The 72,089-nt window shown below is 44.8% G+C and overlaps 1 protein-coding gene across 2 annotated transcripts; it reads right to left on the bottom strand.

The window, feature by feature from the left end:
• Positions 1-13,980: 13,980 nt before the first annotated feature.
• Positions 13,981-43,247, bottom strand: LOC144807886 (endogenous retrovirus group PABLB member 1 Env polyprotein-like). Of its 2 annotated transcripts, none has more exons than XM_078673496.1 (2): positions 43,164-43,247; positions 13,981-17,029 (listed from the first exon to the last, which is right to left on the bottom strand). In XM_078673496.1, exon 2 carries the CDS (start codon positions 15,832-15,834, stop codon positions 14,440-14,442), a length of 1,395 nt encoding a protein of 464 aa, XP_078529622.1. In that variant the 5' UTR covers positions 15,835-17,029; positions 43,164-43,247; the 3' UTR covers positions 13,981-14,439. The 2 variants fall into 2 exon arrangements, with proteins under 2 accessions (XP_078529622.1, XP_078529621.1); XM_078673495.1 differs by lacking the exon at positions 43,164-43,247 and adding an exon at positions 24,343-24,478.
• Between the last annotated feature and the right edge of the window lie 28,842 nt (positions 43,248-72,089).

Here is a 72,089-nt window from a genome sequence, read left to right as displayed (position 1 = left end):
AGAGTTCATCCATCCTGGTATCAGGGGCGGATGTTGGTGGAATGGGTGTCTGAGATAAGCATGAATGGGGTTGTGCCGTGACCTGGGTGGGCACAAGTAGGGTAGCGGGTGGTGTTGTGTGTGTGGGTGGAGGAAAAGTTAGTGTGGGTACAATAGGTGATAGGGTGGGATGTTGGTGGATAGAAGTAATGGGTGTAGCTGGGAGCAGAATGAGGTCTGGAGGGGGAACGTGTTCGGGATTGGGGAGGAGGGAAGCTGACGTAAGAGGCAGCAGTAGATCTGTGTGGTGGAGTCAGGGTGTGTTTGTATGTGCTGGTGAATGAGGCGTAGGGGGTTGGGTGGGAAGTGAGGGTTGGGATGTGGGCTGGTAGGTAGCGATGGGATGGGGTGTGTAGGTGGAGAGGGGAGTCTGGGAGGTAGGGGTACCGGGGTGCGATGACTGAGTCGGGTAGGGGTTAAGGGGGGCGGAGGGTGATAGAGGGGGATGTTGAGGAGGAGACATATGTGTTGACAGAAGGGGTGGGTTGGATAGAGGGGGAGTGTTGGGTTGAGGTAAGGGGATTGGAAACATGATCTTTGATGATGGGGAAGATCATCGCTAGTAAATTAAGATTATGATTAGTGGATTGCATTAGGACAGTGCCATTATTGTAGACAGTAATTGTTGCTGTAGCTTGGAAGAGCAGTGATGGTGCAAAAGTGATTGCTAGACCATGTGGAGATTTTCTAGTGGAGGAGATGGAGAGTAGTGTTAGGAAAGCTTTGCGCCATTGGGCTCTGCGTTTGGTGTGGAAGATGATGTCAGTTGTAATGTGACCGTTGCGCTGAGAAAAATAGCGGTCAGCGAAGAGGGTTTCTGGGGGTAGTTTTAGGAAGTTGTGCTTGAAGCATTTGGAGGCTTTTTGTGAGAGGTGTGGGGGGGTAAATGATATTGAAAGTATGTGTGCCTATGAGTTCCATGTTGCATGTTAACAAAGAGAGCAATGTGGGTGACGAGGAGTGAAATGTGAGATAGGAAGGGGGAAGAGAAGGAGGGTGGGCGAGTGTGATGAGAACAGTCCAAGATGGCCGAATCATTAGTACGACTTGTTGCCTAGGTATGTAGTCCTTTGTTGGTGTCCAGCGCCAGTGAGTCCTATTCCTATGTTTAGTGTTAGTAAAGGCAATGTTCCTCTTTCAGTTGCCATAGAGTGGAGGGAAGATGGCCGAATGATTAGATAGCCTTGTTCCCCGGGTAAAAAGACCTTTGTTTGTTTCCATCAAAGATTGTCAAAGAGTAATGGTAACACAATAACAAGCGGCCATTTTACCTTATGTGATTAGGTTGAGGAGCCACCAACATCCAGTTACTCATAAGGCCACTTTGCTCCATGAAGCCCAATGTTCCATAAGTAAAGAACAGGCAAACCAAAGTCCTGTTGATAACAGAAAAGTATATAAAATAGAATGAGAGCAGCAATAAAAATAAAAACAAGAACAAAAACGAAAACGAAAAAGACACCCACTGCAGTTCGGGATCTTTCCCTTTGGTCTTGTAAACACCTCCTATGTTGTGGGAGCAGGATGAAAGTGACGCTGTGGTTAAGTCTTGAGGGTCACAAATGCTTAGCTTACAATGCCTCTGAAGTAAAGCCTTGCTGCTCGTGCTAAGCTACCAAGGGGGTGAGCAGGGGTTATTTTAGGAGTGAAATCCCCTTATCCTGACTAGAGGAGAGGGTCCCTATTTGTCACAAGTACGTACCTGTCCCAACTAGAGAACCCCGATTCTAACAGTGTCCTTTTATCCTTTCTGCATCAGGATATAATGCAACATTGGGACAGTCTCAAGACCATAAGTGGGAGCACCCAGCATGTGTCGCAGGCTATGCATAGGCTGTCAGTACGGTCAGTGATGCGATTGTTGCAGCCCATAATCACACATGAGAGTAGCAAAGGGGGCCAACTCACCGTCCCCTACTATATTGTCCACAGAGCATATCGCTCTGGTCCTACTCTGGGCCAAGTATGATCTGAACCGGAGTACAGATCATACTTGGCCCCAAGCAGCTCCTTGAGAAGAGCAGGTGTCAGCAATGCATTATACGTCTGAGCCAGGTGAAACGTGAGGTCAGTCAACCTCACAATGGCACCTATAGGCAGCCAAATTGTTCATCAAATTACCACTCAAAGGCCTTCCTGCTCTCTCACAGCACCTGTGCATAGGAGATGGAGCCAATGTTCTCCTCTAAGTACGGGCAGAGGGTTGGCCTAACGGCTAGGACGGTCAACCTCAAATCTAGGGAGCTGGGTTTGAGTCTCAGCACTGACGCTGAACATCCTGTGATTCTATGCAAATCACTTCATCTCCCCCTGCCTAACAAAAATGAATGTGTCCTAATGTAACACAACTGGTGCTATGTAAAGCACTCTGATACCCTATCAAGCTATATAAAACTATACAAAAATAAAAAAGTACTGGCTCAGATATTGGCACCATCTGTGCTTTTCTTCAGGGGCTTTATACCATGCATTATACATACGCCAAAGGGCCTGAGGGGTTTGCATCAGGGGAAGATTATGGTCGAGTTGCAGAAGATCATGATCAGAGGTATTGTTAGGGAGGATGAAGGTATAAACATTTACAATGGACGCAGGAGGTAAAAGTATAGTCCATATCCCTCAGCTGCGTCAACCACCATGGATCCATCAAGGCATGATCATCAATAATGTCAGAGAGGATGAACCGGTCTCTGGCTGCCTGGTCGTATGGTTTCTGGACTTGTCAAGGTGGCATATTCCAGCACCCCCCCCTCATGAATACCCTGGCTGTCCCAAAAAAGAACAGGAGCTTGGTCAGCTCCCGGGGCATAGATAGAGCCCACACACAAAGACTCATTGAACATCTGAACCGTGGCCAAATATATCTGCCCATGGGGGTCCTGCCACATTCGCAGTGTGCAAACCCCCAGGGATTTGTGAAATAAATGTCCAACCCACCCTCCCCATGTTCCAAAGGAGTAGATGGGTGTGTAAGGGTAGTCTAGATCCTGCTGGCATATAGTACCGTACTCATCCAATCCCTTCTGAGTTCATCATGTTGAATAGTTGACAGGTGTGTTTCCTGGAGCAATGCTACATCATGGCGGTGCATCTTCTAAAATGAGAGGATTTGCTGCCTCTTGAAAAAATAGGCTAAGCTGGTCACATTAAGGGCCATATTTACAAGGAAGTGGTGAAGCATGGCGTTGGCCTCCTTGGCTTAACGCCGCGCTCTCCACTTCTGAAATGCAGGGCTGCACCGTATTTACAAGAATACGGTGCAGCCCTGCATTTTTCCCTGTGCTGGAGCTAAATTTAGCTGCCTAGTACCAATGCAGGCACCTTGTACCATAGTGCAAGGGTGCCTACGTTGAGGGGAACAGGCCTGACAAGTACCACGCATCAGGGGTTTGACTAACACATTTCAATGTGGTGGTCCGCATCCCCGTAATGAAATGCAGTCACACATATTTATAGCTTTCGGAGCTGTCTAGTGCTGGAGCGCTGATATAATAATTAGAAGTCAAACTGTCTGAGCTAAGCTGGCAGCGCACATTTAGGGGTTCTAGTTTAAGCAACATTCAGGCATGGCACTCCGATCCGTCACGTGAGACATCCTGTAATTCTGGGCAAATCATTCAATATTCCTGTGCCTAACAAAAATGAATGTGTCCATCTGTAGTGCAACTGGTGCTCATATAAAGCACTATGATCCCCGATACCTCTGGTATGAAGTACCCTACAACTTTAGAGCTACTTACACAAAGTGGGACTGTAATCCAAGTCACAGAGTTTCAAAACCATTACTTTCTGAAGTAAGCCTAAAGGAGCTGCTGGCGGTGGGATGTATGACGTTACAACGCATACTTTTACATCGCATGCCTTTACAACGCGGTATTTACAACGAATACCTTTACAACGCATAGTGCTTTGGGGCGCTGCATAGTGAATAGTTTAATTTACTATTCCAACTCCAGTCCCCGTGGACACTAGGGAAGGTGTTGGACAGTAAATTAAACGTATTCCCTATCCTAGAGCGCCCCCCAGCGCAATGCGTTGTAATGGTTTGCATTGTAAAAGTTGCGTCGTAAAGGCACTGCGTGGTAAAAGTTGCGTTGTAAAGAGATGTTTCCCTTGGCGGTGCCATTCCAAAAGAACCAGTGGGAACCAAGTTGCTTGATGTTTGGTTGGTTTCCTAGGTTCAACTCTAACTGCAGCGGTTTAGGGAAAATGACTCTTCCCCCTTTAAGAGTTTGACACCAGCCACTGTACTAGTGGCATATGTACTGTCAGTAAATTATTTTGAGAGGGCCATCGGTCAAAAGCACTCAACGCCCATTATCTTCCAGAAGAATGGCTGCCTGTCCCTTATGAACACTCAGCATTTCTGGACAAGAACCAGTGACGTTCCTACCCGCACACGGGATAAAACTAGTCCTCGTGGATCTCTGGGACCAGCTGCTCTGCGCCTGCGATCAGGGTCGATCAGCAGCCCTACTTTTGTTGCATTTTCCTGAAATGTTTACCCCCCTGTCTGCTACAGGTGTTGCTGAAGAGGGTTGTAATAAGTTGGAACTGACAGAGGGACTGTCTGTTGTTCACTTACTAGTCTCCTACAGGGCCTGCTAGAGAGTGTCTAGAATAGGGTGGGTTTATGAGAGAGTGTTTAGTGTTCTCTCGCCAGCCGCCTACAGGTGCTGCTGGAGAGGGTGTAGAATAGGTTGGATTTGCAGGTATGGTGAGGGACGGCTGACCTTTTTCATGGAGTGGAGCTGTTAGCAGATAAATGTACACACTCTTGCTAGCAGTACTAACAGTGTTACACAGGGCTTGGCATCCGGGAACATCCTTTACAGCGCAACTATTACTACGCACTACCATTACAACAAAACTTTTACAACGCAGGATCCATTACAACGCATGCCATTACAACGCATGCCATTACAACGTAAGTATGGGTAAGTATTTAATTTAATTTTAACGCCTACACTATCCAACACTTTCCCTACTGTTACGCCCCCCTGGAGTTAGAATAGAAAATTAAACCCCTACACTATCCAATACTTACAATAAATAATACTTACCCATACTTACGTTGTAATGGCATGCGTTATAATGGATCCTGCGTTGTAAAAGTTTCGTTGTAATGGTATGCGTGGTAAAAGTATGCGTTGTAACGTCATACAACCCTTGGCATCACCATCACCGATCCTTTGTAAAGCGTTCATGTTTCTATTACTTTCATGTTTTACATCTCAAACCTTGATTTCCAAACCTGTGCTGAATATACTCAGCCAGCAGCACATCTGGACATGGTTAGAGGGGGCCTGATCCAGTCACTTATTGCGTTTTTGAGGATGATTAAGTGGTGATAAACAGGTTTGACATTGAAATCCATCGGCTTTGAGTCTCTGTACCCTTCCCTTTACGATTTGACTAACCAACAGTGTTACATCAGGTGCCTCACACCTCTCCGACGAGGAACACCCTAGGCTAGTGGTCTTAAAATGTTTTTATGCCACCCCCCTCCAACCCCACAGTGATCGTCGGGCTCCCCTCAGAATTTTTCACAATTATTCTATTCAATTGGCAATGTTTAAATATGTCTAGACTTATTTAAACATTGCAGTTAAGTACTGTTTTAAGAATGCAATCAAATACATCATTGGCAAACATACTAATCTGGTCAGGCAGGCTTTAATATAGGCTTATCGCTCGCTGCTGAAGGCCTGCATCTCGGGATTATTACGGGTTATGGGCCTTTAACAGCCAGTATATCCCAAGGCAGAAGGGCTACTAAGCTATTGGAACATTCCACCCACTTAGGGTAGAATGTTCTGAATTAAAAAGAGAAAAACATGACGACAAACATTGGAATGTTGGAGCTGCGGACTTATACCAGCCATTACAAGCCCGGAGCTGCTTCAATGGAGCTCCCAACATTCCAATGTTCTAATAACGGGTACAAGTACCCACAGTGTGTTTATTTGAAGTGGGGGTGGGGGTTTTGAAGAACATTTGGAGTCCCGTCCCTTTTGACACATACTCCTAGCTAGGATATAAATGACAAAACATGTTAGTGATGGCCCATTGGAGAGCAGCTGACTGCCACTCATTATTTTCAGTTTAAAACAAAGCACCGTTATCAGCATTATGCTTCCTTTGACCAGAGCATAGCGCCCCAACTGGGATCATCTCAGGACCCGCTAGGATGGCCCGCCCCCAGTCTGAGACCCCCTGCCCTAGACATACATTTCGAGCATTCTCAGTTCCTAAAAAAAATCACATAAGAGCTGACAGAATGTGAGTGAATGAATCAATCAGATTTATTTAGGAATTTATTAATATTTCACAAAATTGATAAAGCAATAGTACAGAAGAAGAAATAAACCCCTGGAATGCATTTTAACTTCAATAAATCAATTCATAAACACTGGTAGGAAACAAGTAACTGATGGATCAAAAGGATAAGATACATCCTACATCTAAAACTGATTTTACGTTTGATTAAACATTCAAAGATACACAAACTGACTAAAAAAAATCCATGGTTAATCACACCTCTAGTTAAATCAAACCTGCGGAAATACGTTACCAGCAGCATCCTCCAATTTATGGGTGATAGGAATTCTCAGGCTAATGAATTCACTTTTTCACCTAAAACTCTATAGTTTGATTGTGTCATACTGTTGGCCAATTACTACAGAACGTCCAGATCATCTGAGGTTAGGAGGAAAGTAAGATTCTCACACTAGCTTTCTTAAAAAAAATATTTTTCCTTTTTAGGGCGGTAATACAGTGAAAATGAATCTCAATACATAATTGTTGGCAAATTGCCACTTTGTTATCATTTTATCCGTCCCCTTGGAGCCAGCAACTAGGTGTTTCAGAAATTGATGACCTCCTTATTCTGTAAACTGTAGTGAAAGCTAGGGACAGCTGTCTTGTTAATCAACCAAACTACCTTTTAAATTAGTTTGAGCAACCCCAGTGCCCTCCGCCTAGCTTGAGAAGCCAGTTCTCGGTGAACACCCACCTTGTCATACAGGACAGGTAGCCAAGTTGATAGGGAGTCATTTTTCTTTACTGGAATATCATTGGTTCACAAAGCCTTTCATACTAAAAGTGCCATGATGGATGGAACTCTGGTTTATATAGCATTTAACAGTAACTAAAGGTTTCATTTCCAAGTTCTGAAAGTGACCTCGTCCTAGTCTACCGGACATAGAACTAATGTGCTAGCCTGTATCTCAAACCAGCTTTATAGGCATATCGGCCAGCACCTGTTTGAAAGAGAACCAGGTTTACGAAATCAAAAGAACCAAATACAATCATTTTCATATCACAATTGTTTGTGTCAAATGCTTTGGTCCGCTAACATTTCCAAATGACTCGACCTCACTCTAGTAATTATATTCAACTGTATGAATTTTTAGATATGGTGTCCTGGCTTTAGAAGTACTGGAGTGAGTATGTGCACAAAATGAGGATATTTTAACACAATTCTATACACAGATTTGAGCAGGATAAACTGTGATAACAGCGATCCTTGTGCCAATCATCCACGCTCGAGTTCATTAGGTAAAAAAGACAATCATCAGTACAGACTACTTACTTATCTCTATCTTGGCTCAGTCCAGGAGGGCTTTTAGTTCCATTATAGTCAACTATACATTTAAAGTTAAGCTTCCATAGGACTATGGGATTATTATTCCCCAGAGGAACCCACAGAATTCTCTTTTACAAGTTACATACGACAACAGCTCAAGCAGGTGCTGCTCAGTAACACCAGCAGAGGGCTCCATAGAATGCTTTTGCTCGAACTTTAGCACCGCATGTTTTTACAGGGACTTTGAGGAACAGCCTTCTTATCATACTATGAAAAAGCTTAAAACACTTGGTTAGTCCTAGACATAGGAAGACCAACATTCTGGATATGATTGTGGCATAAACATTTCAACAAAAAGCCAACCCTTAAATAAAACCTTTCTGAGAAACTCTTTGTACTAGACTCCCTTATTTCATGTCCATCACAGATACTGTTGGTCTAGATGTAACACAATCTAACACCCAGTATATGAAATTGCACTAAATAAGAACCTTAAAAAAGTCACTTTGGAATATGACAAATCTATGTTTATATCTCTTTTTTTGCAGAATATTACAAGTAGTGAACATTTTATGGCATTTTTATGGATTATAAGCAAGGGGAGTGCCAAGCCACAGACATATTTTCAACTTTCCCCAAAAATTATTTATTGGTTGGCCAAAAATGGCTGAAATAAAAGAAGTGAAGCCCAGGTGTTCGTATTACAAGTAGCACTTCTCTCTCCATCAGCACATGAGAGCTAGTCCCATCTCAAAAAAAACCTTGTCAGTCATGTGAACACCAAAAGCAGAGCTATTCTGAAAGAAGTCACACTGTTGAGACAGGACCACTTTTAATGCCACCTCTGACAGACTACCTGCTGTCAGCAGTCACACTGTTGAGACAGGACCCCCTTCTAATGCTACCTGTGCCAGGCTACCTGCTGATAGAAGTCACACTGTCGAGACAGACCCCCCTTCTTATGCCACCTCTGCCAGACTACCTGCTGACAGCACAAATTATATTAAGTTTAGGGGAGCAATCTCATTTCTTTAAAATCAGCAGTCAAATGCCAAAATCTAAATTTTTTTGTTATTCTATTACATATGAAAAACATGCATTTCTTTTTAACATGTAAAATCTAGTAATTATTGTGTACATGTTATAGCATTGTGATCGGTTTTAGCTATATATTACTTTTGTGCAATTAATCTTTTTTTCATTTCTTTTGTGGAACAATCATTTCAAAATTCGGCTCCATTAGCCATCTAGAAATTGTCGTCCAAGAATGTAAAATGGTGATTTTGCCTTGCTATCAAACAGTGTGAGGCTCTGTGACTTTTGTTAATGATCCCTTACTGTTCTGCAGAAAAGTCTTGTGCTCAGCCTGACTATAACACAACATGCGGCTCAGTGACATTTACAAATGATTCCTCACTCTCCTGAAGAGAAGCAGCGTGCTCACCCTGGCTATCACACAGCATGAGGGTTGGAGACTTTCATTAATAATCTGTTTCTGCTGAACAGACACTGTGTGCTGGGCCTGGATATCACACAGCTGCAGCTTTGTGAGCTTCATTATTGAGCCTGCACTCTTTTGAAGTGAAGCTGTGTGCTCGGCCTGGCAATCACTCATCTGCAGCTCTGAGAGCTTCATTATTGATCCTGCACTCTTCTGAAATGTGCTCGGCCTCGCTCTCACACAGCTGCAGCTCTGTGTCCTTCATTTTTGATCCGGCACTCTTCTGAAGTGAAGCTGCGTGCTCGCCCTGGCTATCACACAGCTGCAGCTCTGTCACCTCCATTATTGATCTTGCACTATACAGAGGTGAAGCTGCGTGCTCGACCTGGCTATCACACAGCTGCAGCTCTATGACCTTCATTATTGATTGTGCACCCTTCTGAAGTGAAGCTGAATGCTTGGCCTGGCTATCACACTTCTGCAGGTCTGCGACCTTCATTATTGATACTTCACTCTTCTGATATGAAGTACTCAGCCTGGCTATCACACAGTTGCTGCTCTGTGACCTTCATTATTGATCCTGCACTCTTCTGAAGTTTGCTCGGCCTGGCTATCACACAGATGCGGTTCTGTGACCTTCATTATTGATCCTACACTCTTCTGAAGTGTGCTTGCCGGGTTATCACTCAGCTGCAGCTGTGTGACCTTCATTATTGATCCTGCACTCTTCTAGGGTGAAGTACTCGGCCTGGCTATCACAAGGCTGCAGCTCTTTGACCATCATTATTGATCCTGCACTCTTCTAAAGTTAAGCCTTGTGCTCGGCCTGGGTATCACACTGCTGCAGCTCTGTGACCTTCATTATTGATCCTGCACTCTTCTGAAGAGCGGCTGACGTCTTTGTAGCTTTGAAAGTTGACAAAAGATCTTTACACATTTACTGCAATGACATGGCTTTTCCCGTGTGTATTCGCTGATCAATACTTAATGTTGAAGATTCACTAAACCTACTTTAACATTCACTGCACTTGAATGATTGTTCCAGTGCGTGTTTTCTGATGCCATTTTAGACCTGATGTATATATATATATATATATCCGGTGTCACATTCCTTGCACTTGAATGGTTTTTCCCGTGTGTATTCGCTGATATTTTCTTAATGTTGACAATTCACTAAAACTACTTCTACATTCATGGCAATGATATGGTTTTTCCCTAGTATGTGTTCTCTGATGCTGTTTTAGGTGTGATAATCAATTAAACCTCTTCACACATTCACTGCAATGATATGTTTGTTTCCCCAGTGTGTGTTCTCTGTTGGTGCTTTTGGTCTGATAATTGACTAAAGCTCTTCAGACATTCACTGCAATGGTATGGTTTTTCTCCTGTGTGTGTTTGATGATGAATCCTTAATGTTTAAGATTCACTAAAACTACTTCCACATTCACTAAACTTGAATGATTTTTCCTGTGTGTGTTCTCTGATGCTGTTTCAGGCTTGATAAATATATAAAGCTCTTCCCACATTCATTGCACTTGAATGGGTTTTCCCAGGTGTGTGTTCTCTAATGCTGTTTTAGGTCTGATAATCGAATAAAGCTCTTCCCACATTCACTGCACTTGAATGGTTTTTCCCCTGTGTGTGTTCTCTGATGATTCCTTAATGTTGACAAATCATTAAAACTAATTCCACATTCACTGCAATGGTATGGTTGTTCCCCTGTGTGTGTTCGCTGATGAATCCTTAATGTTGAAGATTCACTAAAACTACTTTCACATTCACTGCACTTGAATGATCTTTCCCCTGTGTGTGTTCTCTGGTGCCATTTTAGTCCTGATAAATATATAAAGCTCTTCCCACATTCATTGCAATTGAATGGTTTTTCTCCTGTGTGTGTTCGCAGATGTTTCCTTAATGTTGACGAATCACTAAAACATCTTCCACATTCACTGCACTGGAATGGTTTTTACCCAGTGTGTGTTCGCTGATGCTGTTTTAGGTGTGATAATCGATTAAACCTCTTCACACATTCAGTACAATTATATGTTTTTTTCTCCTATGTGTGTTCTCAGATGGTAATTTAGTTCTGATAATCGACTAAAGCTCTTCAGACATTCACTGCACTTGAATGGTTTTTCCCCTGTGTGTGTTCGCTGATGATTTCTTAATGTAGCAGAGTAAGTAAAACAACTTCCACATTCACTGCAATGGTATGGTTTTTCCCCTGTGTGTGTTCGCTGATGAATCCTTAATGTTGAAGCGTCACTAAAACTGCTTCCACATTCACTGCACTTAAATGGTTTTTCCCCTGTGTATGTTCGCTGATGATTCCTTAATGTTGAAGAGTAAGTATAACAACTTCCACATTCACTGCAATGGTATGGTGTTTCCCCTATGTGTGTTCTCTGATGCTTTTGCAGGTGAGTTAATCGACTAAACCTCTTCATACAATCACTGCAATTTTATGGTTTTTCTCCAGTGTGTGTTCTCTGATGGTGTTTTAGAACTGATAACCGAATAAAGCTCTTCAGACATTCACTGCACTTGAATGGTTTTTCTCCTGTGTGTGTTCGCTGATGATTCCGTAATGTTGACGAATCACTAAAACTACTTCCACATTCACTGCAATGATATGGTTTGTTTTCTGTCGGATGCAGAGAGACTTAAGATTACTTAAAGGGAAACATAACAGAATATGCATACACATTTTTTAATTGATTGTATAAACATCTCTTCATTACCATTTTCAAAACTTATGAAGGCATATTTAACCATACACAGAAATTTACATAAAAGTTGCTTTGAATATGCCATAACTTAATTATTTCATCAAAGGTGTTCATGAGTAACTTAGTAAAAAATGAAGGGTGCTCGCATAGCACTCATAAAATAGTTACAGCTTTAGGTAGATGCATAAGGTCAAGGTTTTGTTAAAACAAGAACAGCACTTTGAGTAAGAGATGGATCAGGAAGACTCGAGACAGAAGGGTGGACATCAGAATGTTGTGCCATTAATCAAATATTACTGTTCGCAGAGGTTCTTTCCACAAGATAGAAAATGCACCAGACCAGGACACGCTGCACATAGCACAAAGATAAAGTGCTTTCTGCGACTCTCACACATGCCCTACAAGTACACAATTCCTACACAGCTTTTACAAAGGCCCACAAGCTTAGCACTGCTTTTCAAATACCCACAAAATGGCATAGGCACAGCTCAACAATGTAAAATAAAATTAATTCACAGTGTGAAATCCACCGGCAAATGATCCAAAGCGTGCTGAATGCCACAAGGGTCTTTACTATCTCAGCTGCGTTGTACAGCAGCAAAGTTTGCTGTCACCAAAGTGTTCTTCCTTTGAAAAAGGTGTTTTTCCTGTATGACATGTAGAGTGAGTGCAAGCCTAGATCAGACAGAAATAAATCATTTATAGCTCAGTAGTATTCTGAGATAATGAACTGGGTAGTAGGACAATGGCTTTCAATAACTCAGCACTGAGCACCTCACTTCAGCCAATCTTTAATGATTGTTTGAAGAACAGGGACACAGGAAGGTGAGTTAAATGCTGACCATTAACCTTTCACCAGCTGTACACAGGGACAGCATTGGCTAGATGGAATGGTGTGCTCCCGTAACCGCTCAAGTCATGCATGCAGGCGCTACAACATGTTAGCGAAGTGGCCTGGAACCCTTGATTCCAATTCACACAATTTAACTACACACATTACAGTTAACTCTCACCCCACCGTATCAAGTGTGTGTTTCCTGATTCAACACCAGAGTGTCCGTGCTGTAAACTGGCTGACGCTGGTTTCTAACATATGGTGTGGGAGTGACCACCACTACAGGTGTCATGGCTTGAGGTTACAGCCACCATAGCGGAAGTCGCAGACCATATACTGTCAATTACCCCTGAATCCTGCCTGCTAGCAAAGGGGGACAAACACTTACACAGGTTCAAAGACTTTGCATACATACTTTTCAAGTGACAATAGCAATGTCTTGGAAAAGCGGCCTCTGTGCCGGATACTAAGAGGTGGCTGCATACTCCCCTGCACTGTGCACGAGCAGAAGACAACACACAACACATGCTACTCACTAGAGGAGTGGGGACAATGGGTGGGGGTTTGGGAAAGTAGGATCTGCTTTCATGGTTACCCCCACTTTTTGCTGGTGTCATATTGTTTTTCTGACTAGTCTGTCTGAGATCCTGCTAATCAGGACCCCAGTCGCTGTGCTTCCTCCCTAAATTGGCTATGGTGAGTACCTTGGTACATTCCTAATTGGCTGCTGGTTACCCTAGTAAGTCTGTAGCATATGGTACTAGGTACCTAGGGCCTAGATACTCCAGGGGACCCCCATGGGCTGCACCATGTGTTATGCCACCCATAAGGGACCCTCCAAACTCTGACCACAGGCCTGCCATTGAGCCTGTGTGAGTTGGTGCATGCACCTCTCACAAAAGATATGTCTCCTTATATCCAACATCCCTGCACTTGAAATATATTAGTCACCCCTTTAGCTGGCCTTTCAGTCCCTAAGGCTGGGTGCTTGGTTCCAAGTGTGAGGGTGGCCCTGCATGAGTAGACCACTGGAGAACCCAGCCTTATGGGCCAGGCGGCGCAGGGCATGCCTAAAATCTCCGAGTTCACCTGCCTCGATTGACAGAGACACGAGACACTCTGTTAAGCGTAGAAAAGTAGTTTTATTAGCTGCAGCTAAGCACAGTTATCTAAGAAGTACCACACAGGTAGGTTCTCAAGAGACTGCCACTTCAATCCGTGGCGCACGGCCTATTATACAACACAAGTTTACAATGACAACTCCCAATATACACAAAACTGACAAATAGGAATAGTTCGAAAACAAGCTATCGGATGTCTAAAACACACCCTCCTTTCAGACCCCATGTGCTCTCCTCCCATCAGGTGAATCAACACTAGTGCCCGTAATTCAATTTGCAGGTGGCAAAACATGTGTAGAATGCTTCAAAAGAAGGGCTATGTAACAAGAGAACACACGAAGAGAATAGTGAAGGCCAGTTAAATAAGATAAGGTAGAGAAGAATGGTGGGACCCAAACAGTGGAGCAAGTCATGGATTAATCAGTCTAGACATTGCTTTGCGAACTCAGCCGGACCCTGACATCAGTATCGCACACAAGGACAAAGATTGCTCCTTAGCGAGAAAAACATGGAGCAGCTGAAAACGGCAGAAAGACCATTTTACCGCGTTAGCCGTGCTGCCTGAGTGAGGCAACATAAAATGGCAACTAAACACGAAATGGCGGCTATAGCGAAGCGGGGCCGAAAACTACGTAACCTCAGGCCCTCCTTTTGCCATACTCAGGCAATGCACAAAGGAACCCATGTTAGTCTGAGTCAATATCAATGGTCATGAGGTCACTGAGATGTTGTTGCACCATCATCTTAATGTGTTCTGTCTGCTGTGCTACTGGTTTGGAGACACAGATCATGGCACAGAGTCCACAAATGGCTGGACCACACTGTAGACAAAGACAACAAGAAAAGACGAGTGCTAAAATCATTCCGAGGAAAGTTAGCACTTTCCATCCCCAAGTGGACAGTAGTCCCCAAAACCATCCCATCACAGACCAATCTCCAGTATCTTGGTGAATAGACTCAGAGATGACATGTAGCTTAGAGATGGCTTGGTGTACTGTAGGGGCATTGTCAGGAATATAAATGCAACAACTAGACCCAATCAGTTTACAAACTCCGCCTTTATCTGCAAGGATTATGTCTAAAACCATTCTATTCTGTAAAGTCATAAGTCGATCCGCCTGAAGCTCAGCAGTCAAATTCTTTAATGATCCAGAAGTTACATTGATTGTGGCATCAACCACACGGATCAACTGTCTGATATTTTTGCTATTGGCCATCGGACCCCAAAAGGGAAGAAACCCTTTCAGAAAATCCCCTCCTTCTTGCCCTGCTGTATCTTCCGAATCTAAAACTCCTCTAGCAACTCTCTTTTTATGATAATCAGCAGGAGCAGTGTACGTAGGAGGGAGGAGAAAAGCTATATAACACGTCCCCGAGAAGTATGGGGGAAGCCATGTATAAGCTTTGTCATGGCAGATGAAATATGTACCTTGTGATGCCACTAATGGTGCGGGTGTAGAAGGAGTATAGACATAAGTATGGGAGCAGTTGCTCCTCTCTTGCTTAGTTTTGGTATTCTGGCCATTTATTTGCAAGCACAAATAACCTCTTTGGGCTAATACCCAAATTGGCGTAGAACTCTGTTGCTTGAGCTTGTCAATGAGGCTGAGAGTATAACGAGTTATATTCCACCCATCGTATGCTTTCTTTTCGTCTTTGGGAATTTTGATAATGTCAGCAATCTTTGCCATGGTCACAATGCCCTTTATCAAAGAACTGTGACTGAAATCCACTCCACCATTATAGGATCCACCAGAAGGGTATCGAAGTAAGTTCTGGTATGCATTGGAAAACATAGCCAGATAGGCCCAAGCAGAACCTTCATATGAAAAAGGGAGGACTAGATACGGCATTCCTCTTTGTGTATTATGTGGTATGAGACCACATACCCAACAATCAGTAACATTTACTATCAATTGATGCTGGTGTAACAGTTGAATGAACGAATTGTTAAGATATTCCATTCTTCTCATTTGCTCGTGATCTGGGAGTGAGTAAAATTTATGCGGTGAAACAGTAGTAGAGGGACAGAAACGGGAACAGGTACTAACTTCAGGACGTGAATAAGCCATCCTATGCATGCTAATAAAGTGACATACAGCCTTATATTTTTTTATAAAAATTTGAGAAATTATTTTTAAGAAAAAGCCCCTTACCCCTTATTTTATGTTTATCAATATGTTTTTTCTATATCTATTAATGAGAAGTCCAATGAAGTAATGTTTACTCATATCATGTAACCATTTTTTACTGAATCATATGTATCCATACATTTTTTATAACTATATTAAAAATCAACCTTTTGATATCATTCCAGTCCATTGCTTTAATTGTATCAATTTGATGTTTATGATTATGTGTTTTTCACAATAGCCAGCTTTTCCTGTCTGATTTGTCTGCCTGGGTAGATACCTTTGCACAAAAATTGTTTTCCCTGACCCAGGAGTACGATCCACATCAGGGGGTCCTTGTTGCCCACAAAATGCTAATAAAGTACATAAACATACTAAAATACATAGTGCTACGCCACAACGACGAAATAATAGTTTCTTATAATGAGCTCTCTTCATCATTTTAATATCACTTCCTTTCCCTGTACTATCCATTACTCTAAAGGCGTTGCTCAAGATAATCTTCCTTAATCACTTGGCTGTGATTGTTAGCCGTCCTATGACACTGCAAGTCCTGTTGACCTAGTCACTATTCAGGTCACAGCTCAAGACTCCTACCGTGACCCTGCAACTTGATGGACAAGGGAAGAAAAGAGAGAAAAAAACGTTTCTTTATAAACAAGATAAAAAGAAACCAGAATTAATTGTCTCTAGGCAACTTCTTTCTCAGATTGTATCGTCTCTTTCCAGGCGTTGTTTGGTCCTTGAACAAATGTTCGGGATCTGTGGTGTTAAGTCTTAGATGCACAGGTACAGCTTCCTGTAAGACATCATCATCCTCTTTCTCTGAACTAGTCCAATCCAGGTGTGCACTGCTGAATGGTACGAAGCGGGGTACCTTCTCACATTCACTATCACCAACACCTTCCCGAACCCACTGGTCATAAGGTAAAGGCAATGGTACCCTTTTGCAATGCACACCGTGGATCCAGTTCTTCTTTCCCAGGACCTTGACAGCTGTACGAGTCGTGAGTATGACTTGTCGCGGAGGCCCCCAGCGAGGTTTCAAGTTCTTTTTCCTCTGGAAGTTTTTCAGACACACCCAGTCCCCAGGCTGGATGGAGTGTCCGGGATCTGAGGAGGCCTCTGGTAAAGCGTTTTGGACCTGTTGACGAATAACATGCAATTTAGTGGTGAGATCATGCAAATAGTCAACCAACAGCGGGTATGGAATATCTGAGTACTTTTTGGGTCTGGGGACTCCCCAGACATTAGCTGGGCGTCCGAACACAATCTCGTATGGGCTAAGCCATAAGCGAGAATGAACAGTAGTTCTAGTAGAAAGGAGTGCTAAAGGCAAAGCATCAGGTCAAGATAGGCCCGTGCTGGCCTGAATCTTTGATAACTTAAGTTTGAGAGTGCCATTATAGCACTCTACCAGACCTGCTGACTGAGGATGGTTTGCCGCATGGAATTTCTGTCTAATGCCTAGACCCACACACACCTTTTGCATAATTTGACCTACAAATTCACTTCCATTGTCACTCCAGACAATGCGCGGCAAACCAAATCTCGGGAAGAATTCTTTCAAAAGTATTTTTGCAGTGGACAAGGCAGTGTTGTCCTTTAGGGGGTAGGCCTCTATCCATCTGGAAAAGGCACAAACCACCACCAGGACGTACTTGAGATTATTGAAGCGTTCCATATGGATGTAGTCTATTTGCAGTACCTCGAATGGGTACGTAGGGGGTGCAAAATGACCTGCTGGAGTTGGGGTTCCCTTTCCTGGATTGTGCATCAAACAAACAATGCAATGTTTCACCACATTTTCTGCACATTTAGGAATACCCTCATTCTGCCATACTGGAGCTAAAAGCTTACATATACCCCGTGCATTAATATGGGCTGTTCCATGAGCCATAGTAACTACAGGCAGTACATATGCGTTTGGTAACAACCATCGTTGATGCTCTGACAATTCCGTCCAACATCCCGTACTATCCAACATTCCCGTACTTTCTCTCCACGTACTTAATTCTTTCTTAGTGGCCTCCTTCTGGATCGCTTTCACACTTTCCACTGTGTCTTCACACATACAAGCTTCTGCAACCCATCTAGCAGGGCCTGCAACATACATGCAACTTTCAACATTCCTCGCTGTCTCCTTCGCTATTTCATCTGCAAATGCATTTCCTTGACCAACATCATCAGTAATCTTTTTATGTGCACTGCACTTTACAATCGCTATTTGAGTAGGCAAAGCAAGTGATTCAAGAAGGTCAGTTACCAACTGACCATGCTGTATCTTGGTGCCATGGGAGGTAAAGAATCCTCTTTCCCTCCACGAACGACCAAAACTATGGGCAACGCCAAATGCATATTGGCTGTCAGTATAGACCGTCACTCTTTTCCCTTTCGCCAACACACATGCTCTTGTCAACGCAATCAATTCTGTTGAATTATGAGGAATGCGTGCAGTTTCTACCACTGTGTACAAAGTCGTTACTGCATAAGCATCTGTGGTTTTGCCATTAGGAAGCTTGAAACAAGACCCATCTACCCATAGGATCCCATCCGGATCCACAAGTGTTGTATCCTTCAGATCTATTCGACCCTTTGTTTCTTCAGAGCGAAGAAAACAATCATGCTGATCTTGTACATGGTCCGCATCCAAAGTAGGCAACAATGTTGCTGGATTCAGAACATTACATCTTTTTATGTGTATATGAGTAGCTAGAAGTGTCAACTCGTATCCAGACAAACGGGCACTCGTTAAGTGCTGAGTTTTCGTCCTGTTAAGAAGATTATCTACTACATGTGGCACCATAACATTAAGAGTATGATCTAGCACTAGTCCAGCAGATTGACGAATAGATATTGCCGCTGCTGCTGTTGCTCTAAGGCAACTAGGTAATGCCTTAGCTACCGGATCTAATGTTGCAGAAAAATAGGCACACGGCCTTTGTTTGCCGCCGAATTGTTGCGTCAATACTGATAATGCGCAACCTTCCCTTTCATGGACATAGAGTGTGAAAGGTTTACTGTAATTTGGAGTACCCAACACAGGAGCAGAACACAAGGCAGTACGTAAATCTGAAAAACTCTTTTGGCATTCATCAGTCCAAGGAAGAGGCTGGGGTGTATCTTTAAGTGCAAGTGCCAACAGAGGTTTAGCAAGTAGGGAAAACTTTGGAATCCACTGTCTACAGTAAGAGGTAATGCCTAAGAAAGCACGCACTTCTCTTTGTGTGGACGGTACAGGCATTCGTGCAATTGCATGAATACGTTCTGGAGTCAATCGCCTTCCCTCCTTCGACAAGAGATGACCTAAATAGGTAAATTCTTGCCGGCAATATTGTAACTTGGAAGACGATACTTTATGATTTAAATCAGACAAATGTTGTAAGAGCGATACAGTTGCTGTTTTACAAACATTTTCCGAATCAGCAGCGATCAATAAATCATCCACATATTGGATAAGAGTGGCACCTGAGGGTAAAGAAAAGGTGTCAAGCTGAGACTTTAAAGCTTGGCTATATATGGAAGGACTTTCACAATAGCCCTGAGGTGCACGCTTAAAGCGGAAGCTTCGGCCTCCGAGGGAGAAGCCAAAGAGATCCCTACTCTCTTCAGCAATAGGAATGCTAAAGGAAGCATTCTTAAGATCAATAACCGAGAACCAGACTGCTGAAGCAGGAATCATAGTAAGCAAAGCTGTTATATCTGGCACAACAGGAAACTGAGGGATAACAATTTTGTTGACCTCTCGAAGATCAATCACAAAACGGTACACAGGTGGCTGAGAGGGATCAGTACGTTTAAGAATAGGCAAAACAGGGCTATTGCAAACATTAAATCTAGTCTCTTCAACCACACCCTTCTGAACAAAGTCATGAACAATGGCCAACAAGGCTCTCTCACCATCACTGGATATTTTATATTGGGGAACACGTGGCATCTTAAAATTGTCTTTAACAGTAATCACATATGGTGGAATTTGCAATAAGCCAACATCATTCGGACCCGTAGCCCAAAGTGTAGCAGGAAGTGAACGCAATTCAGGTGGTAGCTGTTCTTTAGATACATACATCGGAGAAGTTAGTTTATCACCCAACGTGAGGTGCACACCAGAGGATGAACAATACAGGGTAGCATGTAAACGTTTCAATAAGTCCAAACCCAATAAATTCTCTCCGCATCCAGACAAAGGTGCCCCAGGGAGTTTAGAATGCATTATGGAACTTCTCATAGCACCAGTATCCAAGAGAAATGGTTCTGTAACACCTAATGCCATAACATTAACATAAGGTCCTTCCTGATCTACTGGAACTGACACGACTCCCTTACTTTGCCTATGGCTGTCCTAGCTAGTATGAAAATCAACGTCCTCATTATCGAAACAATAGTCATCATTGTAATATTGTGCAGATTGAGAAGTCTGCTGGTCAAAGTAATTTGTAGAATCCTGATAGGGAGAGGGACGTCGTTCCTGAGTCGACGCACCACAACCCCTACCTCTGGACATGGACCGAGAATCACCACGACCTCGTGATGCTAATGGTCCACCATACCGCTGTAATAAAATCGGACAAGTATTCTTAAAATGACCATCTTCCTTACAGTAAGCACACTGATTAGGGCCCAATGGAACTCGTGGAACTGAGGGTACTGGCTTCTGCAACAACCTCTGAAACTGCCGGGGCTGTTGATATTGGGGCTGAGCAGAAAGAGGGGGATAAGCCTGTTGCAGAAGAACCTTCGTTTTCAAGTCTTTAGTCTTTTTCTCCGCTTTATCCTTATCTTCCTTATCCCTATTCTCATAATATTGAGCAGTAGCCAATATCTGAGCAGTGGAAGAGACAGCCCACGAACTCTCCGATTGTTTTAATTTATGTGATAATTCTGGAAGTAAATTAAAAACAAATTGGTCTACGAACAATCGCTGTCCACCTTCAGTACTCATATCTTGACCACTATGGTCGATGAAAGTCTCCTCTAAACAAGTAAAGAAGTCGGAGACACTTTCATCCGTCTTTTGCTTACACGCCGCTAACTTATCCCAGTTAACGCGCACCGCAGGCATCATAGTTTTCATCAAATCTATTATTTTTCCAGGTAATTCCGTAATCAAGACATCCAGTTTGGCACCACCTACTTGTCCTGCATCCGCAGCTGTAATGGCAGCCTAATCACCACCTAAAGCTGCCGCATGATCCTGCCTACGAATCTTGGTCCATATTGCTTGTGGGACTATATTCCCCATAAGTAAGTCAATATCTGCCAAATTCATAATACAAGCGTCAACAGTCTGGGACAGCTCTTTATAGTACCCAGCAGGATTCTTACGAGGGTCCGGTAAAGACTGTTTGAGTGCCAATACTTCTGACCTTTTCCAAGGGTCATGTACCCATATACGCTGAAAATGAGCAGGAACACCAGGAACATTACCTGCTTGTGGAACCTCATCTCTCCATATTGAAGGGACTTCTCGCATTGGATATTGTGCCATTTTACGATGAACTGCGGGATCAGGTTCAAGAGAACTTTGAGAGAAAAGGGTAGATCGAAAAGCAACAAGCTTCTGAACAGCATGCTCTACAGCAGGACCCACAATAAGTCCCTTATCAAATTGATCCTGTATTTCGAATAAATCCTGAGGAGGTGAGTCTAGATCTATGTCTCCCCATTCTTTAATCAGAGTATTGCACATAACATTAAATACGTATCTCTGTGTGGGCGTGTTCCATTGAAGGAAAGTATCTAAAATATCACGTATACTATACTGTACACGACTCATGATCCAATTATAAGCAAGGGAATCTAATTTAGTCCGTTCTTCCAAATCCGGAAACTGACTACGGGATTGTCTCCTGGATGACGCAGGAGAGAAGAAAAGAGGTCCAAGAAAAGGCGACAAAAGACCTGAAACAGTGTCGACTAAATGCCGTCGAGCTGCAGGGGAATCTGACACTAAAACAGGGGACAACGTATTCTGTAAAACAGAAGAAGAATCTGTAGCAAAAGAAACGACAGATGGAGAAGGCTGAGGCACAGGAGATTGGGGTACAGATGTTGCTGGCAAAGGGGATGGAGGTGGAATCACAGGGATAGGCAACTGTGCAGGAACCAAAACAGCTGGATTAACAGCAGGCTGCAATGGTGGTGCATTAGCACCTAGCACATAAGGTGGAGGTAATGTCAACAAATGGGACATAAAAGAATCATCATCAGGAGTTTTACTCTTTGATACAGTAGGTAATACAGGATAGCATCTATCTATTGCCATACGATGTTGTCTTTCCGACACCTCAATCACCTGATCGGCTTCGTCATTTTTAAATTGTTGGGCAGCCTGTAGAATCGATATATTCTGCTCTTTCTTCTCTTTCTTCATTTGCTTAATTTCTTTCTGTTTGGCTTCCTTGCGCCATAGGCGAAAGGAGTCAAACATTGCCGGCCGGGCTTTTCTTTTGAATAGAATTGTTTCCAAATTATCTAATATATCTGGCTCAAAGGACCCATTTTGTGGCCACTGTAAAACACCGTCTTTCTTAGTGTATCGGATCCATGTTTCATTAAAAACTATAGGACCCAGACCGTGCTTTGAGTAAAGTTCGTAAGTAGGAGTTCCAACTGGAGGAATCGGACAAGAATCCTCTAGTCGGGAATCCCTAAAACAACCAAAACAACAAAATTTCTTGAACTTACTAAATCCAGGCATTTCGTAACAAACTGGACTTCCTTGCAAACGTCAAGGGATTTTCAGACAATAGAGTCACAGCACAAACATACTTACCCCTTGGCTTCGGTTAGCGCGCTAATCGAATAACAAAATACAAAAACAAAGAGAGTGGGCGCTACCCACAAATACTTAACTAAATGCTTTTCTCACGCGAACAGATGTCCGTCTATAGTCTCGCGATACCAATCATCACTAAAGGGCCAAGGCAGGGCGACAGTCAGGGCAGCAGTCCTCAGCAGCCGTCGGGAAGGAGTAGCCATGCTTCAAAAGACCTTCGGTCCACTTCGACATGCAGGGGTCGCTCACGTGGTTCGCGAAATCCTCCGGACATTTCTTGCGAAGCTCCTCACGACTCTCAGGCAAAACTACTACCACTGAAGTCGCCCACACGTTGGGCCGCCAATTGGAGAACCCGGACTTATGGGCCAGGCGGCGCAGGGCATGCCTAAAATCTCCGAGTTCACCTGCCTCGACCGACAGAGACACGAGACCCTCTGTTAGGCGTAGAAAAGTAGTTTTATTAGCTGCAGCTAAGCACAGTTATCTAAGAAGTACCACACAGGTAGGTTCTCAAGAGACTGCCACTTTAATCCGTGGCGCACGGCCTATTATACAACACAAGTTTACAATGACAACTCCCAATATACACAAAACTGACAAATAGGAATAGTTCGAAAACAAGCTATCGGATGTCTAAAACACACCCTCCTTTCAGACCCCGTGTGCTCTCCTCCCATCAGGTTAATCAACACTAGTGCCCGTAATTCAATTTGCAGGTGGCAAAACATGTGTAGAATGCTTCAAAAGAAGGGCTATGTAACAAGAGAACACACGAAGAGAATAGTGAAGGTCAGTTAAATAAGATAAGGTAGAGAAGAATGGTGGGACCCAAACAGTGGAGCAAGTCATGGATTAATCAGTCTAGACATGGCTTTGCGAACTCGGCCAGACCCTGACATCAGTATCGCACACAAGGACAAAGATTGCTCCTTAGCGAGAAAAACATGGAGCAGCTGAAAACGGCAGAAAGACCATTTTACCGCGTTAGCCGTGCTGCCTGAGTGAGGCAACATAAAATGGCGACTAAACACGAAATGGTGGCTATAGCGAAGCGGGGCCGAAAACTACGTAACCTCACCACCCCTACAAACACTGGAGTCCATTCTCCAAGTATTGTACATAAATCAGCCATTCTGATATAGCGAGACCATGTCTAAACTGGCCGGAATGAACCTGAGTGTGGTTGGTATCAGACATGTTGGAATCATTCCCCAACACTGTATCTGGTGTTGAAGTTATGATTCCATCTACGGTAGGACCCCTCTGGGAAGCATACCATGCTCCCAGGACCGATCTTACAGAGCCTGACACTATCCTAGGCCTGCTGCCTACCACAGACACTGGTCTGCCCTCCAGCTACTGGGCCATGTATGAGATGGGGAAGGTAGGACAATAGGTTTCCTGTCACTGGGAGGTGTGACCATCTCCCAGACAAGATTTAGTGTATTAGGCAGGGGATGGGGGTGCTTGCCAGCGCCACATAGTCTGCTAGAAGGGCACATTTGGTGCCCTCCTTGCATACTCCAGTTCAAACCATCTCAGGGAGCAGTTAGCTCCAGCGCTGTCACGAACCTGGACAAAGGACATGGGAGTATCCTCCCCACTGTCCAGCCCCTCCTCCGGGAGGGACCCCTAAATCATTCCCAACCCTCACCTTCAGGTACTTAAGGACTTACCTGTGGGCGGGTCCCTAGATTCGTCATGGGATTTAAGTCAGATCTAACTCCGCGTCCTCTTCAAACCATCTGGACATCCTGCCCGAGTCAGACTGACCGCCTCAAACTTCATTTCAGGAACAGAGAAGATTCTGTCTGCTTAGGACCTCTTTGTTCTGCAAGTCGCTGCACCATCAGTATCCGTGTTCCATGCTGGTTCCATCCAGGGCCTGTGGACATTAAAAGAGACCCGAAGGAATCTGCCTTGGAGTGAAGGAGTCACACCCCTGCATCTGCAAGCACTGCAACACAGCTGACCTCATCGCTTATCCTGGGTTCCTACAGACTCCAACAGGTTCAGTAACATACAAGACAGTTCTACAACATCTTCGAGGCCTGCACTGTCATCAGACCAAGTCTGAGACCAAGATCCCTCATCCACCCTGCCCGAACCAAGTCTTTGTGCATTTCGTCGGCTGTATTGCATTAAGTTAGTGAGTGTCTGTAATACGGAAAATGCTACTTACCAGTATGCATCTGTTCGTGGCATGTAGAGCTGCAGATTCACACACTGTGCATAGATCGCCATCTGGGGTTGGGCCCAGAAGTTTGCACTTTGTTGTTGTCCTGGAAAAGTCTTTGGAAGTCACGAGATAGGTGACTCATCCTTTGGACCATGTTGCACATGGGCATCGGCTCCATCTTCAGATTGTTTTTTCGCCAGTTAGGGAAATGATGGAGTTTTGGGAGAAAAAGAAAAGATGCCCATGTATGCTGTATCTAAATAAGATAATACTGGAACAGATAAAGGTAGCTGGGGTGGTGGGTGGGCGTGTGTGAATCTGCAGCTCTACATGCCAAGAACAGATGCATACTGGTTTTCCGTTCGTAGCATATGAGCCGCAGATCACACACTGTGCATAGATTGTATAGCAGTACTCCACCTTAGTGGCGACCAGAAGTATCTGTTGCAGTTGTTTGAAATAATGTTTTGCGTACAACAGGCTCACACTAGCTTGTTGCTTTGCTTGCACATCTACACAATAGTGTTTTGTGAATGTGTGCAGTGTAGACCATGTAGCTGCTTTGGGAATGTGCCCTAAGAAAGCCATTGAAGCCTCTATTTTTCTGGTAGAGTGGGCTTTAGGGGGAATAGATAATGTACGTTTTGCTTTCTGATAGCATATTTGTATGCATTTGACAATCCACCTTGCAATTCCAGATTTTGATATGGGGTTGCCTTTATGTGGTGGTGAGAAGGACACAAAAAGTTGTTGTGTTTTGCGAAAAGGTTCTGTCAATATAATAAAGGAGTGCTCTTTTTACATCTAGTGTATGAAGAGCTCCTTCTGCGACCGTTTGTGGTTGCGAGAAAAATATTGACAACTCTACAGACTGATTGAGATGCAAGGGAGAAATAACTTTAGGAAGGAATTTTGGATTTGTTATGATGGAGTTGTAAAAATGGTTCTTGAATAGTAAGTGCCTGTAGCTCACTGACTCTTCTAAGGGAAGTAATGGCCACTAGGAAAGCGACTTTCCAGGTGAGAAATTACAATTCGCATTTGTGCAGAGGTTCGAATGGAGGACCCATTAGTCTTGTGAGAACAATATTTAAGATCCACACAGGTGAGGGTGGTAATCTGGGTGGAATTATTCTTTTGAGTTCTTCCATAAAGGCTTTGATGGCAGGTACTTTGAATAGTGACAAATGTTGTCTGTTTTGTAAGTAGGCTGCTATAGCAGCAAGGTGTAACCTAATAGATGTGTATGCTAGGTTAGACCTTTGGAGATGTAGCGGGTAACCTATGATGTGTTGGATTGACACATCTAAAGGATTGATGGTGTTGTTGTTACAGTATATGACAAATCTTTTCCACTTGGCTGCATAGCAAGCTCTAGTGGTGGGGCGTCTAGCTTCTCTGATGACATTCATAGAGTCAGGGGGAAGGTTAAGGTAGCCAAACTCTAAGACCTCAGGAGCCAGATCGCTAGGCTGAGCTGTGCTGGGTCCAGGTGTCTGATCTCTCCATGGTTCTGGGTTAAGGGGCGTGGGCAGAGGGGTAGTTTTTGGTGCAGGACTACAGACAGTTCCAGTAATGTGGTGTGCCAAGGTTGTCTGGCCCATGTTGGAGCAACTAGGATGAGAGTCAGTGAGTGTTGCTGCAGTTTGTGCACCACCAGTGGAATGAGTGGGAGAGGTGGAAAAGCGTACGCTAATTTGCCTGACCAACTCATCCATATCGCATTGCCTTTGGACAATGGGTGTGGGTATATGGCGGCGAAGTTTGGGCATTTGGCGTTTTTGTGTGTGGCGAAGATATGTATCTCAGGCTGTCCCCACAACTGGAAAAATGGTTGAAGAACTTACGGATGAAGTTATGGATCTGTTGCGTCTGACGACTTAACAGATCTGCTATGTTGTTCTGGACTCTTGGAACGTGTTGGGCTAGGAGAAAAATTTTCAGAGGAATAGCCCATCTCCATATGCTTTGTGCTAGTTGAGAGAGCTGTATGGAGTGTGCACCGCCTTGTTTCTGTATGTATGTATGTAGTACATTGCTTTCATATTGTTGGTGCGGACTAGGACAGCTTTGCCTGATATTTGTTTCTGAAATGCTTTTAACGCTAAGAAAATGGCTAGTAACTCCAGCTGATTTATGTGGAACAACTTTTGTTGCGGTGTCCACATGCCTTACATAGTGTGATGTAATAGATGAGCTCCCAAACCAGAGAGCGATGCATCCGCTGTTAGCACTATCTGGGGAACCAGCTCGATGTACGTCTGCCCTTTTGAAAGGGTTTTGGTGTTCCACTACTACAGTGAGCGATGGGTGCGGGCATCCATCAACACCAGATCTGTTAGCTGACCTTGAGCTTGGTTCCACTGTTGTTCTAAACATTTCAGTAGGGGACGCATCTAGAGTCTTGCGTGAGGTACTATAAATATGCAAGAGGCCTTCATCCCTATCAACTGCATGAACACTCGAGCTGGAAGAGGTTGTTGCGACTGGAATTTTGTTATGAGGGTTTGCATGCTTGCTATCCTGTGATCCAGCCGCTAGTGTACCTATTCCCTGATTCGGCTCCTTACCATTTGCCATTACAGATATGCCGAAGGGATAATATAACGTTTTTGGACCAGAATACGAATAATCCCCCGCCATGATGGTGGAAAGTATTACATTATATTGAATCATCGAGTCCAACCTAGCATCACGACAGAGGTAGGCCATTTAGTAAGCGAATAATATTCCAATGATGAGTGACACTTTTACGGCGAACATTAGAATTGATTGGCGCCTTTATTATTTCTATTATGGTTTTTTAGATACGGTCAGCTACCTCTACTAATACGTTACAGCAATGGCAAGGACCACGTTTTCTCAGGCCGCCATTTGATTCCTCAGCAGGTAACTTCGTGTAACCTAAGGCTCTGTCCTCAGCATTACCTCCTTGTTAGTCATCTTTAATTCTATTTATAATTTCCATTCTCCTGAATATAACGTTATCTAACACTTTGGGACTCTGTTCAGAGACCATCTTTTAAAAATTTGTGTTTCACTTTTATCTTTAGGAACAGCCCCACCTTTCTTCCACCACCCTCCCTTCACGTCCTGACGAAGACCCGCGTAGTAAGGATCTACCGTCCTACATCCTCTGGGTCGAAACGTAGACTTTTTCTACTAACTTGAACTCCTACAGAACAGTCTAATGTATACAGCTGAATAGGAGATTCTATTTGAAATTCACTCTGATGTTTGCACACTGCATTTGACCCCTCGTATGGGGATCTATGACTTTTGTGATTGTCAGGGCTTGACAAATCCGAAAAATGGTACTAGTCCTGCAGGTCTAGTACCATGGAAAATCCCCTCGACCTGACTCCAACCCACTTGACCTCCGTCTCTAAAAACGGAGCAAAAGTGACAAGATAACAAGATTTAAAGGCATGTTTATTGCTCATTTTCTTTGTGAGCAATAAAAATGCCTTTAAATCGTGTTATCTTGTCACTTTTGCTCTGTTTTTAAAGACAGAGGACAAAAGTTCGTTTGATTTCCTACTCGCCAGAAAGGGCGAGTAGGACCTAAAAATAGCTCGTCCTCATCCATTCTCCCTCGCAAATGCGAGCGGGCGAGTGGATTTGTCGAGCCCTGATTGTGATTTGCAGACCTATGCACATGAGAAATTTTTGACCAGTGATGTTTAACTATCAAAAAAAATTGTATTATTTCCCCTGCACTTTCCCCTCTTCCCTGTGGGCGCATTGAATTTGTGTATATTGTGTATATATCTATCTTTTGACTATTGAACCATTGAATGTTTATAATAGGTGCAGTGAAAATAAAAACACCTTGCACCCTGATTCAATCTTTTGGATTAATTCAACTCAAACACTGTGAATCTAGTAATCTGGTGTGTTCTGTCTGGGACCCCTTTCATATATACTGCTATCCTGGGTGGACTTAGATACGCTAATGCTTTTGAGGTGTTTATTGTGGCACCGTGGTACTGGTGTATGTGGGATGGTAGTAGGTGAAACTTTGCGAGGTTTATGGTAAACTCTAAGTTGTGAAGTAGTTGAATGGTGGCTGAAGTGTGTTGTACACACTGGTTGTATGGCTTTGCTTTTATGAGCCTAAGTAGGGGAACCCATGAATTTGTTGTCTTCTTAGATGAGCTGCAACTACTGCTAGACATTTGGTGAAGACCCTGGGTGCTGTGGTGACTTCGAATGGGAGTACTTTGAACTGGTAATGCTGACCGTCCACTACAAACCTGAGATATTTTCTGTGAGAGATGTGAATGGGAATATGGGAGTAGACATCCTTGAGGTTTAGAGTGGCAAAGAAGTCTCCTTGTGAGAGCAGATGAAAGACCTGTTGAAGTGTGACCATGTGAAAATGGTCTGATTGTATGTACAGGTTTAGGGGTCTCAGATCCAAGATGGGTCTGAGAGAACCGTCTTTCTTTGGAATGAGAAAGAAGAGGGAGTAAACCCCTGTGTTTTGCTGATGCTGGGGTACTGGTTCTATTACATGTTTCTGAAGGAGGGAAATGACCTCTTGCCTTAACAGCGATAAGTGTTGTAGAGACATTGGGCGCAGTCTGGGTGGTATGTTTGGGGGGGTAGTGGTGAGTTCTAGACAATAGCCTGATTGAATGATCTGTGTTACCTACTTGTCTGTAGTAATGTTGTTCCAGACAGGTAGGAATTGTGTTCATCTCCCTTCAGGGGAGTGGAGGTAAGTCATTGGGTAGGGTTGGAGGTGGAACGAGTATTGTTGGTTTTGCCTCGACCCTTGTTATTATTACCTCTGTAGCCTCCTCTTTGATAACCTTTGGTAAATGAGGTTTGGGTGGGAGTTTTGTAAGATGTTGAGGGGTTGTCAGAGGAATAACCTCTGGAAGTGGCTTTGTAAGAGGAGCCACGAAAATAGCATCTGGGAGCTTGCGATTGCAAAGCTCCCATTGATTTAGCTGTGTTGGTATCTTTTTTCATCTTTTCTAGAGATGAATCTACAGCAGGGCCAAAAGGTATTGCTCATCAAATGGTTGATTAAGTATTGAAGTTTGCACTTCTGGTTTAAAACCTGAAATGGGTAGCCATGCATGTCTACATAAAAGGACACTTCTGTTAATGGCTCTGGAGGCAGTATCTGCCACGTCTAGAGCGCAACGAATGGAGGTGTTTGTTATGAGTTTCCCCTCTTGTATAAGTACATTGGCCTTGGTCTTGTATTTGTCAGGAAGATGTTGTAATAGGGTCTCTAGTTCATCGTAGTGTGCCCTGTCATATCTAGCCAGCAAAGCCTGTGTGTTGGCGATTCGCCATATATTGGCCGCTTGTGACACTGTGCGTTTACCAGAGGTGTCAAAGAGTTTTGATTCCTTGTCTGGAGGAGGAGCATCCCCTGACGTTTGTGAATTGGCCCTTTTTCTGGCATTGGAGACTACTAAGGAATCCAATGGTATCTGTCCCTTGATGTAAACAGGGTCTGTAGTGGCAGATTTGTGTTTTTTTCTATCCTGGGGTTAATAACCCTAGCCCTAACAGGATCTTTGAACACCTCGGGTGCGTGTTTAGTTACCCCTTTTAACATAGGGAGAACGGAAGTGGATATTTTTGAAGTATCAAAATCTACCCCATGTATTGTGCAGCTCTGTGAACGAGTTGGTTGAAACCCATGGTGCCTCTGGAGGGGAAGGCTTAGAGGGTTATATGTTCTCTTGTGGTACATTAGGGACATCTGGTGTGTTATAATCATCCCATGGGTCTGGGGGACTGGAATCCCCTAGTGGTTCATTGCCTGCACCATCCCCCTCTTCATCAGAGGTGTCATCTTCATCCGGTGGTGGAGAAGATGGGGGTGGAGATGGAGTAGGGGAGTGGTGTGGAGGGGGAGGTGGAGAAGGTATTCTGAGAGGAGATTTTGCAATGTCTCTCTTCTTTGGTGGAGATGGAGCCGGTAGAGGCATGTCCATTGTTCTCTTTTTGGAACTAAGAGTAAGTTGACCTGTCTTTGGGTCTTTTAGAAGAGTTTTTTGCTTTGGATCTGGTTGAAAAAGCTCTTCTGATTGAGGTTGGTCTTTAGGCACCGATTTTTTCGATTCCGAAGGCTTGTGTGTTACCTGTTCCGGAGTCGCTTTATGCTCTTTTGGCTTGGAAGCGTTAGTTGTTTTAGCCGGTGTAGGAGCTTGTGGAACCGACTGCTTTTTTGATTCCGAGGATTTTTTCGGCTCCAAAGTCTGAGAGGTAGCCATCTTGGTAAGTGGCTTTTTGCCCGGTTCCGATTACTTTTTGCTTGGTTCCGATGACTTTTTGCACAGTTCCAATGTTTTCAGAGCAGAGGGGTTGGTGCCGGCAGCTTTTGGTGTCGAGTGTGTCGACGTGGAGGCAGTGATCAGCATGGATGAGGATGACATTTTCTTTTACGGTGCCGGGGTTAGCGTTTCGGCGCCGGTTGCAGGCTGACTTGGTCCCGAGTGGCCTGTAGGCTTATTTATAGACTGTTTAGCCGGGCCCGAAGGCGGGGCATGAAAAGTCTTTTGGCGGTGTGCATCTGGGCCGGAAGGTGAAGGTATTACCAAAGCCTTTTTCGGGGTTGGGGGGAGTGGGTCGGGGTCTACGTCACTATTTACGACCTGCTGCCCTGGAGCGATGTCCTCGAAGTCGGAGTCCTGGTCTTCGGAGGTGCTGAGAAGGCTTTCTTCGACTCGCTCCTGTTCTGGTACATCAACGCCCTCTTAGAAGATGTCATCTGGAATGGACGTCGACGATCGAACCATGGTTCTTCGAGCTCAACGATCCGGAATAGTATTCTTGTAGCAGAAGGGGGTGCAAGCTGGACAGTCTCTGGCCTTGTGCTCCGGCGAAAGACAGAGGTTACACACCTCATGAAGATCTGTGTATGGAAACTTGGATCCACATTGAGGGCATTTTTTAAATGGAGTCCTTTCCTTGAGCCAGATGTCTTGGCCTAGGTAGGCCCAAAGGCCTTTGTCGACGATCGGAATCGAAGTATTCGGCTTGTAGAGATGCGCGTCGACTAGGAGCGCGATAAACACATCCTAGTCCGATGGCAGAAAAAACAATCTGAAGATGGAGCCGATGCCCATGCGCACGATGGTCCAAAGGAGTAGTCACCTATCTTGTGACTTCCAAAGACTTTTCCAGGACAACAACAAAGTGAAAACATCCGGGTCCATCACCAGATGGCGATCTATGCACATTATGTGATCTGTAGCTCATATGCCTCGAACATAACTATTTTTTATCACTTAATCTGCACTACTAGATTAGATACTTGTGAAACAAGCTGCTTTACACTCCTCCTAGACTAAGCCTGAAGGCTGCTTTCCACAGCTACCACTTAGAGAGCTTTCTAAGGTTGTCCATGTAGGAAGATGAAATCTGACTGCATGGTTACCCCCACTTTTTGCTGGAGTTTTTCTGGTTTTGACTTAGTTTGACTGGGATCCTGTTAATAAGGACTCCAGTCTATCTGCTTGCTCCCTAAATTGGTTGTTCATGTACTTTAGGTACGCTCCCGATTGGATTCTGGGGTACCCTTATAAGTCCCTAGTATATTGTATACTATATACCCAGGGCATAGGTACCCCAGAGGCCTCTCAGGGGCTGCAACATGTATTATGCCACCCCTGGGAGACTATTCAAAATGACACAACAGGTCTGCTATAGCATCCTGTGTAAGGTGGTGTATGCACTCCTTACTTAGATATAGGTTGCCTATATATAAATGCAATTACAATGCAATACAATACAATATATATTCATATCTCTGCACATATAAATCAGTCACCCCTATGACAGGCCTTATCAAACCTGACAGCAGGGTGCTGGTTTTATGTGAGAGGGTGCTCCTACATGAGTAGAGCCCCTCTGCAGCCTTCGGAACCTCTATTCCGGGGTTGTTTGTGATGCAGCCACCCATATACTCTTAAGTGCATTATAACCTTGTGGTAAATGGTAACTTTAAAACGGCTGCATGGAAACATGTCGTGTTTGGTGTCAAACACCTTGGAATCATACCTCCACACCAGTAACTGGTGAGGGAGGTATGATTCCACCCTCCTAGAGGGAGAAATATGACAGCACCGGTACCAGCTTTCTCGACCCTGCCATCACAAGATGGATGCTGCCAGCCACAGACACGCGTCTTCCCTCCTGCTGCTGGACGAAACTCCAGCAGGGGAGGCTGGACAATAGGTATCCTTTCACAGGGAGGTGTGACCCCCTCTAAGACAGCGCGGTACAAAAGGGGGTGGTGATGGACGGAGCATCTGAACCAATCAAACACTCACACCCAGTCAACAGATCTGGGTTTGATCCATTACCGTTCTTTAGCCCACTCTGCCACCCCAGTTCAGACATGGCCATATGCAAATCAGTCTAACCCTGTGCCTCATGGGAACAGTCCAGCCCAAACTGCCAAGCCATGCCTTCCCTGGACCGGAAACAAGCTTCCTAGGACCAGTTTCTGGCATTTCAGCCGTCTTCAGCCAGGCTTGCTTGAATCCAGTGGCAAAGTGAGCAAGGGACTCACGTCTGAGCATACCCTGCCAACTGATGGCGAACAAAGCGGTACAAAAGGGGGTGGTGATGGACGGAGCATCTGAACCAATCAAACACTCACACCCAGTCACCAGATCTGGGTTTGATCCATTACCGTTCTTTAGCCCACTCTGCCACCCCAGTTCAGACATGGCCATATGCAAATCAGTCTAACCCTGTGCCTCATGGGAACAGTCCAGCCCAAACTGCCAAGCCATGCCTTCCCTGGACCGGAAACAAGCTTCCTACGACCAGTTTCTGGCATTTCAGCCGTCTTCAGCCAGGCTTGCTTGAATCCAGTGGCAAAGTGAGCAAGGGACTCACGTCTGAGCATACCCTGCCAACTGATGGCGAACAAAGCGGTACAAAAGGGGGTGGTGATGGACGGAGCATCTGAACCAATCAAACACTCACACCCAGTCAGCCGATCTGGGTTTGATCCATCACCGTTCTTTAGCCCACTCTGCCACCCCAGTTCAGACATGGCCATATGCAAATCAGTCTGACCCTGTGCCTCATGGGAACAGTCCAGCCCGAACTGCCAAGCCATGCCTTCCCTGGACCGGAAACAAGCTTCCTAGGACCGGTTTCTGGCATTTCAGCCGTCTTCAGCCGGGCTTGCTTGAATCCAGTGGCAAAGTGAGCAAGGGACTCACGTCTGAGCATACCCTGCCAACTTATGGCGACAAAGCGGTACAAAAGGAGGTGGTGAGGGACGGAGCATCTGAACCAATCAAACACTCACACCCAGTCAACAGATCTGGGTTTGATCCATCACCGTTCTTTAGCCCACTCTGCCACCCCAGTTCAGAAATGGCCATATGCAAATCAGTCAGACCCTGTGCCTCATGGAAACAATCCAGCCCGAACTGCCAAGTCATGCCTTCCCTGGACCGAAAACAAGCTTCCTAGGACCGGTTTCTGGCATTTCAGCCGTCTTCAGCCAGGCTTGCTTGAATCCAGTGGCAAAGTGAGCAAGGGACTCACGTCTGAGCATACCCTGCCAACTTATGAGTGTTTGATTGGTTCAGATGCTCCGTCCATCACCACCCCCTTTTTTACCCCTCCAAGACAGGCTTTAGTGTATTGAGGCTGGGTGGGTGCACTCTGAGAGTGCCTTGATGTCTGCACTGGGGGCACATTTGGGGTCCCTGCTCAAACCGGTTCCAAGGGCTATCATCCCCTGCTCTGGCACGAAACTTGACAAAGGACATGGGTGTAGCCACCCCTCTCTCCTGACCTTACCATAGGTGGGTCCCCAGAGTTTGTCCCACCCCTTCCTTGGGTATAACGTAGGAACCCCTGGCTACAGGACTTTAGATATTACCTGGACTAAACTCTGCTACAGAAACCAAGTATCTTTTGATGATCTACGCTTTGCTGGACAACTGAAGAATCTCCCTTGGAGTAAAAGAGTTACACCCCTGCAAGGCAGGCACCTCAACACATCTGACCAGTTTGCATCTGCGCAGCTCCTGAAGGACTCCGAATATTTTGCAACACAGTGGATGGGTTCCTAAGCTTCCCCGAGGCCAACTAGTGCTCTCAGCAAACCTGAGACCCGCAACCCTCGTGGGGACTGTGCAACCCGAACCCCTAGACACCATGCACATTTGCAGCAGCATATGCTTTTTGGCAATCCCTGAGGCTGTGCGTTTGGCTACTTGTAGTCCACGCCCGAGCAGTGATTCCACCGAAGATTACTGGCCTACACTCCACGAGTGTTCCGTGGGCTGGTATTTTGTGATTCTTCTCGTGGTCCGTTCTACTTGTGGGTGCCTGTGAAGGTAACTTAGGCAGCCGCCAGGACCTTGCTGACCCCCAGCACTCGACATCCTACGTGGGACAACTCGCCTGCGCACTTTGGTCATCATCGACGTCTCCTGGTCCCCGTGGCAGCAGAGTCAAGCCTCACCTCTTTGCACCTAAAACACCCGACATCGGTGCGCATTTGTCTACGGAGCCCCTGGTCACTGGTAAATGACCCAGACCCTGTCTCCTCTGCTTTCAGGTTCTTCACAGCTCCGGTCCAGGCTTGGATCACACCGGACACTTTTCCTCCTCACGGCAGCAGCACTTTACAGCATCACGCCATTGAAAACAACGAAGATTCCTGACACCATTTGACACCTATGCACCCGGCTTCCCTAGGTTAGGTAACACAAGTACCATGGTGCTCACATGGGTGCTGGCCTTAGAACCTTCTAAGTTTGAAAGGGTTTGCTCAAAGTTTTCTCCTAAGTGTCCTTATTCTTTAACATTCCAACGGCGACTTTCCCATAGGATTGTATGGATCTCGTGGCTGTGTTCTCGCACTGCACGCGTCCGCTGTGGGTCCCCTGTGTCACTACCTTGGGTGGTTTCTTGGGGTCTCAGTGACTATGTGCTCTAGGCACTGTGTCTAGTCAAGTCGTGGTTGATATACCACTTTCTTAATATATGGTATGGTCTCCCCCTGGGGCCCACTGTGTTTTGTGCTATTTACTGTCGATCTATTGCTTTAATATTGTGTGCCTTGTTCTCTAAGGTTAGTAGAGAGTGTTTAGAAATAAATACCTATATGTTATATACCTTGTGTGGTCCTCCTTTCATTTGGTCAATCAGGAGGTTATAATCTGGTAAACCAAGCTGCTTTACATTCCTTCGAGACTTAGCATTAAGGCTGCTCTCCATAGCTACCACTAGGATAGCTTTCAATAACGGTTGTCTTTAACCTAATCATCAATAAGGGTCGTTTGGACTGGTGCAATTTGCCCACTTTAACTAGTGGACAGCATATGCCAGGCCAACTGTTCACAGTCCAAACCACTAAAAACACTATAAGGGTTGTCTGAATTGGGGCTCCACTTAAATAAGTGTGCACCATATACCAAGCCAGCCTCTCACAGGGGGGAACCGGAATATGTATATCTTTAACATAGAAGCCAAGAATGATATTCGACCACCATGAAGAAACTACTTCTGCGACCTCGTGAATGCAGCATTTATGCACAATTGTACCCAAGTATGATGTATATCCTCCTGCTCATGTGATCTCGGTTCCCCTGTGGACGGTGGGGGTGGGAGCCGCCCCGGAGATGGCATGGATTAGACATCATGTTGATCTACCCTTATGTGCTCCCTGCAACCTCCCCCTTACACCTACTTCCTTATAATTTACTGTTTTATTGACACACTGTCTGCTATTTAGGATTGGCATGTTTTATTGTCCTCACTATCCTCCTCACCTTGTGATCATCCTTTACCTTAGCCCCTTCGCTGCCAGGCCTTTTGCCTCCGTGTCCCACTCCCTTTTTTGGTTATTTGGGATAGTTTGCGCGTAGGCACCCGTACCTTTTTGTCCATATAAGGTATCCACACCAAATTAGCGTCCTTTTCTTCCAACATCGTAAGGATTCTAAAGGTACCCAGGATTTGTGGATTCTCCTGGAGGGGACGGAGAAATTTGGCAAAATACAGCAATTTCTTTTTTATGGGGAAAAAGTGCTGCATTAGACAGCGTCTGTTTCTTTCCCTGCAAATGGTATCAACGAAGGGTCTGTGGTGATAAAATCACCATCTTCCTAGCTTTCAGGAACAGGCAGACTTTTGTCAGAAAACCAAAATGTCCTACACTGTTATGGCACTTTACTGGGAAATAGCCTATTTTGTCTATGTTTGTGCTTTCAATCTCCTTCCAGTTAGTGGTAGAAATGGGTGTAAAACCAATGATGGATGCCGGAAAGCTATACATTTCTGAAAAAAGACATAATTCTGAATTTGGCAAGGGGTCAATTGTGTAGATCCTTCAAGCTTTTCCTATAGAAAGTAACAGTTGAAATAAAAAAAATATTGAATTTGAGTTCAAAATAACAGCCATTTGTGCCTACATTTTCACCTGTAACTTCTTTTAACTATGCTAGATATTTTAGGCAACATACCTTTATATTCACAGGACTCTTCTGGTAGCAGGGATATATTGGGCTTGAAGATTCACCAAGAACCAGAGCTACCCAGAACCAATAACTGAGCTGCACCTTGCAATGGTTGTCATTGTGTACCGGGTAGCAATTAATTTGGTAAAATGTAAAGAGTGAAAAATAGGTATGAAGGAAAGCTACATATTTCTCATATTGGGAACAAGATTTGAAGTTTAGAAGCAGTGGTTATTTGAACTCTCTGAATTTGTGGGTAGCAATACCAGCATGTGAATTTTGTGGGCATTTTTCAAAATGTCTTCATTTTTACACACTGTCTTACATTTGGAAGGCAGAAATGCATAGAAAAACACTTGTTCTACTACTCTGGGTTCCCCCTAAGTTTACCGATAAAAACGTCACCTAACGTGTGTGAGAAGGCCTAGTACTGGTGACAGGAAATTGGTCAAAAGGCAACATGGACATTTTTTGAAAACTAGACACCCAGGGAAATCCAGAATAGGGGCACTTGTGTGGTTCTCACCAGGTTCTGTTGCCCAGAATCACTTGCACACCTCAAACTTTGTAAAACAAAAAACATTTCCCTCACATTTCAGTGATTAAAGTTCTGGAATCTGTGGGGAGCAACAAAATCACAACCTCCCAGCATTCCACCAACCATCTCGATAAAAGTGGTACCTCACTTATGTGGGTAGGTTTTGTGCCCGCGACATTAAACGGCTCAAAGAACAACGTGGTCACATAATTTTTTGCAAGGAAACCTGACCCTTTTTTCGAAATGTGCCTGCCTGTGGATTTTGAACCCTAGCTCAGCCAGCACGTAGGGAAACATAGCAACAGAAAATAGCCCAAAACGTACTGTGGAGACTTCAAAATTATCGATCACAAAAAGACGTGGTTTTGCGAGGGAGTCACTTGCGCTTTTGGTCACAAGCTTGGCGGCCATCTAGGGAAACCTACCAAACCCAGACATTTATAAAAACTAGACACCTGGGAGAGTCCAGGGAGGTGTGGCTTGCGTGGATCTTCCACCACCCAGCGTTCCCCTCAGTCTCCTGATAAAAATGATGGGAAATAGCCATAACAACGCATGCCTTACATTGCATGCCTCTACAACACGGTTGTTACAATGACCGCGTTGTTACAACACGAAACATTACATCGCATGTCGTTTCAACGCCTTGCTGCAGGTGGTGCACTGGTGTTGGATTTAGAATCCAACACCTTCCCTGCTGTTGCACAAACTGGAGTGGGTATATTATTTAATACTATTCCTAACTCCAGTGCGCCCCCTACAGCAAGTTGTTGAAATGAGTTGCAATGTAATAGTTTGCGTTGTAACAACGCAGTCATTCTAACAACTGTGTTGTAAAGGCATGCGATGTAACGCATGCGAAGTAAAAGTATATATTAAAAAATTATACCTCACTTGTGTGGGTGCCCAAAGCAGAGTCAGACTAAAAACTTTGGACCCTCTTTGGTTCCCCCTCAGTTTTTCATTTTATACTTTTTAGCTTACCCTTTTTGGGCACCCACACAACTGAGGTATCATTTTTATCAGGAGACCGAGGGTAACGCTGGGTGGTGGAAAATTTGTGCTGGCGCGGTGATCCCACAACTTTTCCACACAGAAATGTGAGGAAAGTGTAACTTTTTAGCTAAATTGCAGGTTTGCAGGATATTTTGGGGAGTAAAAAGTTGAAGGATTCATGCAAGCCACACCACCAGCCAAGCACCATCCATGCACATCACCATCCAAGCACCATCCATGTACACCGCCAGCAACACAACATCCACACACATCACCAGCCAAGCGACAGCCCACACACACCGCCAGACATGGTCCATCCATGCAGACCGATAGCCAAGCGACAGTGCACGCACCCTGCCAGCTAGGCGCAAGTCCACACACACCACCAGCAGTTATCATACACAGAAGCGAGGGTCTAGTGGTTTTCAGCCTAAAAATATAGCTTGTCTGCCCAAGAGGGTGAGGGGGGCAGAAGCTGCAAAACTTTGTTCACAAAAAAAGGGGAGCAACACTTGCCTAAGGCCATAAACATATCTATGGTTCCTAGTGGGCTTTCTGCCTCTCCCACCCCCGAGCAGATCGGGGGCTATTGCCCTTTCAGGGGAGTGGGGCATTGGCATCACACTCATCTTTTATAAAGAAAAAAATCCTGGTGTCTAATAGGCTTTCTTTCCCCCAGGGGCAGATTGGGGGTAATTACCCCCATCTGCCCCTTCAAGGCACGCATAAACTGTTACTGTTTTTATTAGGGGTGGGGGCATTGGAATACGAATAGAAAACAAGAAATCCCTGGGGCCTAGTGGGCTTTCTTGGAGGCTAGTACTCTCAACAATGGTGTAAAGTTGTGGGGGCCCCCCTGCAAGGTGCATGAAGGGGGCCGCTCCGAATTGAATCAAGAACTCTCAGGCTCGAATACAGTGCTGAGGAGCACCCTGCAGCTAGGCGCCCCCCTGACCCTCAGGGGCTGCTGGGGCCTGCGTTACGTCACTGATCCTCAACTGCCCCCCGGGGGCAGAAATACTTCTTTTTTTTATAATTGTGGGTGAGGGCATGGCCTTGCCCATTGTGGGTAGCCCTATCCCTCTCTTATGATAAAAATGAAGTCCCTGGTGTCTAGTGGGCTCACCCCCCTAGGTGGCAGAACAGGGGTAAGGACCCCCATCTGCCCCTGGGAGGGACAGAAAGACTGTCCCTTTTGTTTTGGGGTGTTGAGACATTAGCATGCTCATTCTGGGAAGCCCCTGGTCCTCTTTCAGGAAGGAAAAAAATGCCTGGCGTCTAGTGGGCTGTCTGCTTCCCTGTGGGGGCAGATCGGGGGTAATAAGCCCCATCTACCTCCCAAAGGGGCTGACATACTGTCCCTGTTGCATTTGGGGTGGGGGCATTGATGCCCATTGTGGGCAGCTTCCACCACTCTATTATTCTAAAAAAGAAAAAATCTCTTGTGCTTAGTGGGCTTTCTGTCCACGGGATTGGAGGGGGGGCAGAAAGACTGTGACACTTTTCGGACAGGTGAGGGCATTATAATGCCCATTTAGGGTAAGGGTGGGCGTAGTTGGCGGAGTACTACTATGCGGAATTCCACGAAGTTGATCAAAACATCAGTGAATTCTGCACTTTAGCTCCGTCTGACTCCCAATTAATAAAACAGGGACCTCATATACTTTTGGAAAAATAACAAATATCTCTGTCTTTACATGCTAAAATGCATATAGTCATTTCACAAAAGTGAAGATGAAAATTTAGTAAGCAGTGAGAGAGGTGATGATTTTGGGATCCTCCCTAACCTAGGGAGAGAACCAAGCAGATGCCGTGAAAAGAAAGAGCGCCTCTTGCTGAACGATTTGGTGGTGGTCCCATCCTCTTAGGACCACCCCAAGCACAGTTATGGGCACAAATAAAATTCCAACCAAAAGCCCTGCAAAGCATTATGGGATGAGATTAGCAGTGGGGAGTGAATATTATAATATCCAATATCAAAATAATTCTACAAAGAGCTGCAGTTCAGTTACTAGGTGTCCCTCAAGAGTCCAATGCAAAAGCATTCAAATTAATACATCAAGCTGCAGTTCCACTAGTCGTTACTAGATGTCCCTCACGAGTCAAATGCAAAACCATTGAAACCCTTTCATAAAGCTGCAGTTCCACTAGTTGATACTAGGTGTCCCTTTGACTTGAGGGACACGTAGCAATGACTAGTTGAACTGCAGCTTGTTGTAGAATTTATAGTATTAGCTCTCAGCTCAGCCTGATAGCTGCGGCCCCAGTAGGAATGTTTTGATATTGGATACTATAATATTCACTGCTCACTGCTAATCTCGTCCCACAATGCTTTGCGGGGTCTTTGGTTGGGATTGTATTTTGGCCCATAACTGTGCTTGGGGTGGTCCTAGGAGGATGGGACCACCACTAAATCGTTCAGCATGATATGCTCTTTGTGTTCAAGGCATCTGCTTGAGCCTCCCACTAGGTTAGGGGGGGACCCCAAGCTCATCACCTCCCTCATTACCTGATATTTTTCATTTTCAAAGTTCACTTTTGTGACTTGGTTATATGCTTTTTACCATGTAAAGTTGCTGTAGCAAAGCATATGTGGGTGCAGTTTAGTAGCTGACTCCGCTATGTGGAAGAACTGAGTTTTTGCCTGAATTCTGTGTTTTTAATGCCATGCGTAGTTAACAAATCTCCGCAAACTCCACTAGCGGAGCGGAGTTCATTGCCTAGGGTTAATTTAGGGCAGCCCCCTCCCCTAAGTTTAAATAAATAAGAATCCCTGGTGTCTTGTGTGCCTTCGTACCCCCGCCCTCCACCACAAAAGACTGAATATGGGCAAATTATTATATGGAGCAAAGGCCCTTCCCCGCTCCCCACTCCCTGGTGTATAGTGGTGGATCCCTGCTTGGGATTGCCCTCCTGTGGCAATCCCCAAGCAGAGATACACTAGATTCTCTCCTTTCCGATGATAGCTCTCCCGTCTACCTACGTGCTCGGGGCTGAGACAGACCCAGGAGCATGTAGGCACTGAAAGTGAAATGAGCCGATTGGCTCATTTCACTTTCACTGTAGTGACGTCAACGCGCTATGCACGCCGCTCGTCAGTACACTGAAAAAAAATGCCTTGGGCAACTGGGGAAGCCCTTCCCCAGCTCCCAAGGCTGAAGGGAAAAAAAGGAAATCCTTCTGCTGTTTGCAGCAGAGGGATTGCAAAATAGTGGGCCTTGGAAGTAACGGTTACATCCTTGGAACCAGAGCGCCACAACTTTGGACGTAACCGTTATGTACAAAGAATGGAAGGGGTTAGTAGATCTTGCTCTGACACTGATGTAACTATCGTCAAATGGATGAAAAGCAGCTGCTTACAACTCAACACCGACAAAACAGAAGTACTCATCATGGGCCCACACCTCGCTGCCTGGAACGACACCTGGTGGCCCACCACACTCGTCAGCCTACCCGACCCCACGGGCCACGCACGCACGCAACCTTGAAATCATCCTAGACTCTGAGCTCAATATGGACCGCCTCCTGCTTCTACATCCTCCGCCTCCTACGTAAGACCTTCAAGTGGAACCCCATCGAGCACACAAAAACTGTCACCCACGCCCTCGTCACTAGCAGACTCGACTATGGCAACGCACTCTACGCCGGAATAAACAAAAACCTGACCTGCAACCTACAAAACATCCATAACGCCGCCACAAGACTGGTCTTCAACTTACCACCACACTGCCATATCTCCCAACACCTGCGCACAATCCACAGGCTCCCCATCGAGGCAAGAATCCCCTTCAAGATCCTCACCCATGCCCACAAAGCCCTCCTCAACACCGGACCAGCATACCTCAACAGCCGATTCAACTTCCACGCACCCCAAAGAACCCTATGATCAGCCCAGCTCTCCTAGGCTGTGGTTCCCCACGCCAGAAAGACCCGATCAGGGGGCCGCTCCTTCTCCTTCCTCGCGGCCAGTGCATGGAACACCCTACCGCTCCACCTCAGGCAGACAACATCACTTCTCATCTGCACGAGAAACCTCAAAACCTGGCTCTTCGACAGACCCCCTACTTGATGGACTGGAACCTGCAGCCCTCCCCCCTAGCGCCTTGAGACCCTTAGGGGTAAGTAGTCACGCTTTAACAAACCCATGATTGATTGATTGACAATGCTTCCCAATCATAATGTGTTCTACAAATGCCACATATATCGTCATTGATGCTTCCTACAACCTGTATCGCTCAAAGAGTTTCCTCTCGTCGATGTTTAACAAGAATAAAAAATGCAATCAAATATTTATGAGATAATGAGATGCAAACATACCTCCATCCTGCACATCCTGGGACTAGACTGAAGGAAAGAGATCGATGGGAAGGTTTGGAGGTGAGCAAAACACTGAAACATGACCTGAAAGAGCAAATTCAAAAAAAATGTTAGGAGAAGATAGATGGAAATTAGAAATGACAATAGGGACAAGCAAGAGAAGAAAATAAAACTCACTAGCCCTGTGATTTTTTACAGAGCAAAAAAATAAGTAAATATTGTTTTAAAACCCACAATTTAGAACCCATAGAAACTGAAAACAGAAAAGCCTATGCATCTTGTTTTAAATATGCATGGGGGGATTAACAATGAGACCTAGTGTGCCATGACTTTGCACCAGGTGCAGTTTTCTGTAGTCATGCATTCCAATGGGCTCTGGGAAGTGCAGTCTTTTTATAGCTATGTTTAACGTGGATGCAGATAAAGCTGGGGATGAAATGCATAATACTCAAGACTTTCTGAATCTTTACACTTAGGAAAATATCAATTCTTAGCATGCATACAACACATAATGTGAAGTGTGCCCTTGGATTAGAACAAACAGATGGCAGGCAGGAAAAGAAGTGGAGAAGAGCTAAAGGGAAAGGGAGGGAATGAAACCCAATGGTTGTGGCACGCTTTCTGTTAACCTTCGAGCCCCTGTCATTCACCATATGCTGCTCAGAGACATTTGGGAAACTGAAATCATAGCCGGCGACCTGAAAATTAAGCTGCATGCGGACAACATACTCCTCACTTTAGCCTCTCCAGAATGTTCACTGCCAGCACCGATGTTCACCATATCAGACTTTACAACATTTTCCAGGTACAGACTGTACTGGACCAAAAGTGAAATCTTACCCTTGATGTTTTATATCACGAGGGAAGCCCTCCATGCACATCCATTTCGGTAAATCGCCACCAAGATGAAATATTACGAGTATTGATTACCACCGATATTCAACGATGATCAAAGAAAATATGACTGCACTGACTGATCTAATGCACAGGGATTTCATGTGGGGGGATGTTTAACGGAGGCAAGATGGCGGTTTGATTCGGACCGCTAGCAGCAGTAGCCGACCTGAGCTCCAGAAGCCGTTTGGATTATCGGGATCTCCATCCATGAATATGACGGTTTACACAACAATGGATTAACTTTCCTCTCTCGGTGTTCGAGTCACTACTTCGCTATCTCTCAAACATACTTTCCAGCTAAAGGCTCGATTTCAATCAACTAATTTAAAAGAAAAATGCTAAATGAACCCTCGAAAGACTCATCAATCTGCGTGTTTTGTGCTGCAGGAACACAGCAGCGATCTTTGGTTACTTGCCTTAACCACGCTGTTCTTAAGTCTCTCTGTATCGCTCTACCTACAAGTACGCTCTGGGCTCAGCTTGTTTCCTGCCTTCCAGCTCGTGGTGTTATTGCTCAGTTGGAGGAATTTTCCTATACCGGCGATTTGTCTGCTCGAGCCCAGTCAGACTCGACAGCTTGCAGGAAGACACTGCAGGATTTATCTTCTGTTAAGTGCGCACAGGAACCTTTCGATATGCCTCCAAAGACGGCCTCAGCGGCTTCCTCTGCTGCCGCTCGTGCGAGGCTCGCTAAAGCAGCACGTAGAGTCAGGGAAGAATCGGAACAGATTCGGAAAGAAGGAACCGGGTCTGACAGTGCTTCTGCTTCAACAGTGCGGCGCATGGGTAAAACCAAGAAACCTTTAACTACGGAGTGTTCTCCAAGACACGAGGCTCTCGCTGCCAGAAGGAAACTGACCCCCCTAACTCAGCCTTCTCCAGGTGGGTCAGTAATTGAATTACTAAGGCGAAAACAAGGTGCCCTCAACAAAAACCAGCCAACCACACCGTGTGCGACTGAACTCCTGAACAACAGCCTGCCCTTTCAGCATTTAACGACAGGTGAGCTCTCCATCTCACCACCTCAACCGTTGTTACAAACTGTGAGTACTGGTTCTGAGTCTTTGACTGTGACGAGTGAAGCTAGGAATGAGCCGGGGGGTTCCTCTAATTCTACTCAGAGTATAGAGCCGATTGAGCAAAATGAACTAGATGCCGTTGGGCTCTGTATGTATTTTTCAGGGGAAAGTGCCAATATTTTGGGAGGTGAGCACCTAGATGAGCTAGTCGCTCAAGATAAAGGTCAAGATTTGACTCATCCGGAGGACATAAATGTCTTTATGCCGGACCACACACAGATTAATTCCAAGATGAGCTCTGTATTAACTACTCCCAGCTTGTTAAATACAGCTCTAGAACCCTCTCTACCCCCTTCTATACCTGAACTTGAGACACCAGCAACGATAGTGCAAGATATACGCACTACTACAGACGGGGATAAAGAACCTTCTGAATTGTATTCATTTTCTGATGAAGCAGGGGTGGAGATTGAAACGGATGGCTCTATAGAACTTGAGACTGAATCAGATCCAGAGCTCTCATCTGACTTAGAGGAGGGTCATGAATCGGAGTTTATTTATAGTTCCTCTGAAGGCACCAATGAAGATCACTCTAAAACCAATACTGTTCGCACAAAACCAGGGGCATGTTCCAGACCGCTGCATAGTGGCACAGAGGGCGATCATCCTCCTTCGAAGTTGTCTCTCCCCTCTGCTCATGACTCTTTCCACCCTGATCCTAGCGAGTTCTCTTCAGCGGCAGCAGTGGAGACCATTTTGCAAGCTATCGCAGCCCATAGGGAAGAGACCACCCTTGAAAGCAAAAAATCTAGAGCTGCATTACGAAAGGTTCAGGGAGTAGTCAGAAAGCTTACTAAGACCTGCACTGCATTTGGAGAGAGAGTGACCGAGATAGAGTCAAGAGTGCTCCTCAATGAGAATGAGGTGATGGTTAACACCGAAAAAATCAAGCTACAAGATGCTGAACTATCAGATATGAAATGGAAACTCGAGGATTTCGAGAATCGTCAACGCCGCAGCAATCTACGTATTTTGGGAGTTCCCGAGAAAATTGAGGGCGAGAACATCCGTACATTTGTAGTGCAGTTGTTTAGAGACACAATGCCTGAACTAAATGATTGGAACTTAGACTGGGAGATACAACGTGCACATCGAGTCCCTTTTAAAATACCTGCTAAACCTGGTGTTTACCCACCTGCCATCTTAGTTTATTTTGGGAAGTTTTTGTTGCGGCAGATTATCGCAGAGAAAGCTAGACCCGATCGTAAATTGAAGTTCAAAGATTGCTCTTTCTTTACAAGACCTGACTTCTGTCATGCAACTGTAGAGCGGCGTTGGCGTCTACGCTCATTGATCAAGCCATTTCAGGACAAAGGAGCTCAAGCCTACTTGAATAATCCTGCTAAATTAAAAGTTGTGCGTGCAGGACAGACCTTTTTTTTTACCTCGGAGATTAAGGCCAAAGCTTATTTAGATGAGATTCAGTAATCAGACCATTGATTTATAATATTTAGGCCTCAATCTCCTTTTGTTGTTATTCTCTCACGTCACACGTCACACTAGGCTTGCTCCTTTTGTAGGTGATCCTGTTCGGATTTCACGTATTATATAAATTTAAGGAGGTAGCTCAGGTTCCGCTCTGCTCCTCATCACCCAGACTCTGGTAGAGTCTGAATGCCTCTTGTTGTGGGGAGGGGTTGTGGGGGGAGGGTTGGGTAAGGGGGGTAGGGAAGGGGGGGTGGAGAGGGGGGTTGCATTAAAAACAAAAAATAAACCAGGCCAGATAAAACGATGCACAGCTTGTACGAACTATAATAAAATACATTTTAAGCAGAAGGAGATGATGAGACACATTATTTATAATCAAATATGTACATGCATTATACGTCGCCAAACATACACCTTTGACAATGGGTAAGTTTACTGCTCAAACATTGAATGTAGGGGGGCTACTGACTACGAATAAGCGCTTTCTTCTGGCTGAATTGGTCCGCTTAAACCCTGTTGATGTTTTATGTCTCCAGGAGACGCATATACCTTGGGAGAAAAGATCTTTGTTGAGATTAAGAGGTTATAATGTATTAACAAACTCAACACAAACTTCAAATATAAGGGGGGTAGCGATCCTGGCAAAAAATCATCTTGGGACAGCAGTTCGGCATATGTCAGATCCGCATGGCAGGTGGGCAGTCGCTAAATTAGCTTCGGGAATTTCAATTTGTACTATCTACGGTTCCAATCAAGATGATCCAGCTGTTTTTGAATTTCTAGAAACAGAGCTTCCCACCTGGCAAGGCCCAGTCATCATCTGTGGGGATTTCAACATCTCTCTTAAAGCACAACCTGATGTAACTCCATTTCAGCAGAAATATACAGGTCGTAAACCTAAGGTTTTCAAAGCACTTGCCAGATTGTCTAATAGCTTAGGGTTAGTTGATTTTTGGAATTACTCTAATACAGAAAATCCTGGGTTTACGTATTTCTCGCACCCCCATCAGAAACACGTCAGGATTGATTATTTTTTTGTAACACATGAATTTCTAGCACACTCTTCAATTAGTAAACAGCCAAAGATCATCTTGGACCATAATTCCCTCATCTTTTTAACAAATATACCCGATCCCATCAGTCAGCGCAGGTCCTGGACATTTGACCGTAAACTGCTGGCAAATACCCAATATATTTCTCACATAAAACATTGGACAATGCAATTCTTTGAGGCCAATCGCTTTAGTGCATCCAGGAATGCAGTCTGGGACAGCTTTAAAGCCTCCCTTAGAGGCGAAACCATTAGTTTTCAAAATCATGCCAGAAAGCAGCAACTTAATGATTTTAATCTAAAGATGCAAGCTCTAGTGATTGCTGAGCAAAAACATATCTTACAAATATCAAGAGGGTGCGACGCAAAACATGAGATGTATCAGGTCATAGCTCTAAAAACAGACCTTAACCACAATCTTAGTCAGAACGCTGCTCAAACGTATAGAGTGCATAGAAAGGATGTTTACGAGAGTGGAGAAAAAGTCGGCAGACAATTAGCACTTCGCACTCGACAGAAGACCACCTCCAAAAATATCACTTCCATTCATGACAGTGGACAGGTGTATACCCAAACTGAAGATATTGCTAAACAATTTCAATTATACTATCAGAAATTATATTTCGAGAATACCGTGTATACCGAAAGTGATTCCGCCATTTATCTGCATAATTTACTTAATTTTCCAAATGCTGAAAAACGCCTTGACGATGTTTCTCGAAGAGACTTAGAAAAAGAAATCACAATAGAAGAGGTGCTCACTGCTCTATCAGTAATGGCTTCCGGTAAGGCCGCCGGCCCTGATAAAATTCCAATTGAGTTATATAAAATACTGTCTCATCAGCTAGGGCCGCTTCTCCATGATTTATTTCTAGGTATTCAATATAACGGGATACCTCCTGAATCTTGGAATGAAGCTAATATTGTCGTTTTCCCAAAGAAAGGTAAACCCCCGGAACTCGTTACCTCCTACCGTCCAATATCATTAATTAATTTGGACTCTAAATTATACGCTAAGGTGATGGCTGTCAGGCTGAGCAGGGTCATTGAACATTTGGTCTCCCCGTGGCAACATGGCTTCATCCCAGGGAAAGGGACTACCAACCATATTAATAGAGTTATTACTTTGTTTGATTCCATGTTTGCCACGGGCGGCCGGATGTCAATGATCCTGTTAGATGCCGAAAAGGCCTTTGACCGCGTTTCTTGGTCTTTTTTATGGGCGGTTATGTCACACCTTAATTTTGGCCCCAAATTTATAAAATCAATTAAAAGCATGTATCATTCACCCAAAGCTAAGATTCAGGTACCCGGATCTGTTTCTGGCTACATCAGCATATCCAGGGGCACTAGACAGGGGTGTCCCTGCTCCCCTATATTATTTGCATTATATATCAATCCTTTAATTTTAAAACTCTTAGAGACTCATTTAATTAAGCCTGTGGTCTGCGGTCAATACCAAACAAAAGTATTGGCTTACGCAGACGACATAGCTATTGTTACTCCTGATCCTTCTGAGGCTATTATCACCATTGAAAACCTCACCACTGAATATGGTAAATTCTCAGGGTATTCCCTTAATAAGGGGAAAACCTTAATTATATGCACTAACAACATAGCCTGCAATGATCCTAGGGTGACGAATAATGCCACATATTTGGGAATTGTGATCAGCCCAGATATTAAAACCATTATTAAAATACATTTCGACCCTCTTCTAGATAGAATTAAAAAGGATCTTGATCGTGTGAATAGCTTATATCTTACAATTATAGGGAGAGCCAACTTTTTAAAAATGAATGTCCTACCAAGGTTTCTTTATTTTTTCCGGGCTATTCCTTTAGCCATTGATGATAAGATTTTAAAAACATTAAATTCACTTATGTCCAAGTTCATTTGGCAAAACGGCAAGATTAGGAGGTCACATAAACTGTTGTCCTTACCCTTAGATAGAGGAGGTTTAGCTATCCCCAACACAACTTTGTATCACTGGGCTGCCTTTATGCAGATCTTTGCCCCTCTGATTCAAACTAAAAGCGTAATTGACTACAGCGTAATTAATTCTATTCCTTCTATTTATGAGCTTATTCTGGGGAGTAATGCTGATGGCTTGTTTCTTCGTTACACAGACACTTCTTATTATAGAAACTATCGACAATATACAACTATAACAAATGCCCTTAAAGTTTGGAAGAAGATTCACAAACATATGCAAATTAGCAAGATCACCAGATATACACCTTTGTGGCACTCGTCTCTCACTTCCAATATTGGCTTTGATTCTACAGCTAGAAAATGGAAACTTCTGGGTATTTTTACGGTTCATGATTTCTTGTTTAAAGGGTTTGAGACTTCCTTCTCTGAATTAAAAATGAAATATAATCTGCTCAATGGAGATTATTTTAAGTATGCTCAATTATTTGCCAAACTCAAATCTAATAAATCAACTGTAGATCTTTCAAATATTCAATTACTGGAGTTAGTGAATAGATCCAATACAAGAATCGGCACCCTTTATGATACCCTTATGTGTGAAATCCGAATGATCTTGAGAAAACAGAAGCAAAATGGGTAGTGAAGCTTCAGAATCCTGATGTTGATCTGTATAAATGTATTGAACAATCCAATCGCCTGCTCATGTCTAGCAATCTTAAAGCCCAGCTATATAAAACTGTATTTAGCTTGTATTATACCCCTGCTAAACTATATACCTGGGGGAAAAGAGAAAATGATCTCTGTCCTAGATGTGCAATGGGTCCTGCAGATAATATTCATATGTTTAGTAGCTGTTGTAAGCTAGATTTAGTAAAAAGTATGATCGCAGATTATTGGTTGGTAATATTCGGCCATAGATTACCTGAATCCGATTGTTTATATTTAATGGGTCTTGATGGGTCCTTAATGTTTACCAGAAGCGAAAGAAGACTTGTCTTTATTGGCACGGCTATATTAAGAATAATCATATCAGCCTGTTGGAAAGACTCTGTCCCCCCCACTTTCCAAATGTGGTTAGTTCGCTTTCTAGCGGTTTGTAATTATGAGACATCGATTTATGCTACCAGGGGATTGAAACTAGGAAATTGGGTGAGGCTATTTGGAATCCTATATTACGCTGGCGGGAAGGCATAAATCCTACCTCAAGAGGTAGTCAGTAATGTTTTTTTCTTTTTTTTTGTGGTTTAATGTCTTGTTATGCTCTGTTATATTGCTATCACCTCCCACTGCTTATGTAAGTCTGTAGGTTGGTGGAATTACACCCACAGATCCTTTTTTTTTCTTTTTTTCTGGTTCACTGTTGATGTTTAATTCCTTTCTTTTTTTTTTTTGAAATGATGTGTATCCAATGTACTGTCCTGGCTCAATAAATAAAAAATAATTAAAAAAAAAGGGATTTCATGTGGGGGGAAGAGTCCAAACTATGAACATGGTGGTTGCCCGAGGTTTAACTACATTTTCAGCATGCTGCCTATACTGGTCCCCGCATCAGAACTATGCCTAATAGACGCAGCCATTAAAACATACTTCTGGCAAGGTGAGACACGCGGACTGGCCATGTCCAAAGTCCAAGCCGCTACTTCAGGCGGACTGAGACTCCCAAAGATGGAAATATATCATATGGCGCATCAGCTCTCACACGAAGCATATCATTCTGCCACAGATCTGGAACGCACCAATTGGGTACTCCTGAAACAACAACTGTAGGTGGGCACGGTGATATATCTGCATCATCCCTCACAGATACCTCGAACAGAACTGCTTTGTGGGCCGAGCGCTGCAGAAGCGACGAAGGGGGGAAATCTTCACCACCATGTACTCCGCCTTTTCTCTCGCAGATCGAGATCATAGACCGAAAAGGTCGCTATATGATATAAGCAGGCAAAATGGATGGCAAAGATATAGCCTGTGTGAACATTTATGCCCCCAATGTGGGCCAAACTACCATCCTATTCTCCCTAACTTTCTCGTCACCCACATACATTGTTACTCTACGTTACGTGGAGGAGATTGCAATTGCATGGCTGATGTCACTTTAGATAGATCACACCCCCACTGCCCACATCCCCACTACATAAAACTGTTCACGCATTTCGATGTTGGCTTAACGATTGAGGATCCTGGAGAACCTCAACTCCATAGGGCGGCTTCAACTCTTATTACACAGCTATGCACAAGCTATCAGAGCACTTCTTATGTTCGGCTAGCGTACATGCAAGAGCTAGAACAGACATGGGGAGGGAGACCTGGTTTACAGGTAAGCCGAGATTAATACGGCCTTTGCTGTCTATTATTCTAACATCTATGGGTGCTCTGATGTGGCCCCCACCCAGCCAGTGCAGGATTATGTTCTATCGGCAAGTACAAAGCAAATGTCACCGGTAGTGGCTGCATCTCTGGAGGTGACATCACACTCCAAGAAGTGAGGGGGCAAGTAAAGCCCTGAGCAACGCGCCAGGCTCAGATGGCTAGCTCCTGGAATAGTATGCATCTTGTGCAGACTAGCTTGCCCCAATCTTGACTACATTGTATAATGTAGCAAGAACAGTGGGGGACTCCCACCAACGATGGGCGAGTTCCTGTTTGTTCCACTCCGCAAAAAGAGTAGAGTGATAAGATAACATCCTATAGACTGCTCTCTATATTGAATGTAGATTATAAACTACTTAGTAAAATTTTGGTGAATGGGCCCCCATTCAGGTGATCTTATTCACAGTGACCAAATGGGTTTTATACCTAAACACAGTTTGATCCCTAACATTCGCCAAATGCTCCATGCCTCATTAGTGGACTATGCTAAAGCACTAGTGATCGGCACTGACACAGAGACAGCATGTGACTATCTGCGCTGAGACTTTCTTTATGCTACACTGGCCAGCATGGGACTGGGGAACGGCTTACTCACCTGGACACTTCCACTTTATTTGCCCCTGATGTCTTGGGTCCGAAATGGGGTGCGATATCAGCACCCTGTAGGATAGAGAAGGGTGCCACACAGGGTTGCCGCTGTCGCCAGTGTCATTTGCCTTGGCTGTTGAGCGCCTGTCCCTGATACTCTACACCACCCATCATTATCGAGGAATAGTGATTGACGACCACCCCATCTATATCTCCCTATATGGGGATGGTCTATAAGTGTACCAGAGTGGAGAACAGGCAAATGTGGAACACGCATTTAGTGCTTTGGATGATTTTAGCCAGATGTTGGAGTCCAGGTGAATTGGGATAAATCAAATGCATTCCCGATACATGCTCCGACAACAGCCACTCTTCTGCCAGAAATGGGGCAGGATCTCTGCTCGGAACCAGTCACATTATGCTTCCTGGGCATTCATATTTACTACAACTTGGCCGATATTGAGCAATCTTCAACTGGCACTGATTTTTGCAGACATCCATACATATCTGGCTAACACTTCCTCTATCCGTCGCAGGCAGGGTCATACTGCGAAGATGGTTTTCCTTCCCAGTCTCTTTCGTTACTTGGCAGCTCGCCCAAATTGGCTCACAACATCCATCTTTTGGGAGATTAACAGCCTATTGATATACCTCATATAAGGCACAGGACATCGTAGATTGGCATTAACCAAACTACGGTTCCCCACTGATGGAGGTGGGCTAGCTGTCTCTAACTTGGAGCTTTATTGCCTGGCGGCGCACCTGAAATGAGCAGCTTACTGAAGACATTGTCGATGGGGGAGAGGGCGTGATAGCGACTGGCGTACACTTTCTCTCCGCCAGTACCACGCTATAGGCCAGATTGATTAGCCATAATGCTCAAACAAGCGTTAAATATTCTGGTTTCTTGCTGGATACCCTGCAATTTCAATGGGCCTGGGTCTTGCAGCGGACACAAATGAGGGTTCTGTATGCGAAGTACCTCACACTGTCGGCATTACTACAACTCTCGCATCAGGGATATTGGTCTGGCTTGCAGGAGAGAGAGGGTATGAAAGCGCTATGGAGCTGATAACAGGTGGAAAACTAAGGAACTTTGTGGAACTCGTAAACAAATATACTCTACCCTCCCACCACTATTTACAGTATAGGGCAGTGGTGGCAAACATGCAGAAGGTATGGGGGAGGACAGGCAAGAACCCCCCAAAACAGAGGGGTATGAACCATGCGGAAATAACACCAATCCACAAGGTGGGGGCGGGGTAGAGTTTTGAGAAGGTCCAGAAAAGCCAGTTACAGATATGTAGAAGGCCCAGTGGTTCCTTGCATCAGTAACACTATTCAAACTATCAATGAGAAATTTCATAACAGAACACCAACATGACCAATGTCTGTATACTGCCGTATTACATCAAATAACAAAAACAGTAAAGGAATCCTATCTGCAGAGGCTACACATCTTCTCCCTTTTTTAACACTACACACACACACACACAAACACACACAGAGAACCACAGAGCCACCAACACACACAATACAAGACAAGAAATCAACCCAGAGAACCAGAAAAAAGCAATACCCAAAGTAAATATGAAACACTAACCAGACACCACCCAACATGTAGCTTTTAGGTATTTTGATAACACGAGAACTCCCTCTTAACCAATAACTCTGCACCATTCCTTGCAACAGACACTTGCTTGTCACTTATATTTTTTTCACTTTCATTATCACATTTTCCATTTCTATTAAATCTAGCCATATTTCACCATTGCCCATTCGAAACACGAACAGCATTGCCTCTAACCTTGATGACTCTAACAGGATCTCTAAATTTCGAAGATGCTTTTCTTAACATAATGGGGTCTTCCTGACACGTGCCAAATCACTCATTTCGAATTTGGCCTCCTGGACATATTTTTCCTTACACCCCATGTCCCTCTGACAACAAACAACACTGTTTGTCACTCGATTTCCCAGCATCATCACTTGCTGTAGACATTCATCACAGCCTTGACCCATCATCTTCGAAAAGGACACAACGAGGACACCTCTTTCCTCCCCCTCATGAGTGTAAACGGTGCTTTAAACAGAGATCGAGTGAGGGGCACAATGAGGACTCCTCTTTTCTCCCTGTCATGAGTTTACAAGGTGCTTTACCAGAGATCGACTGAGTGACATAACGAGCACACCTCTTTTCTCCCTCTCATGAGTTTAAAGGGTGCTTTACCCGAGATCGAAAGAGGGACACAACGAATACACCACTTTTCCCCCGTCATGAGTGTAAAAGGTGCTTTACCAGAGATCGAATGAGTTGTACATGTATAAACCCACCCTAAATCTCTGGTAGTTACTACACAGTCAACTCTGGATGTCACCGCGCTCTGGATACACTCCACTAGAAACCTGTTGAATATCTCCACTTTTAGTTGGCCTGAGGGTGGTACAATGGCGTGCATAAATGTTTCACTCCACCCTTGCCTAAAAACTCTGTCATGGTGGAAGAAGTAAATTGAACTCCATTGTCAGTGAGCAGCTACTCGGGAGTCCTTTCTCTAGCAAACACATCACAAACAAAAGAAATCACAGAGTTCGTGTTGGGTTCGGCTATACCACGTACTTCCACCCGCCTGGAAATATGATCCATCATGACAATAAAGTGTCTCATAATGGAAGGTAATACATGAAAAGGGTCCAATAAAAATCAACCTCAACTCTCTGCTGCACCTTACCAGGACATGAAACAGGCAGAGCAGTAGGTACAGACAGAGGTCACAAAATGTTTATCACTCAAACTGCATGGTGCACAATTTCTCACTAATCCTTCTACATCCACATCCACTCCAGGACACCAGAAATCATTTCTGATCCTACGCTTAGTGGCACTCAAACCCAGATGGCCTACATGAGCTGTCACCAAAATCCTTTGGTGGAAACATCCAGGTGGGATTAATTTATCACCTCTTACCAATAATCCTTCTTCCAAAGATAGCTCATCCGCCACCTTGCAATGAGATTGCAAAGAAGTCTCCAAAGTTTTTTCCCTCTGGCCCCCAAATTTCCCAAAATTCATGACCTTGATCAATACAATATCCTCCCTCAAACGATCACACAATACAATTATATTGAAACAAATGACCAAATCCTCAACTTAGGCAATGATACATGCCTCAATTTCTTCCTGTACATCCACTTAACACAAATCTAATGGTAACCAAGACAGAGAGTCCGTTCTAATGTTCTTTCCTCCTGCAATTTGAATCACACTAAAACTCAAATAATTTGATAGATAATCTGACTGAGGATCTTAATTTGGATTCAAAATATCAACGAGTGGTCTGTGATCGGTCCTCAAGCTAAATTTTATTCCCTAGAGATATGGCTTAAACTTGCTGTCACCCCAAATGCATTCCAACATTTCTTTTTCTATTACAGAATATTGTGTTTCCAAATCTTTCATGCTTCTGTAAGCAAACCCTACAGAGGCTTCCGTCCCATCCAGCACTTGTAGCAAAATAACTCAATGTCATATGCAGTAGCACCCACAGTCACAAAAATGTTGCATCCATCCACATAAGACTGTAGCGTGGGAGCAGAGATAATACTTGTTTGAAACGATCAAAACTTTGTTGACATATTGCAGACCAATCAAATTCTACTCTTTTTTACTTTGCTATGTGTACCCTGTAAATTCAGAAGGCGTGTTGTTGTTTCAATAAAAAGATTAAAAAAACAAAGCACGGTTTGGGTTTAATCCCATCAGATATCAACAAATGGCCTGGGTGCTCAACTTGATATAATCCAAAGAAACATGTGTCTTCTCTGATAATAACCACACTGGATTGCAAGGTGGACAACACTCTTAACATATTTGTCATACAATTATTTCGTATTACCAAATATCAAGATGTATTCCTCAAATATTACTACCTTTGATATGTTCTCAAACATTTTCCTCATTACCTGTAGAAAAACAGAGGCAGCTGAGGCCAGCCCAAACTGGAGTGACGAAGGCTCCTGATGACATGTTGCTCTAAGGCCCGTTTGGACTGACCTACAGCACATACTTCCTCTTTTGTAAGCTACACGTATGAAGTGAGTAAAAAGCAGTGCACTGAGTACAGATTACCTTTTCTGTAAACATCCCTCACAGTGTAGTAAGGGATTTCTTCTTCTGAACGTCCTCCCTTGTTGTGTTATAAAAACCAGTGCACTGTAAATTACCCTCATTGTACAAGTAAAGCAGTCAGCATATTCAAATTTTTCATAGTGTAGTAAAAAGTGTACAATGTGCACAGATTTATTATATTATGGTAATAAGCAGTGCAGTCAACAAATACACGTCCCTTGTAGTGCAGTAAAAAGAAATACAGAGTGCACAGATTTCCTAGTTGGTAAAAAGCACAGCAGTATGTACAAATTTCGTGTTTAATCAGTAAATGCCTCTTATAGGGTTAGATGCATGACCGTTTTTAGCAGTCACAAATGGAGAATCGGGCCATTTGCGACCACTAAAATGGATTTTCCAATGTACTGACCCTATTTTGGAAGTCAGTAACCTATTATCGACCTGCAAAATAGAGCTTGAGAGTTGCTATTAGGAAGGGGTGTTTCAAGGGCATTTATTCCTAATAGGGAGTTGCAGGGGTATGTATGAACGTTTCGTGACAGGAATGTGTTAGCAAAACATTCATGTTTTACCGACTCAGTGAAAGAGATGGTAACATATTTTACAAATAGGAAGGGGTCCCGAAGTGTAGTGCAGTTCCTATATTCCCAATAGGCTCTGGGAATTGGAATAATATATCCTATAGAAGGGGGGCGCTAGGTGGTGCACGACCGAAATGGCCCTAGCCCAGCCGAGCCGAAAAACACTTATAATACCCATCCTACATCACCATTAAATATTTTTTGCTCTATAGTGGGATACCGGAAGACTTGCTGATTCCAGCGACACCAGCATTGTGTTGCCTGCTGGGTGTATTGTGCCGGTGTGACGAGGGGATGATCGCGGGACTGCGAGTTGTGCTACTTCGAGAGCCCGTTGGCAGCTGCGGGAGTGCAGGAAAGTCTGGGGCTTGGCAGGCCTCTGGGCTGGAGAAGTGAGTGGCCGCTCGCGGGAAGAGATAGTGGACACTGGGCGCTGTGAAGGTGCGGCACGGACCAACTGCACTCCAGAGGGGTCGGGACTCCTACATTTATGCGCAAGTGAGAAACGTGCCGCTCCTGTGCCCCGCTGTGTCGCTGGGGCGGAGGCGTCGCAGGACGAGAGGACTCTGCAGCCCTCCGTTGCGGGGCCGGCGTGGCAGAGGTGTGGCGGACAGCGCTTGGAGGAAGTACTGAGGTAGCCTGTTGTATCCCCCCCCTCCGGCCTCGGAGGGGGTCCAGCTCCTTCCCCCGTGAGAGCCAGCCCGCAGTTGGCCCCTTGGACCTTGGATTATCTGGTGGCAGGTTTGAACATTACCTGCGGTGTAGGCGCTGGGCATGCCTGCAGCTACACGCGACACCGCAGTAGGATGCCCCTACCTGGGGAGGGAGTGACCCTCATGCCCCCTGCCTGCTAGAGCACACATTGATTGTTACTGTGCCAGTGGCCTTCGGATGCTGCTTATGCCCTTTCGGTGGCAGCCATCTTGCGCCACGAGGGAGACATACCCTGCGGACAGGAGACACGGAGCCACCGTCTACGATCTGGAGACGCCTGCAGCCTTGTGGACGTGCTTCTGTGGTGGGCTTATACTCATAACCCCGTGCGCAGTGGTGGATCGCGATAAGGGTGGGCCCGCCTGAGCATTGCCGCATACTGAGTGGCTCCCTGCTGTGTTGCTGGGGATTTCTGGCATACTCTCCTCCCTGGCGGCTGTGAACGGCCTCATATTCCTTGATACCCGGAGTTCTTGCCTTCCCAACACTTCGCTTGAAACTGTGGTCAACGCTGGACAGTGCCCTCCCCCTTACTGCCTGTAGGAGGATTGGCAGCATGGGGCGAACCGACGCCAAGCAGACCAAAATCCCATTCGAGGCGCGCAGGCCACCTAAGTCGCTCTCTGAGGAACCTGACGCCTCTGATGCCCCGGACCCACCTGAGGAGGACTCGAAGGTGATTCTGCTTGGTATGCAACGGAGCCTTACTTCAATCGAGGCCAAGATAGACACAATGAACACCAGGATGGTCTCGGTGGTCACCAAATTGGGACAGCATGAACAGCGACTTAAGGAGGTGGAGACTAGGGTGTCGGACTTGGAGGATGGCGCCACGGCAGGCAAGGGCCAAATGTCTCATATGTAAAAATTATTGAAAGTGATTGCTGATAAAAATGAAGATTTGGAGGTGTGTTCCCGAAGGAATAACATACGAATCCAAGGCCTGGCGGAATCTGCCAACATGGGGCGCATGGAGGATTTTATTGAGAAGCTGGTTGTTGAGTTTTTTGGCAGAGACGCTTTTTCGCTTTTTTTTGTTAACCTAGTTATAAACATATCATCAAAAAAACTGACTAGGGCACAAATCGCAGTGTTAAATAAAGGAACCTCTTTTGTCCCAACCTATAAATCAAATTTACCTGAAACCGAAGTTGCCTTATTTAAATTTTTCAGATCACTCAAACTAAAATATTTCTTTAAGGATTCTCAGACAGCATCTGATAGTGACAACGAATCAACTGTGAAAGAATTTAAACGGTATACAACCTTTACCACGCAACTTTTACAACGACCTACCATTACCACGCAATTTTTACAACGCAGGATCCATTACAACGCATACCATTACAACGCATGTATTTACAACGCAGGTACCTTTACAACGCATACCATTACAACGTAAGTATCGGTAAGTATATCATTTTATCAAAAATATTATAAGTTTGGGTTTTTGGGTAAAGGGGTATTTTTAGGGTTCAGGGTCAGTTTTGGGTTTTTGGGCAAAGGGGTATTTTTAGGGTTCAGGGTCAGTTTTGGGTTTTTGGGTAAAGGGGTATTTTTAGGGTTCAGGGTCAGTTTTGGGTTTTTGGGTAAAGGGGTATTTTTAGGGTTCAGGGTCAGTTTTCAGTTTTTGGGTAAAGGAGTATTTTTAGGGTTGAGGGTCAGTTTTCAGTTTTTGGGTAAAGGGGTATTTTTAGGGTTCAGGGTCAGTTTTCAGTTTTTGGGTAAAGGGGTATTTTTAGGGTTCAGGGTCAGTTTTCAGTTTTTGGGTAAAGGGGTATTTTTAGGGTTCAGAGTCAGTTTTCAGTTTTTGGGTAAAGGGGTATTTTTAGGGTTCAGGGTCAGTTTTCAGTTTTTGGGTAAAGGGGTATTTTTAGGGTTCAGGGTCAGTTTTCAGTTTTTGGGTAAAAGAGTATTTTTAGGGTTCAGGGTCAGTTTTCAGTTTTTGGGTAAAGGGGTATTTTTAGGGTTCAGGGTCAGTTTTCAGTTTTTGGGTAAAGGGGTATTTTTAGGGTTCAGGGTCAGTTTTGGGTTTTTGGGTAAAGGGGTATTTTTAGGGTTCAGGGTCAGTTTTGGGTTTTTGGGCAAAGGGGTATTTTTAGGGTTCAGGGTCAGTTTTGAGTTTTTGGGTAAAGGGGTATTTTTAGGGTTTAGGGTCAGTTTTGGAGTTTTGGGTAAAGGGGTATTTTTAGGGTTCAGGGTCAGTTTTGGGTTTTTGGATAAAGGGGTATTTTTATGGTTCAGGGTCAGTTTGGGGTTTTTGGGTAAAGGGGTATTTTTAGGGTTTAGGGTCAGTTTTGGGATTTTAGGTAAAGGGGTACAGGGTAAAAATTAAGTACAATTAAATTTAAATTACATTAAATTAAATTGATTAAATTAAATTAAATTAAATAAATAACTTAAATTAAATAACATTAATTAAATTAAATTAAATTATATTAATTTTAATTAATTTACATTTAAAAAAATATTATAAACTTACCAATACTTACGTTGTAATGGTATGCGTTGTAAAGGTACCTGCGTTGTAAATACATGCGTTGTAATGGTACTTCGTTGTAATGGATCCTGCGTTGTAAAAATTGCGTGGTAATGGTAGGCATTGTAAAAGTATGCGTTGTAACGTCATACATCCAATTTAAACCCAAAAGTGATTTTTGTGCACCATCCTCTCATAAAACGATTGATGCATTCAAGAGAACTGCCCTAACTGATATACATAAAATCAACTTCTCCAAACCAAAGAAGACTAATTTTTCAAAACAAGAATGGAGCACCTTGCAGAGTCTTACCAAAGATACTACCCTTACCTTTCAAAGAACAGACAAAGGAGGAGCCCTTATCGGCATGGATACTAATTTCTATATAACCAGTGTCAACACACATATTAACAATGAAGGAATCTACATACCACTGGAAAATGACCCCACACAAGAATATCAGAGAATATTGCAACAAATTTTGGACCATGCACTCGAAATGAAATGGATCAGCGACAAAACTCACAAATTCTTAGAGACCAAATTCCCACGCAGACCTAAGCTATACATGCTACCTAAAATTCATAAAGACTCACATAAGCCTCAGTTAAGATCCATAGTCTCAGCTTGTGGCTCTATTTCTGAACCAATAGGAAAATATGTGGATTGGTTCCTACAACCTCTGGTATAAAGCTGCAGCACGTTTATAAAGGACACTACATCTTTTTTGAACATACTCAAGAACATCAACACAGATGACAATGCAGAATGGTGGCAATGTACTGTGGACGTTACAGCCCTTTACACTTCTATTCCACATAACGAAGGCCTTGAAGCACTTGAATGGCGCCTACTAAAAGATGAAAAAGAAGAAGTCAACAAAGTGTTCCTCTTAGAGCTCATGCATTTCGCACTCTACCACAGCTACTTCCAATGGCAAGGGAAATTCTACAACCAATGTAATGGAACATCAATTGGCTTCGGGGGAGCTCCCTTGTACGCCAATATCTTTATGTCAAAATTCAAAACGGAGAACATTCTAGAAAATCCAGTATGGACAGAACACCTGATAGTCTTTAAACGATACATCGATGACATATTTCTCATATGGAAAGGAGACAAGGCCAAACTGGAAAGAAACATTGAAATCATGAACACTCATGAAAGAATCAAATTTACGCACAACATTGATAAACATCAAATAGCCTTTCTGGACGTTCAAGTTACTCTAGAGAATAATCAATTGAACACAAGAATATTCACCAAAAAAACCGACAGAAACACCAGTTTATTGTATCAAAGTTTTCACCCAGAAGTTCTCAAAACACATCTTCCAGTCTCACACTTTATTAGATTAAAAAGAATCACCTCAGATCCTACTAACCTATCTCCTTCAATCAACAATCAAGTCATCAAATATCGAGATCGTGGATATCCACAAGACATCCTGGACGAATCTATTAAAAGAGTTAATCAAAAGCCTAGAGAAACTTTATTGGAACCAAAGTGTTTGTCTGTAGAGAAAAAAACGGTCCGTGTATTGAAGTTTTCAACTGAAGCGCAGAAAATCAAGAGCATAATCATTGGTCCCTGATTACTTCAGAACCAGATTTACAAGGATTACACAGTGACCACATCACTTTTGCATTTCAAAGATCCAAGAGTCTCAAAGAAATACTCAATTCTAAAAAAACAGTAAACAAAATACACAAAGGAATGTCTAGGTGTGAAAACTGCGTTCACTGTAACAACGTTATGACAGGGAACATTTTTATGCACCCTACAAAAGGCAATAAAATAGAGCTCCGCCATTCTAGCACATGTGATACTAAAAATGTGATTTATGCAATCAAATGCCTCTGCGGCAAGATTTATGTAGGTCAGACCGAAATAAAAATAAAAATATGTATGACAGAACATAAAAGCAACATCCGATTGAAAAACTTGAAATCTACCGTAGCAACCCATTGGTTAGAGGCTAACCACCAGATATCTCAAATTAAGTTTACTATACTGGAGGTAGTGCAACAACGTTGGGATATGGATCCACAAAAATCTCGCTTGATGTCTGAATTCTATTGGATTAAAAAACTGAATTCCTTACATCCCTTCGGGATGAATGACAGGGTACACTTCACATGCTTTTTGTAAATATCACAATGATTCTAACATTGGTTGACATCCTATTCTGTCCTTGAGAGAAATGTGATTACACACCAATAAGTACCGGCCTCAGATTTTTGGTCACTGAATACGTTTCGCATTTTTTTGATACGCTTAACCTTGTCCGCACACTGTTACCCGTAGCCATTTATTAATCCTTCGGCACCCTCCCTGATTTTCACTGATTTTCATACAATACATCTATTTCTGCATTCTAACATATTAGTTCCATAAGCGCTTAAACAACCACAGTATTCCTTTAGAAAAGCTTTTGAACTTCATTCCATTGTATATTGTAGCGTTCTTGTTTATGTTGCATTTACAAAAAATTGTTATTTTTGAAGAGACTGAATTGGTCCTGTATTTTTCCTTTTACAGACCCCTGAGGAAGGGTCGTTGTTTGTTGACCCGAAATGCATTGGGTGATGTAGTAAACACACAGAAATATGATGATTGAAATCATGAAATGAATGAATATACAAACAGAAGGATCACCATGAAATAAAGGATAATTGATTCATCTACAACGTGAACTCTATAGAGTGTTTATTAAATTGATATTACTTTTGTGAAGAAGCAACACTGTTTCAAGAAAAGCGAGCGCATGCCTTTGTGATCGGATATTGCTTTCACACACAAATTCATTTTTTTTAAAAAGGCACTGCTAGGCACAGTGCGACAGGCGTTGCGCCACAACCAGAATTTTGTTTAAACTGGATAACATTTGAATCATTGGTATAACCAGGGAAACCCTCACATTGCTGCGATTCCTACCGCCCGCTCTCCCTTTTAAACTGTGACACTAAGATGCTTGCTAAGGTCCTAGCAACTCTGCTTAACTTATTGATGCAAAAAACACAGTTGATGGACAGAATGTAGAACAATGTCATACATTCACCCCAGTACAAGGATCTGGGCCTAAATCCATTGTTTTTTTGCACTCCACACCACCCTGGGTTAGACACTGGCTATATGCAAATCAGCTCTGACCCTGTGCCTCATGGGAACAGTCCAGTCCGAACTACCAAGCCATGTCTTTCCCAGACCGGAATCAAGCATCCAAGGACCGGTTTCTGGCTATCAGCCTTCATCAGCCTGGATAGCTTGACTCCAGTGGTGTGGAGAGCCTGGGACTCACGTCTGAGCATACCCAGCCCACTCGGGGTGAAAATTGCAAAAAACACAGTTGATGGACAGAATGTAGAACAATGTCATACATTCACCCCAGTACACGGATCTGGGCCTAAATCCATCGTTTTTTTGCACTCCACACCACCCTGGGTTAGACACTGGCTATATGCAAATCAGCTCTGACCCTGTGCCTCATGGGAACAGTCCATTCCGAACTACCAAGCCATGTCTTTCCCAGACCGGAATCAAGCATCCAAGGACCGGTTTCTGGCTATCAGCCTTCATCAGCTGGATAGCTTGACTCCAGTGGTGTGGAGAGCCTGGGACTCACGTCTGAGCATACCCAGCCCACTTGGGGTGAAAATTGCAAAAAACACAGTTGATGGACAGAATGTAGAACAATGTCATACATTCACCCCAGTACAAGGATCTGGGCCTAAATCCATCGTTTTTTTGCACTCCACACCACCCTGGGTTAGACACTGGCTATATGCAAATCAGCTCTGACCCTGTGCCTCATGGGAAAAGTCCAGTCCGAACTACCAAGCCATGTCTTTCCCAGACCGGAATCAAGCATCCAAGGACCGGTTTCTGGCTATCAGCCTTCATCAGCCTGGATAGCTTGACTCCAGTGGTGTGGAGAGCCTGGGACTCACGTCTGAGCATACCCAGCCCACTCGGGGTGAAAATTGCAAAAAACACAGTTGATGGACAGAATGTAGAACAATGTCATACATTCACCCCAGTACAAGGATCTGGGCCTAAATCCATCGTTTTTTTGCACTCCACACCACCCTGGGTTAGACACTGGCTATATGCAAATCAGCTCTGACCCTGTGCCTCATGGGAACAGTCCAGTCCGAACTACCAAGCCATGTCTTTCCCAGACCGAAATCAAGCATCCAAGGACCGGTTTCTGGCTATCAGCCTTCATCAGCCTGGATAGCTTGACTCCAGTGATGTGGAGAGCCTGGGACTCACGTCTGAGCATACCCAGCCCACTCGGGGTGAAAATTGCAAAAAACACAGTTGATGGACAGAATGTAGAACAATGTCATACATTCACCCCAGTACAAGGATCTGGGCCTAAATCCATCGTTTTTTTGCACTCCACACCACCCTGGGTTAGACACTGGCTATATGCAAATCAGCTCTGACCCTGTGCCTCATGGGAACAGTCCAGTCCGAACTACCAAGCCATGTCTTTCCCAGACCGGAATCAAGCATCCAAGGACCGGTTTCTGGCTATCAGCCTTCATCAGCCTGGATAGCTTGACTCGAGTGGTGTGGAGAGCCTGGGACTCACGTCTGAGCATACCCAGCCCACTCGGGGTGAAAATTGCAAAAAACACAGTTGATGGACAGAATGTAGAACAATGTCATACATTCACCCCAGTACAAGGATCTGGGCCTAAATCCATCGTTTTTTTGCACTCCACACCACCCTGGGTTAGACACTGGCTATATGCAAATCAGCTCTGACCCTGTGCCTCATGGGAACAGTCCAGTCCGAACTACCAAGCCATGTCTTTCCCAGACCGGAATCAAGCATCCAAGGACCGGTTTCTGGCTATCAGCCTTCATCAGCCTGGATAGCTTGACTCGAGTGGTGTGGAGAGCCTGGGACTCACGTCTGAGCATACCCAGCCCACTCGGGGTGAAAATTGCAAAAAACACAGTTGATGGACAGAATGTAGAACAATGTCATACATTCACCCCAGTACAAGGATCTGGGCCTAAATCCATCGTTATTTTGCACTCCACACCACCCTGGGTTAGACACTGGCTATATGCAAATCAGCTCTGACCCTGTGCCTCATGGGAACAGTCCAGTCCGAACTACCAAGCCATGTCTTTCCCAGACCGGAATCAAGCATCCAAGGACCGGTTTCTGGCTATCAGCCTTCATCAGCCTGGATAGCTTGCCTCCAGTGGTGTGGAGAGCCTGGGACTCACGTCTGAGCATACCCAGCCCACTCGGGGTGAAAATTGCAAAAAACACAGTTGATGGACAGAATGTAGAACAATGTCATACATTCACCCCAGTACAAGGATCTGGGCCTAAATCCATCGTTTTTTTGCACTCCACACCACCCTGGGTTAGACACTGGCTATATGCAAATCAGCTCTGACCCTGTGCCTCATGGGAACAGTCCAGTCCGAACTACCAAGCCATGTCTTTCCCAGACCGGAATCAAGCATCCAAGGACCGGTTTCTGGCTATCAGCCTTCATCAGCCTGGATAGCTTGACTCCAGTGGTGTGGAGAGCCTGGGACTCACGTCTGAGCATACCCAGCCCACTCGGGGTGAAAATTGCAAAAAACACAGTTGATGGACAGAATGTAGAACAATGTCATACATTCACCCCAGTACAAGGATCTGGGCCTAAATCCATCGTTTTTTTGCACTCCACACCACCCTGGGTTAGACACTGGCTATATGCAAATCAGCTCTGACCCTGTGCCTCATGGGAACAGTCCAGTCCGAACTACCAAGCCATGTCTTTCCCAGACCGGAATCAAGCATCCAAGGACCGGTTTCTGGCTATCAGCCTTCATCAGCCTGGATAGCTTGACTCCAGTGGTGTGGAGAGCCTGGGACTCACGTCTGAGCATACCCAGCCCATTCGTGGTGAAAATTGCAAAAAACACAGTTGATGGACAGAATTTAGAACAATGTCATACATTCACCCCAGTACAAGGATCTGGGCCTAAATCCATCGTTTTTTTGCACTCCACACCACCCTGGGTTAGACACTGGCTATATGCAAATCAGCTCTGACCCTGTGCCTCATGGGAACAGTCCAGTCCGAACTACCAAGCCATGTCTTTCCCAGATCGGAATCAAGCATCCAAGGACCGGTTTCTGGCTATCAGCCTTCATCAGCCTGGATAGCTTGACTCCAGTGGTGTGGAGAGCCTGGGACTCACGTCTGAGCATACCCAGCCCACTCGGGGTGAAAATTGCAAAAAACACAGTTGCTGGACAGAATGTAGAACAATGTCATACATTCACCCCAGTACAAGGATCTGGGCCTAAATCCATCGTTTTTTTGCACTCCACACCACCCTGGGTTAGACACTGGCTATATGCAAATCAGCTCTGACCCTGTGCCTCATGGGAACAGTCCAGTCCGTACTACCAAGCCATGTCTTTCCCAGACCGGAATCAAGCATCCAAGGACCGGTTTCTGGCTATCAGCCTTCATCAGCCTGGATAGCTTGACTCCAGTGGTGTGGAGAGCCTGGGACTCACGTCTGAGCATACCCAGCCCACTCGGGGTGAAAATTGCAAAAAACACAGTTGATGGACAGAATGTAGAACAATGTCATACATTCACCCCAGTACAAGGATCTGGGCCTAAATCCATCGTTTTTTTGCACTCCACACCACCCTGGGTTCGACACTGGCTATATGCAAATCAGCTCTGACCCTGTGCCTCATGGGAACAGTCCAGTCCGAACTACCAAGCCATGTCTTTCCCAGACCGGAATCAAGCATCCAAGGACCGGTTTCTGGCTATCAGCCTTCATCAGCCTGGATAGCTTGACTCGAGTGGTGTGGAGAGCCTGGGACTCACGTCTGAGCATACCCAGCCCACTCGGGGTGAAAATTGCAAAAAACACAGTTGATGGACAGAATGTAGAACAATGTCATACATTCACCCCAGTACAAGGATCTGGGCCTAAATCCATCGTTATTTTGCACTCCACACCACCCTGGGTTAGACACTGGCTATATGCAAATCAGCTCTGACCCTGTGCCTCATGGGAACAGTCCAGTCCGAACTACCAAGCCATGTCTTTCCCAGACCGGAATCAAGCATCCAAGGACCGGTTTCTGGCTATCAGCCTTCATCAGCCTGGATAGCTTGCCTCCAGTGGTGTGGAGAGCCTGGGACTCACGTCTGAGCATACCCAGCCCACTCGGGGTGAAAATTGCAAAAAACACAGTTGATGGACAGAATGTAGAACAATGTCATACATTCACCCCAGTACAAGGATCTGGGCCTAAATCCATCGTTTTTTTGCACTCTACACCACCCTGGGTTAGACACTGGCTATATGCAAATCAGCTCTGACCCTGTGCCTCATGGGAACAGTCCAGTCCGAACTACCAAGCCATGTCTTTCCCAGACCGGAATCAAGCATCCAAGGACCGGTTTCTGGCTATCAGCCTTCATCAGCCTGGATAGCTTGACTCCAGTGGTGTGGAGAGCCTGGGACTCACGTCTGAGCATACCCAGCCCACTCGGGGTGAAAATTGCAAAAAACACAGTTGATGGACAGAATGTAGAACAATGTCATACATTCACCCCAGTACAAGGATCTGGGCCTAAATCCATCGTTTTTTTGCACTCCACACCACCCTGGGTTAGACACTGGCTATATGCAAATCAGCTCTGACCCTGTGCCTCATGGGAACAGTCCAGTCCGAACTACCAAGCCATGTCTTTCCCAGACCGGAATCAAGCATCCAAGGACCGGTTTCTGGCTTTCAGCCTTCATCAGCCTGGATAGCTTGACTCCAATGGTGTGGAGAGCCTGGGACTCACATCTGAGCATACCCAGCCCACTCGGGGTGAAAATTGCAAAAAACACAGTTGATGGACAGAATGTAGAACAATGTCATACATTCACCCCAGTACAAGGATCTGGGCCTAAATCCATCGTTTTTTTGCACTCCACACCACCCTGGGTTAGACACTGGCTATATGCAAACCAGCTCTGACCGTGTGCCTCATGGGAACAGTCCAGTCCGAACTACCAAGCCATGTCTTTCCCAGACCGGAATCAAGCATCCAAGGACCGGTTTCTGGCTATCAGCCTTCATCAGCCTGGATAGCTTGACTCCAGTGGTGTGGAGAGCCTGGGACTCACGTCTGAGCATACCCAGCCCATTCGGGGTGAAAATTGCAAAAAACACAGTTGATGGACAGAATGTAGAACAATGTCATACATTCACCCCAGTACAAGGATCTGGGCCTAAATCCATCGTTTTTTTGCACTCCACACCACCCTGGGTTAGACACTGGCTATATGCAAATCAGCTCTGACCCTGTGCCTCATGGGAACAGTCCAGTCCGAACTACCAAGCCATGTCTTTCCCAGATCGGAATCAAGCATCCAAGGACCGGTTTCTGGCTATCAGCCTTCATCAGCCTGGATAGCTTGACTCCAGTGGGGTGGAGAGCCTGGGACTCACGTCTGAGCATACCCAGCCCACTCGGGGTGAAAATTGCAAAAAACACAGTTGCTGGACAGAATGTAGAACAATGTCATACATTCACCCCAGTACAAGGATCTGGGCCTAAATCCATCGTTTTTTTGCACTCCACACCACCCTGGGTTAGACACTGGCTATATGCAAATCAGCTCTGACCCTGTGCCTCATGGGAACAGTCCAGTCCGAACTACCAAGCCATGTCTTTCCCAGACCGGAATCAAGCTTACAAGGACCGGTTTCTGGCTATCAGCCTTCATCAGCCTGGATAGCTTGACTCCAGTGGTGTGGAGAGCCTGGGACTCACGTCTGAGCATACCCAGCCCACTCGGGGTGAAAATTGCAAAAAACACAGTTGATGGACAGAATGTAGAACAATGTCATACATTCACCCCAGTACAAGGATCTGGGCCTAAATCCATCGTTTTTTGCACTCCACACCACCCTGGGTTAGACACTGGCTATATGCAAATCAGCTCTGACCCTGTGCCTCATGGGAACAGTCCAGTCCGAACTACCAAGCCATGTCTTTCCCAGACCGGAATCAAGCATCCAAGGACCGGTTTCTGGCTATCAGCCTTCATCAGCCTGGATAGCTTGACTCCAGTGGTGTGGAGAGCCTGGGACTCACGTCTGAGCATACCCAGCCCACTCGGGGTGAAAATTGCAAAAAACACAGTTGATGGACAGAATGTAGAACAATGTCATACATTCACCCCAGTACAAGGATCTGGGCCTAAATCCATCGTTTTTTTGCACTCCACACCACCCTGGGTTCGACACTGGCTATATGCAAATCAGCTCTGACCCTGTGCCTCATGGGAACAGTCCAGTCCGAACTACCAAGCCATGTCTTTCCCAGACCGGAATCAAGCATCCAAGGACCGGTTTCTGGCTATCAGCCTTCATCAGCCTGGATAGCTTGACTCGAGTGGTGTGGAGAGCCTGGGACTCACGTTTGAGCATACCCAGCCCACTCGGGGTGAAAATTGCAAAAAACACAGTTGATGGACAGAATGTAGAACAATGTCATACATTCACCCTAGTACAAGGATCTGGGCCTAAATCCATCGTTTTTTTGCACTCCACACCACCCTGGGTTAGACAATGGCTATATGCAAATCAGCTCTGACCCTGTGCCTCATGGGAACAGTCCTGTCCGAACTACCAAGCCATGTCTTTCCCAGACCGGAATCAAGCATCCAAGGACCGGTTTCTGACTATCAGCCTTCATCAGCCTGGATAGCTTGACTCCAGTGGTGTGGAGAGCCTGGGACTCACGTCTGAGCATACCCAGCCCACTCGGGGTGAAAATTGCAAAAAACACAGTTGATGGACAGAATGTAGAACAATGTCATACATTCACCCCAGTACAAGGATCTGGGCCTAAATCCATCGTTTTTTTGCACTCCACACCACCCTGGGTTAGACACTGGCTATATGCAAATCAGCTCTGACCCTGTGCCTCATGGGAACAGTCCAGTCCGAACTACCAAGCCATGTCTTTCCCAGACCGGAATCAAGCATCCAAGGACCGGTTTCTGGCTATCAGCCTTCATCAGCCTGGATAGCTTGACTCCAGTGGTGTGGAGAGCCTGGGACTCACGTCTGAGCATACCCAGCCCACTCGGGGTGAAAATTGCAAAAAACACAGTTGATGGACAGAATGTAGAACAATGTCATACATTCACCCCAGTACAAGGATCTGGGCATTAATCCATCGTTTTTATGCACTCCACACCACCCTGGGTTAGACACTGGCTATATGCAAATCAGCTCTGACCCTGTGCCTCATGGGAACAGTCCAGTCCGAACTACCAAGCCATGTCTTTCCCAGACCGGAATCAAGCATCCAAGGACCGGTTTCTGGCTATCAGCCTTCATCAGCCTGGATAGCTTGACTCCAGTGGTGTGGAGAGCCTGGGACTCACGTCTGAGCATACCCAGCCCACTCGGGGTGAAAATTGCAAAAAACACAGTTGATGGACAGAATGTAGAACAATGTCATACATTCACCCCAGTACAAGGATCTGGGCCTAAATCCATCGTTTTTTTGCACTCCACACCACCCTGGGTTAGACACTGGCTATATGCAAATCAGCTCTGACCCTGTGCCTCATGGGAACAGTCCATTCCGAACTACCAAGCCATGTCTTTCCCAGACCGGAATCAAGCATCCAAGGACCGGTTTCTGGCTATCAGCCTTCATCAGCCTGGATAGCTTGACTCCAGTGGTGTGGAGAGCCTGGGACTCACGTCTGAGCATACCCAGCCCACTCGGGGTGAAAATTGCAAAAAACACAGTTGATGGACAGAATGTAGAACAATGTCATACATTCACCCCAGTACAAGGATCTGGGCCTTAATCCATCGTTTTTTTGCACTCCACACCACCCTGGGTTAGACACTGGCTATATGCAAATCAGCTCTGACCCTGTGCCTCATGGGAACAGTCCAGTCCGAACTACCAAGCCATGTCTTTCCCAGACCGGAATCAAGCATCCAAGGACCGGTTTCTGGCTATCAGCCTTCATCAGCCTGGATAGCTTGACTCCAGTGGTGTGGAGAGCCTGGGACTCACATCTGAGCATACCCAGCCCACTCGGGGTGAAAATTGCAAAAAACACAGTTGATGGACAGAATGTAGAAAAATGTCATACATTCACCCCAGTACAAGGATCTGGGCCTAAATCCATCGTTTCTTTGCACTCCACACCACCCTGGGTTAGACAATGGCTATATGCAAATCAGCTCTGACCCTGTGCCTCATGGGAACAGTCCAGTCCGAACTACCAAGCCATGTCTTTCCCAGACCGGAATCAAGCATCCAAGGACCGGTTTCTGGCTATCAGCCTTCATCAGCCTGGATAGCTTGACTCCAGTGGTGTGGAGAGCCTGGGACTCACGTCTGAGCATACCCAGCCCACTCGGGGTGAAAATTGCAAAAAACACAGTTGATGGACAGAATGTAGAACAATGTCATACATTCACCCCAGTACAAGGATCTGGGCCTAAATCCATCGTTTTTTTGCACTCCACACCACCCTGGGTTAGACACTGGCTATATGCAAATCAGCTCTGACCCTGTGCCTCATGGGAACAGTCCAGTCCGAACTACCAAGCCATGTCTTTCCCAGACCGGAATCAAGCATCCAA

The sequence above is a fragment of the Lissotriton helveticus genome, chromosome 1_2 (assembly GCF_964261635.1).
Source record: "Lissotriton helveticus chromosome 1_2, aLisHel1.1, whole genome shotgun sequence".
Taxonomy (NCBI): Eukaryota; Metazoa; Chordata; class Amphibia; order Caudata; family Salamandridae; genus Lissotriton; species Lissotriton helveticus.
The sequence above is the reverse complement of the archived record's forward strand: the minus strand, read 5'-3'. Positions and strand labels throughout refer to the sequence as shown.

Bases quoted from the DNA above. Each gene is read 5' to 3' on its own strand.
- LOC144807886 (XM_078673496.1), bottom strand. From the start codon at position 15,834: ATGCATAGGATGGCTTATTCACGTCCTGAAGTTAGTACCTGTTCCCGT.